We start from the raw sequence: 72,089 nt of genomic DNA on the forward strand, positions 1-72,089 counted from the left end.
TGGTCGCATGTAATATAATTTACCCAACTATGAGTCGAGGTCGAATCCCATAGAGAATAATATATAGGCGATTAGGAATGTAAGAGAATTATCACTTGTTATGCAAAGCCAAACACTAGGAATAGATTTGAGAAAATATTTATAACTGAATGCGGAAATGTAAACTAACCTAGAAAGCAAGTAAAATGATCAATGGCTACAAGTATGGATACGCGGGTAATTACACTCAAGTAACGATCAATGTATTTCACGTTTTTACAAATATAAGTGAGCTTATGTTAATTAGCATCGGGTAATAATTCTATATTAGCTTCTTCCAAAGACTAACAAGACTTCATAGTTGAATTATCCCTAAAAAAATTAAGAGATTAAGCACAACCGGTTATGGCTACAAGTAGTTAAATCCGATCCCGAGGTAGAATCTACAAAATGAGGGTTAAAACCTCAAGTTCTTGTTAATTAATCTTTCCCAACCCCAAATAATCTTTTCTAAAGTTAATTCGAAGTTAATGGGCGAGTCCTAGGGTTAGCTAATCCCTTTTTGGAAACATTAAAGAACAAGAATAACTAAAGTAACAATTACTCACTTCATAAAAGATAAAAAAATCATTCAATACATAAGCACAAGAAGGTATTTAATCCATACTTTAAATATGATTATTTCCATAAACAAGATTCAAGTGTTGAATACAATACTACACACTTAGATATGCAATACAAAGCAAGGAAATGAAGAAATGAGTACAAAGGAGTAAGAAATTCTTAGCCACAATCTTCAAATATTCAAAACCCAAGTGTAAGTGCGTAAACCCTAGCTTCCAACCTTGTTCTCTCTAATCCTAAGACTGAAAATAAGCCAAAAGATATTTTACAAATGAGATGGTTTGGGTATTAAAGGGTTTGGGGCCAAAAAATGTGCAATGACATAATTGCCTAGAACTGAAGCATGATTTTCGCATTTGCGAACTTTGACTATACTGTTGACCTTTGCATTTGCGATCAAGACTTCGCATTTGCGAAGGTTGACTGCCTGGTTTGACTTTGCATTTGCGAAGTCTTCTTCACATTTGCGAGCACAGCTTGACTGGTTTTACTTCGCAATTGCGATGGACTACTCGCAATTCGCATGCCTGCTTTCTTCGTATTTCCCAGAAATGTGTCGCATTTGTGACAACTGAGGCCATTTTCCCGGTTTTTTTTTTTTTTCAGCTTCTTTTTGACTCGTTTCACTTGGTTTCTTCAAGATCACTTCTAAATCACATAAAACCTGTAATATAGAAGTAAATGACATTAAACACATAATTTTATCACTCAAACATAGCAACAATATAGGCTTAAAGACAAGATAAGTTGGTAAAATACCAACTTATCAAACCCCCAAACTTAAACTATCGTTTGTCCTCAAGCAATGAAAGCGACAAAATCTCCTCCCAAGTATTAACTCAATAGTGCATCCTTATCATGCCAAGCCAAAAAGGTCTGTTGTAAGCACAAACATATGACTTCGATTGGTACCAATAATTAATCCAAAGCATATCAAGTCATGACACTAAAGCTTCAAAATTTGCCTCTCTATCAAAATTATCTTCCCTCGTTCATTCCTCCCAATTTGAAATGGGATTAAATTCACAACTCAAATCTTATGTGCCCTCACATTTAAGAGAGAATCCCACATTCATAATTTGCAATTCAAAACATAAATGGGATATCAAGTGGAAAGAATAAGCTCTCACTCTCACAAAGATATTTAACTGCACAAAAGTAGTGCCATAGGCTTGCCCTTATTTTAATTCACCGCCTATTCAAGAACATTCGTTGGAGGTCCCATAAGGACTTTTTTAGCTTGTAATGTAGGTTTAGGGAAGGATATGTCACGACCCCAGTTCGCCCTCCATGAACTAGCATGACGGTACCTAGTGTCTACGACTAGGTAAGCCTACAAATATAGAAAAAGAACAATTGCGGAAAGAAAATAAATAAAAACCAAAACAACAAAATGAAACAGTGTTTAAGATGCCTCCTGGCATATAACAGTAAAAAATCTCAACCTAACACTTCCCAAAAATCCGGAACCCCATGAATCACAAGCTAAGAGATTACATAACAAGCTCTAACTCCAGAAATGTCTATCAACAAGGAAAATACAGAAGGGCTATAATAATACTGAGAATAGAAAGGGACTCTTTGGTCTGCGAACGCGACAAATATACCTCAGAGTCTCTACAATAGAGCCTCGCCTCAAGCGTGATAAGACTAAGTGGAAATACCTAGATCTGCACATGAAAAACATGCGCAGAAAGGGCATGAGTACACCACAGCGGTACTCAGTAAGTGCCAAGCCTAACCTCGGTCGGGTAGTGACGAGGAAGGTCAAGGCTCTATTGAGGTTAAATGAAATACAAGGTATAACAGTGTAAAATAAGACAGTATAATAAGTGAAACAGTAAGAAGTAACATAGGATGGAAAGAACAATAGCAATTATAACAGAGACAAAATAATCACGGAAAGGAAACAACTCAACACAGAGATAACAATCGGGGGTCTCCTAGGATACCGTCCTGTAGTCCCAAATATAAATATCCAGTGGATCTCCCGGGATACCGTCCCGTAGTACAACTCATAATGTGCGGGGATCTCTAGGAATACCGATTCGTAGTCCCAAATATAAATACACAGTACAGGGGGAATCTACCGGGTGCAGTCCCATAGTTCCAATATAAAAGTGTAGGGGGATCTCCCGGAATACCGATCCGTAGTCCCAAAGTAAACATGCAGGGGGATCTCCCCGGATACCGTCCCGTAGTCCCAAAGTAAAGACACAGTAACAACAAGAAGGATACACAGTTCAATTCAAATTCCATACCAAGGTAAACAGGTATTTCTAGCCTGGCATGTTGCACATAATCCAAATAAGGCAGTTTGAGCGAGTAAGGCAATTAAGTCAACTAGACATGCTTCCCTAAGCTAACAACAGGCTTGAATTGCAAGTAGTATAAACAGGAAAAGAAACACAATTATAATTACTTAATGAAAACCGAATTTTTCAACAATTAGCACAAGTACGCACTCGTCACCTCACGTACAAGGAATTTCAAATATCAATAATACCAAATCCTAAGGGGAGGTCCCCCACGCAAGGTTAGGCAAGTCACTTACCTCGAACCGGCTCAAAATCAACTTGAAACCACGTTCTTGCCATGAGTACTCGGCTCCAAATGGACCAAATCTATTCAATTCAATTGCATAATGTAAATATAACTTCAAGTAATTGATTCCACAAATAAATTCTAAGCTAATACGCAAAATTAGGTAAAATGACCAAAACGCCCCTCGGGCCCACATCTCGGAATTGGGTAAAATTTAGAAATTTAGAATCCTCATACTCTCACGAGTTCATATATATATAGAAATTACTCCAATCCGACATCAAAATCGTGATCCAAACTCAAATATTAGGTCTACGAACTTTTCCAACTTTTCTCCAATTTTTCCACCCAAATTCGAATTTAAAGGATGAATTTAAGCATATATTCATGGAAATTAATTAAAACCGAGTAAGAATTACTTACCTAAAACACCCAGGTGAAAATCCCTCTCAAAATCGCCAATCCCGAGCTCCCAAATCAATTTTTCCATGTTTTGAAACTAACCCTTGATTCTGCCCCTTTTTCTGACCAGTGAAATCGCTTCTACGGCTCTGGGACTGCATCTGCGGTCCTGCATCTACGAAAACCTAGTCGCACATGCGACTCTTCGTTAAATCAAAATTCCCGCTTCTGCGACATGATTCCTGCACCTACGGCCTCGCAAGTGCGGCCTATTTCCTGCATCTGCGGTTCCAGCCCACCTTCCTCTTGGCCGCATCTGCGAATTCCCTTTCACTTCTGCGGGCTCGCACCTACAGTCCCCAAGCTGCAGGTGCGGTTATGACAGTAGACACAACAGCTTCATCTGCAAATTCCCAATTTCAAACTTCCCGTCAACCATCCGGAATCATTCCGAGGCCCCCGGGACCTCAACCAAAAGCACAACCAGTCATATACCACTATCCAAACTTATATCAATCCTCAAAACACCTAAACCAACATCGAAACATCGAATTAACCATGGATTCGAGCCTAAGAACTCTAAAAACTCTCAAATTACGCTTTCGATCAGAAAGTCTATCAAACCTCGTCCAAATGACCTGAAATTTTGCACACATGTCACATTCAACATTATAAAGCTACTCCAACTTTCGGAATCCCATTCTGACCCTTAGATCAAAATCTCACTATCGAATCGGAAACTTCTAAAAATTCAGCTTTTGGCATTTCAAGCCTAAATTAGCTACGGACCTCGAAAACACAATCCGATCATGCCCTTAGACCTGAAATCACTCAACGGAGCTAACGAAACCAAAGGAATTTCATTCCGAGGCCGTTTTCACACTGCTCTGGCTACGGTTCAAATTCTATAGCTTAAGCTCTCATTTAGGGATTAAGTGTCCCAAAACACTCCGAAACTCAAAAACAAACATCTCGGCGAATCAAAATAGTAGAAACAAACACGGAGAAGGCAGTTAATAGGGGATCGGGGCATAAATTCTTAAAACGACAGGCCGGGTCATTACAGGATACAAGTGACGACACCCTCCTTGAACACTACTCATATTTGTCTTTCTTTTTGCACTTTGCTTCTTTTTTAAACCACATAGCCCTTATTGATATCTAGTTATCAACATAGAGCCACCTTAAAGTACCTCTCTAATTTTTTCAAGACTCCATATTTATATATCTACTTTTTTTGTATAGTTATATTCTTTTGGAGCTTGAGTAATTTCATAAGAACACTTTGAGGTATATGTTTTTCCACTCAATGTACAATCTTACCAATTTTTCAACTTGATACCAACATCCCCAAACTTAGGCTTTTAGTCTCATTCTCAATATTCAAGGAGGGACGGGTGCAAAAGAGGGAATTATTTCAAAAAAAAGTAAAGGTTTGTAATAAGGTGGCCAAAGAAAAGGTTAAAAGCTCAAATAGGGGAAACTAGTGATTATATTTATGCAATGGTTGGCTTGAAAGGCTAAAAAAGATTTTTCAAAGATCACAAAGAAAAAGACTTAGTAGTGATTACTCAGAGAGAGAGACTCTCCCATCTCTCTAAACCTTCCCTCTCTCAAACTTTTGTCTCACACTCAAAGAACCATGGATTCAAATCCTTCTAACCTAGAAAATACAAAAATTCCCCCAAATTGCTGGATAATTTAATACCTAGTAATTTATCTAGGGATCAAAACAACCTAGGAAACCCAATCGATTCCATTCCAGCTACTTTTAAAGAAAAACTAGTTGGAAATGGGGAACAAATTTATCTCTCAATGCACCCTCTATATTCCCTCACCCTACCAATGGATATTCAGGAAGATGAGTCTGCCCCACATTCAAAAGAAGATCATGAAAACCTAACCCTCTCTGTTCCCATCACACTTGAAGACAAGAAAAGAATATACCATCCCTGCAAATACTCTCTAATAATTAAACTACATGGAAAAAGAATCCTTCATCAAATTTTGAAACAAATAATTCAAGAATTATGGAAAATTAAAGAAAAGTTTCCCATCATTGAATTAGGCAATGATTACTACATTGTCAAACTCCAAAACGAATGAAGCATGAACCATATCCTCCAGGACGGGCCATGGTTTATATATGGTTTTTATCTATTCAACGCTGGCAACCAAACTTTGTAGCCAAGAATGCTAAGCAAAGTCATACGGCTATTTGGGTAAGGCTATCCCAATTACTTACATAATTCTACAATAGCCAAATCTTACAAAAAGTAGGCAAAGCCATTGGTAAACTTCTAAAGGTAGACGCTTGTACGTCTTCATTCCTAAGAAGTAGGTACGCTAGACTGTGTATAGAAGTACCAATGGACGAACCAGTAAAAAAAGTGATCTTCATCAGAAGTCATAAACAACACATCCAATATGATGCGGACAATTAGCTTTGCAATCATATGGTCGCTTGGGTCATAGAACCACATAGTGTCAGAAGAAAGGAACTACAACGAAGGAAACAAATTCTACACTAACAATTCAAGCAAAAAAATCTACACCAGATCCACTGGATGAAGGTTGGCAAACGGTCACCTTCCCACAAAGCAGGAGAATTCAACAATTAAAATCAAAAGAGGTAGATTCAGGGTTCCAAGAATCAGGTATTAATGCCAAGTTAATCAATTCCACTATGGGTAAGGTTTTTGTTAATCAAAAAATTAAATATGTTCCAAAAGTTTTTGGTGATGATTCTGTTAATAATGAACAACTAGAACCTCATCTTTCTTCATCCCAAACCACCCGCAAAAACAATATGATAGATGCTTCTAAAGGTCCTCTAAATTCGGGGCCTCAGCAAGTGGTTTTAGTTAAGACCATCTTCCCAAAAAAACAAAGCCATTCTGATATGGATTCATTGAACCGGGCTCAACAAGCAAATCCTGACAATGATCTTCTAACACTAGAAGACAAAATAGCTAATAAGCAAGATTCCTCCCTAATTAATACTAATAGCCAATCGGAGGTCTCTCCTTTAAACAATAATCATCATAACCTAGTTTTCACTCCTTCTAGCAACAAAAAAAAAGCCTACAAACAACTAACACTACTTTACATGCGGAAGCACACTCGTCCAACCACATACACCCTCCAATACAAATGGCAAAAACTCCTATACACGTGCCTAGCAAATCCCATGCAAAATCCTCTATATCTCCAAACACGCTAACCCTCTCCAGTGACATGCAAATAGAGGTAATCATTCCCTCTATCACAACTCCTCAATCCTTATATTGCCAAACCTCTTCTCCTAAAAATGCCAAGAATATCATTAAACAATCAGAGAAGATTCCGAATAATCCAAATACTGAGAAATTAGAGAGCACACCTCATGGACAACCTATGTCCCTTCCCCCAACAAATGCCCCCACTCCCAATAGTGTATGCCCAACCTCCTCTTCCTCAAAAGCATCACCCAACCTCTTGGATAGAGCTAGGTTTAATGGGGAGGGGGATATCACTCCAAGTGAATATTAACTGGCAGGAGAGTATAATACTAATGAACAACCCACAATTCCTAGCATAAATTGTGTCCGAGGGTCTACACTTATAAATAAGGAACTACCTAAATCACATTTGGGTGAACAACATCATGCAACCTCTAGCACCTGGGATGAACAATACCCTAGTCCAATCCATGCGTGCCCAATGGAACCTACCCCACCACTTCTCTCAAAATCCTTATCTCCCTCAAAACATGGGTCTAGAGCTTCCCTTCTTTCCTCATCAAGAGTTGATTGCCCTGAATTTAATATTGATGCCCTGGGAGCTGCCTCAGAATCCCATGCAACAAGAAGTGCCAATGAACCCAGGTCCTATGGACCAGCAGGTCCCCCAACCCCATATGCCACAAGATATAGGAAATCCAAAGGGGGAGGGAATGGAGGGGGAGATAGATCTTTTAGGGGAGCTGATGGTAGAGTCTTCAAACCTAGACAAAGTAAAGGTGTATCTATTCGAGGAGAGGCGGGAGAAGAGGCTTATTCTAGCATGTCCACCTTCACTATTAAAATGCACAATGGACATGACACCACCCCAAGATCCCACTGTAGGGAAATTAGCCATGATTTTAGTTCCCTCATTAAGGAGGAACCTAGTATTCCCACAAGTAACCCAGTCCAATGGTCCTCCTCATCTCCCAATGAATTGTGCTAAAAGTATTATTATCTGGAATATTAGAGGAGGAAATAATACTGAGTTTAGGAGAAATTTTCACGAATTTATAACCACTCACCATCCTCGCATGGTCACCTTACTTGAAACAAGGATGACAAACCATGGTAGTCTCATGAATGAATTTGAGTTTTCGAATATGATAGAGGTCCCAGTAGAGGGACAATCAGGTGGCATGGTTGTGATGTGGGATATTAACCTGGTGCATGTCAACAATTTCATCAAAAACAATAATGAAATTCATGCACTGCTTGAGGTAATACCTTCTCAACAATCTTGGTTATTTACATCTATTTATGCTAGTACAAAGATTTCAACAGAAATAACATGTGGGATAATATTACTAACATTTTTGATAATTATAAAGGTGATTGGCTAGTGGGAGGGGATTTCAATGATGTTCTAGTAGCAGATGATAAACTAGGGGGGCAACCTTATAAATAGAAGAAGGGCTGCCAAATTATGGAATATGATTAACTACTGTAAGCTAATAGACCTGGGCTAAAGGTTGTAAATATACCTGGTTAAATCACAATAAAATTAATACTAACCGTATTATGAAAAGATTAGATAAGGTACTAGCTAATGAAGAATGGATAAGAATATTCCCAAAGGCATCCATAATTCATTTGCCAAAAACCCATTCGGATCACAATCGTATTCTTCTAGAATTAATTCCAAAACAAGCAAAAACCCTTCCAAAACCATTCAGACTAGAATCTTATTGGTGTATCCACCCCGAATTTGATAACATTATAAAGGAGTACTGGCTTGACTCCAACTTTGTTGTAGTCTCACATAATTTTAAGAGTCGTATTATTGAATGGAAGAATACAACCTTTGGAGACCTTTTTAGGAAAAAGAAAAAAATTATGGCAAGATTAAAGGGAATTCAAAAGTCTAGCTCCTACGGTCTAAGCGTCTTCCTTAATAACCTAGAAAATACCCTCAAGTCTAACTATAACAATATCGTAAAAATCGAAGAAGACTTTTGAAAATTACGTTCTAGAATAAGCTGGCTCAATGAAGGGGACATGAACTCAAAATTCTTCCACATTTGTGCCACAAATAATAGAAAAACTAATAAGATTGTGTTTTTCAAAGATACTGAGGGTAACTGGATAGATGAACCACAGAAAATCATGGATCACACCCTCAAGTAATTTAAGCAAATCTTCACTACTTGCAACATCTATTCGGACTGGTCAGCTATTAAGAATGACCCCCCTAGTTACAATTTTTGTAACTTATCTTCCTTAGACAATCCTTTGTCCTAGTCAGAACTCAAAAAAGCAATTTTCAATTTTAAACCTTTTAAATCACCCGAGACAGATGGTCTTCGCCCGTTCTTCTTCCAAAGGTATTGGCAGCATTTAAGAACCTCTGTCACAAATTTTTGCCATCAAGCATTTGAATCAGGCAAACTACCAGAGGGGATAAATGAAACTTACCTCTGCCTTATCTCAAAAACTCCCAATGCCAATAATTTGAAAATTTCTGACCTATTGGGCTTTGTAACACAATTTATAAAATAATTTCGAAAATCATAGCCAATAGACTAAAACCCTTTTTAGAAAATTTAATTTGCCCCTACCAAGCTAGCTTCATCAAGAGTAGACGTACTAGTGATAATGCTATCATTATTCAGGAACTAATGCTTAAAATGCACAAACAAAAAGGTGCAAAGGCTAACCTAGTTATTAAAATAGACCTAGAAAAGGCTTTCGACCGATTAAAATGGTATTTTATTTACAGAACCCTTCGTCATTTTAATTTCCCTCCAAAAATCTCTATCTTAATTATGGATTGTATCATAAGCAGCAAGATAGTTGTCTTAGTTAATGGTAGCAAGAGTGATTTCTTCTCCCCTAGTAGAGGTATTAGACAGGGAGATCCTCTATCTCCCTATATTTTTATCCTTTGTATGAAAATGTTGTCCATTCAAATCAACCATCAAGTAGATATTGGTACTTGATCTCCCATATTATCAATATGGGAAAGAACCAATGTCAATTATCCCATCTATTCTACGCCGATGATCTCACTTTAATGTGCAAGATTGATAAAAAATCCCCTAAATCAATTCTCAATTGCTTAAATTCTTTTTGTAAATTGTCAGGCCAGAAAATTAATTTGTCAAAATCAAAAATTATTGTCTCTAAAAACTTCCCCACTCATACTTCAAAAGTTTTGTCAAAACTATTCAATATGGAAATTATAATACTTTTGGAAAATACCTAGGTTTTTCAATTACTAACACCAAGCCTAGACCTTCCGATTACCAGTTCATCCTTGATAAATTGGCTTCTTGGAAGTCAAGTTTTCTTACTATGGCAGGGAGAACAACTGCATCTGCTTCCCTAAATAGTATTCCTAACCACATCATGCAGTATAACTACTTGCCCACTAGGATTACCAAACACATTGACAAAATCCAGAAAAATTTTATTTGGGGATCCACTATGAATTCAAAATAAATCACCTAGACTCTTGGAATACTTTGACAAAGGGTATGGACAAAGTGGGGCTTGGCATCCACTCAACAAAGGAAAAAAAACTAGTAACCCTAGCTAAGCTCTCATGGAGACTCATTCGTAACTTCAAACTTCCTTGGTCTCAAATTCTTATTTCACTTTATGGCTCCTCTAAAAATTTAAAAATCACTTCTTTTATTTGAAAAAGTGTAGTAAAAGGGTGGGAAGTTTGAAACAAAAGTTTAAAATGGATCCTACATACCAACTCTTTCATAAAGGTTTAAAATGAATCCCACGCACCAACTCTTCTATGAACATCTGTGAAACAAACTGGATCCAAAAACCTCTTTGCTAAGAAACCAATTAGAGGGCCCTCTCACTCTTCCTAGCAAAAACCTTACTATCAAAGATATTTGGTCTAATAATAATTGGGACTTATCAAAAATTCCCTTTGATGTTCTGCAACACATTAAGAATGTCATCATCTTCATTCATCCTCTTCATAATGCTCATGACTCCTGTTATTGGGAATTAACGGGAAATGGTTTTATCTCGTCAAAAATTTGCTACAAAGTAATTCAATCAAATGATATCAACTCAGAGGATTTTAAGTGGATTTGGGACGCTCATTGCACAAATAAGATAAAATATTTGCTTTGGAAATGGCTTCATAATAGGCTGCCCACTCGCTCTTACTTAAACCATATTGGTTTGAATATTGAACCTCTTTGCCCTGTGTGTAAAAGGGAAGCTAAAACCATTGAACACATCTTCACAGCTTGTATAGCTGTTAAAAATTATTGGAAAACATTAGGTTTAAGTTTTTCTTCCCGTAATAAAGGAACACATTGGCTCCTTAATATTAGAAACCTAAAATCTTTTACCTCCTCCCCATGACTTAAATGGGAGGATTTTTACCCTTTTGTACTGTGGAGTATTTGGCTTAATAGAAATAATATTAATCAATCTAACATGACTTTGAATTTCAACCCCTCTCATGCAATTTCTCTGGCTTTAGAATATAAGCTCCTCACCACAAAGGAACATCTAACTATCCAGTCCCATACAATTGAGGTTACATGGCAAAAACTACCTCCGAATTATTTCAAGTTTAACATAGATAGGGACTTCAAAGGAAATTAAAACATGGGAGACATGGGTGGAGTATTCAGAGACCATACGGGAAAGTGTATAATGGGTTATCAACACTCCAGTCCCTCAAGCTCCCCCTACAGACAGTATTGGAAGCACTAAAGGAGGGACTTACAATTGCTCTAAGTCATGGTTATATACAACTGGTGATTGAAACAGACGTAACAGAGGTAATCAAAATATTACACTCTAACTGTGTCCCTTACAACTCGACTATTGTTACTTGCATGTGGTTAATGCACCAGCTGAAGCAACCGAAGATCAGCCATAATTTTTGGGAGGGAAACAAGGTATCTCATAAGAAGGCAAAGGAGGCACTCAAGCATGCAAGAAACCACCAGCTTTTTGATAAACCTACCCCGTTTGTTTTAAATAACTTAGCAATAGATAAGTATGATTATATGTATTTCGTTAAAAACATTAGTACTAATGTGTGTTGCAGTTTAGACGAGATGGGAATTTGAATGTCCTCAAGGCTTGTAGTTTCCTTAATGATGTAACTGATGGTACTCCGTAATGTTTAATATATTATCTTTGTTCTGTCAAAAAAAAAAGATCACAAAGAATGCCTAAGGTCATACCTCCAACCAAACATAATTAACGTTAGCATTGAAAGACCAACCGGGCAAGTTCTAGACTATAAATAATGCAAAAGAAATTCACAATAAGTCTTACCACATATGACACATGAAAACTCAAGTGGAATACAAATCCAAAATCCAATTCAAACCAATGAATCTCAAGGAAGTTTCGTGTAGCCTAAGAAGCTATTTAGTGAATCAAAGAGCCAAAAATTGAGTCTAAAAGTTATGACAATAATTTTTACTTCAATCATTTTTCTTTTTCAAGGATCAAAAATTTATATACCGAGGTTTAAATTGTGTTGGTACCAAGCAAGCCACAACTTGGCCAATGGGCCCATACCCCACTCGAACCACTTATTCTTCCTAGATTAACAAAAACTATATCTAAGCTACAAGACTAATTCCCTTAAGAAAGTCGCCTAGCTATCCATCATCAAGAAAAGTCAACAAATATTTACTAACAATCACCCGGTTCAAGAATAAAATTGGCATCCTCGAGAAAAGAACTGTGGTACAAATAAAACCAAGGATATCGCCACCTAAACATACTATATATACAAAACCAAAAAAATTAAGAAGCTAATAAACATCAAGTCAATAAAACATACTATATATAAAAACAAGAATTCAAGAAGCTAATAAATATACTAATATAACACATCACATGAAAATACAATAACATCAAATGAAAACAAACAAAGTACCAATCTATCATGTCCACAGTTATACAAGATTGACAGTTATACAAGAAGCCACCCCCAACTAAAGATGTTGCAATGTCTCTAATGCAACTAACCATAATAGAGTAAAATGGTGGAAAGTGCTCCCTGGATACTGCATCATGTGCTCTCCTCGCTGTCTGACTCAGTGGCGTCCTCCTCTCCTTCTTCCTCGGACTAATCAACTAGAGCATCATCATCATCTACCGTCCTGGTCGATGGAATTGGGTCTTGAGGCTTTAGGACTTTCCACAACCCCTTTACACCCTTCCACATACGGGTAAAGAATTTATCTCTTTTCTTCTCCCTTTTCTTCATATTGGTGTGTGCCTTTGCCAAATTGTCATGAGAACTGCTCAACTTACCATGCGCCTTGGCCAGATCAGTGTATGCCTTCTCCAGTGTCTTAAAGTGATCCCCCTGCTTCTTATAATCATCAAGATACTTTTGAAACTCTTTATTTGAATTGTATGCAATGGGTCCCTCAGTTGTTTTCCCAAGTCCCTGTGGAAGGCCAACTACTAGGTCGGGAATTAGCCGTATTTCCTCAGTAAGCACAACAAATGGTCCTCCTATAGAAGATGATGGCTGGCTACCCTGATCGATCTGAGAAGAAGACCCCAACTTTCCCTTTTTTCTCTTTATAGTGCCGCCCTCTCCTCTTTTCTTCAGTGGATTTAGAGGCTTTCCCGACTCTATCTAGTTGTCTTCCGGATCTTCCTCCACCCCAGCAAGTTGGCACAACTTAGTGATAAGCGATGGGAATATCAATGATGTACTATTCTGAATTTGATACTCTCTTATTTCATTGATGAAGATTTCACCAACATTTAGTTGAATATCATCAAGGATGCAGGCTATCATTTGAGCTCTTGTAGTCGGTATATTCTATATATTCGACACCGGGGAGATACGACTGCATATGATGGCCAACCATATCTTTGCTTTGGCAATGAACTCTTTGGATGAGATCTCTCTCTTCTCAACTGCCCATGGAACATCTGCACCCGGGAATAATTTGGACACCAACCATTACCTTGAGGCACAGTCTTTTGCACGAAATGAGGCCATGTCATGGTCTGGCAGGTGATACACTTGATTCACAACTTCAGCTCCAAAGTGCACCATTTTTCCTCAAATTCTCATCTTTGGCTTCCTTAACCTGATAGCTGGGAGATTCGCGAAAACTCCCTCACCTATTTCTCATTGTCTCAACAAGGTTGAGGGGCAAAACAGTTCCATCCCATGTTTACAAGCCTTTGATAGAACTCGGGAAGGCGTTCCGGGACGTTGTCCAGCAGTATACCATTTTCTGGGAGCAACTTCTTTGAAATTGGTTAAGCATAGTACCGTTCTTGGCACTCCAATGACAAGAACCGATGTTGGTCATAGTTCTTCTCATATTCCAAGGGGTTGTCATTTGTGAATTTTTCAGAGTTAGAGCTTATTTTCAGTTATGGTACCTGTAAACAAATGATAGGAGTGAACATGATATGGCTATGAAGAATATTGTAAAATGAGTCAAATATTCCAAAGGAATGATCGGACAGTAGAAACCCAGCCTTAGAAAAAAATTTAGGATTTTGAAATATGCAGGTGCCTGCTCTCTGATGTCGCAATTACAACACTTTCTTCGCAATTGAGAAGTTAACAAGAATTTACGGTGCTCGCAGTTGCGAAAAATTCTTCGCAATTGTGAAGGTATTAAGGTTAAACAATTATCGCAAATACGGAAAGATCTTCGCAATTGCAAAGATTGTCAGGGCTTCCAGGCTACGCAATTGCGACCACCTCTTCGAAAATGCAAAGAGGCCATCGCAATTACGACTCCATCATCCCCAGCCAAGCTTTTCTCAGAGAACGGTCCTTAAGCCCTAAAATTTTTTAATACAAGCATACTTCTAGATAACTCAATCACTTTTGAACACAAAATCATGCAATAAACTTCATAGACGACCATGAATAAACAAAAATATCAACGATTCGGCCAAGAATCTCATTCGGGCCTTTCATCGATCACATAAGAAGCACACAAGACCACTCCTAATTTTACAAGGTCATGGGTACTCAGACTTCCCTATTTTCAATGTAAAGAGAAGGACTCACACTCTCAACCAACCTCACCCAGAAATCAACACAAGATTTGAACAATTTTAAAAGTAATTTTGGACAGAGGAATGACCCATGTTAGACCTAGGTTTTGAGAGATAACTGAGAGAAGAAGAAGAAGAAGAAGAAGAAGAAGAAGAAGAAGAAGAAGAAGAAGAAGAAGAAGAAGAATAGCACAAAGATTGAGCTTTCATACCTTAATTCTTGTAATTAGGAGTGAGAAATAGTGGAGTTTTACAGTTAGGAGAGTGAGGGAGACAGAGGTTTGAGAGCCCCAGAGGTTTTTTTACTTTTGTTCAAAATGGGAGCATTAATCCGTTTAAACCCTATGATGTCACATTTGCGACACCACCTTCGCAATTGCGAAGCTCAGTGAATCTTGTAGTTGTCGCAAATGCGACGTATGCTTGGGTTTTGCGATGGACCATGTTTGCAAATGCGAACAAAAGTTCATAAATGCAAAGGCTGGTGCTCCTGTAATTTTTAGCTTCTGTATTTCGTGCTCTCCATCGCCTCGACCTACTCAAATCAACTCCAAAAAATATGAAACTTGGCAGATTTGTTAGAAACAATATAATGAGCTATTCTAAAAAGGAAATTTTCAAAAAATGACTAACAATTTTGAGAGAGATGGGTTGCCTCCCACCAAGCGCCGCATTTAATGTCGTGGCACGTCACATATCAACTTTACCACTTTTCTCGCCACTTTGACGATATGAATTGGGCACCTAACTTGGAATCAAGCTTGTGACCATGAGCGGTGGGGGTGGTAAGTAGATAATCAAGCCAAGACTTAATTTCTTCATTTTGCACTTCTTGGCTTTCATGTGAGGAATGTCATTTTGCCTTCTTGTTCCCTCAAATTGTAAGATGTATGGTTTTTGCCTTTCCTCCTCGCAATCCCTCATTGACTCGTGTAGTTCAATTCCAATATCACCACATAATTTCAATGTTAAAAAATGCTTGGAATGTGAGATCAAACCTCCAAATTGTAATTTTTCCTGGATTTTGACATCCTATTTTTCCCCCGGATTAGAGTCAATCTCAACCATATTTTCATTCACACCGGTTGACTCTAATTTCATATTTTTCTTGGCATCACTAACACTCATGGAGTCAGTTGGCAGATGTTCAATTCTTAATTCCTCAAAGTAGAGCTCACTTTCTTCCTCATAGTCGGACTCTTCTTAACTTCTTTTCACACTCTCAAGTTGGTGGGCATAGTGAGCCTCAACCAATATTTTCATTTGACTTTCCAAAGTGCGGATACTATCATCATTTTGAGTCAAGACTTGCTTCAAGTCCTCAAGTGCAAAGTTGTGCTTCTCCTCATTTGCAAGAATGGTCTCCAACATGAGCATCTTCTTCTCATTTTGAGCATTTGAGAGTTCTTCCTAGTTTTGATCAAGTGCCAAGGAAGAATTTTCGGCTTCCACATCTAAGGAAAATTCTTGGCTATCATTAACTTCTGAGGCTTTTTGGACCTCTAAAGCTTCAAGCATTTCTCCCATTTGTGAGTGCAACTTTTCAAGCGCCAAGTCATTTTGGAGACTATTTTCCAAAAGATCCTCCAAGGCACTATGCTCTTTGTTTCCTCCTTCAAGTAGGCATTCTAACATGAGCTTGAACTCTCCATTTTGACTATGCTCAACTTCTTCCATTTTGCATAGCCCTATTATTTTTATCACAAAAAGTAGAATCATCATAGCGGGGGCTTGGGGAAGGGAAGGACAAATAAGCACAATACTCCCAATGACCATTTTGACGACCACACTTATCACAAATACTCCACTCATGGGTTTTAGATTGTGCGCACAATCTGGCCCCAGGAGAATTTAAATAATTTTACCACGAGTGGGGTCCTCCACAATAAGGACAAGGGTCATTAAAGTATGAACAACTACCATCCGACCAATTTTCATTATATGATGCCATTTTTTAAAACTAAGAGAATAAACAAGAAACAAACAAGAAAAATAGACCAAGGTAAGAAAAATAATTACACAAATATTCACAAGTTTGGACCAAAGCACTTATGCTTTTTTCTCAAACAACCTAAATTATGCCAAATTGATCCCCGGCAACGGCTCCAATTTTGATGACGTCCAAATCCACTACTAAAAAGTAAACGGGCACGGTCGCATTCAATATAATTTACCCAACTATGAGTCGAGATCGAATCCCATAGAGAACAATATATAGGCGATTAGGAATGTAAGAGAATTATCACTTGTTATGCAATGCCAAATACTAAGAATAGATTTGAGAAAATATTTATACCTGAATGCGGAAAGGTAAACTAACCTAGAAAGCAAGTAAAATGATCAATGGCTACAAGTATGGATACACGGAGAATTATACTCAAGTAACGATCCAATGTATTTCACGATTTTACAAATATGAGCGAGTTTATGTTAATTAGCCTCGGGTAATAATTCTAAATTAGCTTCTTCTGAAGACTAAACAAGATTCCTAATTGAATTATCCCTAAAACAATTAAGAGATTAAGCACACCCGGTTATGGCTACAAGTAGTTCAATCCTATCCCTAGGTAGAATCTATAAAATGAGGGTTAAAACCTCAAGTTCTTGTTAATTAATCTTTCTCAACCCCTAATAATCTTTCCCAAAATTAATTCGGAGTTAATGGGCGAGTCCTAGGGTTAGATAATCCCTTTGGAAACATTAAAGAACAATAATAACTAAAGTAACAATAACTCACTTCATGAAAGATAAAAAATCATTCAATACATAAGCACAACAAGGTATTTAATCCATACTTTAAACATGATTATTTCCATAAACAAGATTCAAGTGTTGAATACAATACTACACACTTAGATATTCAATACAAAGCAAGGAAATAAAGAAATGAGTACAAAGGAGTAAGAAATTCTTAACCACAATCTTCAAAACCCAAGTGTAAGTGCATAAACCCTAGCTTCCAACCTTGTTCTCTCTAGTCCTAAGATTGAAAATAAGCCAAAAGATATTTTACAAATGAGTTTGTTTGGGTATTAAAGGGTTTGGAGCTAAAAATGTGCAATGACATAATTGCCCAGAATTGAAGCACAATTTTTGCATTTGCGAATAAAAGTTCGCAATTGCGAACTTTGACTATATTGTTGACCTTCACATTTGCGATCAAGACTTTGCATTTGCGAAGGTTGACTACCTGGTTTGACTTCATATTTGCAAAGTCTTCTTCGCATTTGCGAGCACATCTTGATTGGTCTTACTTCGCAATTGCGATGGACTACTCATAATTCCCATGTCTGCTTTCTTCGCATTTCCCAAAAATGTGTCGCATTTGCGACAACTGAGGCCATTTTCCCGATTTTCTTCTTTTCAACTTCTTTTTGACTCATTTCACTTGGTTTCTTCAAGATCACTTCTAAATCACATAAAACCTGTAATAAAGACAAGATAAGTTGGTAAAATACCAACTTATCATGCTTCGCGGGGTATCATCAGATCTGGATGGACGAAGAGTATGCCGAAAAGACCGCCTTTATCACTCCGTGGGGGATGTATTGCTATAAAATGATGTCGTTTTCCTAAAGAATGCTGGAGCCACTTACATGAGAGCCATGACAATCATTTTCCATGACATGATTCACAAGGAAATAGAGGTGTAAGTGGATTGCATCATCATCAAATCCAGAAGCACAAATCATATAGCAGACTTGAGGAAATTCTTTAATCGGCTTCGAAGGTACAATCTGAAGCTGAATCCTGCAAAGTGTGCCTTCGGAGTCCCTGCCGGAAAATTGCTAGGTTTCATCGTCAGTCGCCGAGGGATTGAATTGGACCTGTCAAAGGTCAAAGCTATCCAAGACTTGCCACCTCCGAAGAGCAAGAAAGATGTGATGAGTTTCTTAGGGCATCTCAACTACATCATCTGTTTCATAGCGCAATCAACAGTGATCTATGATTTAATTTTCAAAATGTTGAAGAAAGATGATGCAACAAGTAAGACTGAATAATGTCAGAGAGCTTTTGACAAAATCAAGGAATATTTGTCCACACCGCCAGTCTTGGTCCCGTCGAAACCCGGGAGACCTTTGCTACTCTATTTGTCTATACAAGATGGGGTTTTCGGTTGTGTCTTGGGATAACACGATAAGACGGGAAGAAAAGAGTAGGTCATATACTATCTGAGTAAGAAGTTCACACCCTACGAAATATGGTATTCTTTGTTGGAACGCACCTGTTGTGCTTTAACATGGATAGCTCAAAAGTTGAGGCATTACTTCTGTGCCTACACCACGTATCTCATATCAAGAATGGATCCTCTAAAATACATCTTCCAGAAATTCATGCCAACAGGGAATTTAGAAAATGGCAGATACTACTGAGTGAGTTCGACATCATCTCCGTAACTCAGAAGGCGGTCAAAGGGCACGCGTTGGCGGATCATCTTGCAGAAAATTCTGTAGGTGGTGAATACGAACCACTAAAAATATATTTTCCCGATGAAGAAATATCATTTGTATGGGAAGATATCACCAAACCTACGATAGTTGGAGAATGTTCTTCGATGGGGCTGCAAATTTCAAAGGAGTAGATATTGGAGTTGTTTTGGTATCAGAGACAGGTCAACACTATCCAGTATCCGCGAAACTTAGATTTTCGTGTACCAACAATATGGCAGAATATGAGGCTTGCATCTTGGGGCTCAATTTGACCATTTATATGAACATTCAAGAATTGCTGGTAATTGGTGATTCAGATCTATTGGTATATCAGGTTCTAGGGGAGTGGGCTACAAAGAATACCAAAATATTACCGTATTTGTACTATATGCAAGAGTTGATGAAGAGATTCACAAAGATAGAATTCAAACATGTTCCGAGAATCCAGAAGTAGTTTGCAGATGCATTGGCCACTCTATCTTCCATGATACAACACCCAGACAAGAATTTCAGGCCTTATTCTAGTAAGAATCCATAATCAGCCAGCTTATTGCACTCATGTTGAAGAAGAAACATATGTGAATCTGTGGTTCTACAATATCAGAGAATACTTGGCAAAAGGAGAATACCCGAAGCATGCAAATCATACTCAGAATCGAACACTCCGAAAATTGGCCAACCACTTCTTCCAAAGTGGAGGAATTCTATACAGGAGGACTCCGGATCTTGGGTTGTTACGATGTTTCAATGCCAAAGAAGCATCCAAATTGCTTGAAGAGATACATGCCGGAACCTATGGACCACACATGAATGGCTTTATCTTAGCTAAGAAGATATTAAGAGCAGGATATTTTTGGATGACTATGGAAACAGACTGCATCAGGCATGTCCAAAAGTGTCACCAATGCCAAGTACATGCTGATATAATACGAGTACCACCCAGTGAACTCAACACAACAAGCGCACCCTGGACTTTCTCCGTTTGGGGCATAGATGTTATCGGTCTAATCGAACCCGCTACATCGAGCGGGCATAGATTTATTCTGGTGGCCATAGACTATTTCACAAAATGGGTTGAAGTCGCATTTTACAAAGTTGTAACTATGAAAGTCATCGCAGATTTGTTAGAGATCGTATTATTTGTTGATTCAGGGTGCCAGAATCCATCATCACCGTCAACGCCGCAAACCTCAACAGTGACTTAATGAAATCTATGTGTGAGACCTTCAAGATCAAGCACAAGAATTCCATAGCATATAGGCCTTAAATGAATGGAGATGTGGAGGCTGCCAACAAGAACATCAAGAAAATACAGAGAAAGATGGTAGACAATCACAAGAAATGGCACGAGAAATTACCATTTGCCTTATTGGGATATCATACCACAGTTCGCTCATCAACTGAGGCAACCCCCTACTTGCTGGTCTACGATACTGAAGCTATCATTTCCGCCGAAGTCAAAATTCTTTCTTTAAGAATTATACAAGAAGCTGAACTCAGTGATGCAGAATGGATACGGAGTCACTATGAACAATTGGCTCTCATTGACGGGAAAAGAATGAATGCGGTATTCCATGGTCAGCTTTATCAGAACAAAATGTCCAGAGCTTTCAACAAAAGGGTCAGACCTAGACAGTTCACACCGGGGCAGCTGGTGCTGAAGCGAATCTTCCCACATCAGGATGAAGCCAAAGGGAAGTTTTCACCCAAATAGCAAGGTCTTTACATGGTTCATTGAGTACTAATAGGAGGAGCACTCATACTTGCAGAAATGGACGGAGAGATTTGGCCAAAACCTATCAACTCAGACGCAGTCAAGAGATACTATGTTTAGGATTATTTACATTTCTTCATTTGATGTAACTAAACTATGTTTGACCTGATTCCCGTTTAAGAGGGGATACCTAGGTAGCCCTGTGGGTTTGGTCACATCTTAATAAAATCTTCATTTTGTCATGGTCAGAAACTGGGGCAGAATTTTGAGAAGGGCCCTCAAAATTCTGAAGCAAGTCCAACCGATTTCGTTATACGCAGAACAGTCAAAGAATTGCTTTCAAACTGGGGAAAATTTTGAGGAGGACCCTCAAAATTCTAAAGCAAGGAGGTCACAATGTCTCTAAAATATGTGACAATCATTGGTTCATCTAGCTTACTTGATACCGCATACTACTATATTTTTTAAACACTTATATTTATCAAAATGCATGCATATATTTTGAAAACGTTATTTCTATGACAGCCAGATGTTTCCCAAGGTAACTCAAACAAAATCTCAAGACAGGAGCATAGGGAAGGCAAAAGAAAAAATCACGAACCAACCTTCCCCCACAGAACTCACATTTTTTTCTTTGAATGCATGAATAATAAGACAAAGATATCCGCAGATACATCAAGACACCGCTTTCAAGACAACAAATTATCCAGTACAAACATCTTCAGCTAAGAAATACTTTACTTTTCCATTTGTCTCTATCCCTTGCATGAGGCTAAGCATTGTCTCCCTAATTGCATAAGGCTAAGCACTGCCTTTCCCAGCATGAGACTAAGCATTGTGTCCTATTTTGCATGAGGCTAAGCATTGCCTCCCTAAATTGCATAAGGCTAAGCACTACCTTTCCCTACATGAGACTAAGCGTTGTCTCCTATTTTGCATAAGGCTAAGCACTACCTTTCCCTGCATGAGACTAAGCATTGTCTCCTCCTTGCATGAGACTAAGCATGGCCTCCCTAATTGCATAAGGCTAAGCACTGCATTTCCTTGCATCGAGACTAAGAATTGTCTCTTCCTTGCATGAGGATATGCATTGCCTCCCTAATTGCATAAGGCTAAGCACTACCTTTCCCTGCATGAGACTAAGCATTGTCTCCTCTTTGCACGAGGCTAAGCATTGCCTCCCTAATTGAATAAGGCTAAGCACTGCCTTTCCCTGCATGAGACTAAGCATTGTCTCTTCTTTACATTAGGCTAAGCATTTTCTCCCTAATTGCATAAGGCTAAGCACTGCCTTTCTTTGAATCGAGACTGAGCATTGACTCCTATTCGTGCATGAGGCTAAGCATTGCCTCCTTAATTGCATAAGACTAAGCATTGACTTTTCTCGCATAAGATTATATACTATCTCCATTGCGCTATCTAAGACTTAGCATTATCCAAGCTAATCATTGCCCTCATCTTACACAAGACTAAGCCTTGTCTTGTTTCATTTCGTATATGACCAAGTATCATATCTTTGCATTTTATAGGCTGAAACATTGCCATTTTGTCCAAAGGCGTCATAGTCCGAAGGAATCATCCTCATAGTCGGAAGACATCATTCCATGGCCTGAGGATCTCTTAAAAGTGCACATCATTACTTAAAGGCGTCATAGTCCAGAGGCACCATCCTCATGGCCCGAGGACATCATTTCATGACCTGCGAATCCCTTATCTCACGATTCATCGCCCAGGACATCATGGTCTAAGGACATCATCCTCACCGTCCAAAAAAACCTTCATGGTCTAAAGAGAATTTGCATCATGTTCCTCGTTGCATGATAAAGATTGATTTATAAAAAGCCTATGATTCTGTTGAATGTCCATATGTGAAGTAAGTTATGGAAGAATTGGGATTTCCTCAGTTGTTCATCTCTTGGTCATGGAGTGCATCCAAACAATCAACTATTCTATTATTGTTAATGGTGAGCAAACAAAGCCATTCAATGTTGCTAAGGGTTTGAGGCATGGTGATCCAATGCCACCCTTCTTATTTACTATATCAATGGAATATTTGAGCAGGAACCTGACTAACCTCAAGATTGTGAAAAAGTTTAAGTATCACCCTAGATGTGCCAAACTAGGGATCACACACCTAAGTTTTGTTGATGATTTACTGTTATTTGCCAGAGGAGATTTGAAATCAATACAAGCAATCAACAAAAATTCTATCAGTTCATCCAAGTTTCTGGGCTACAAGCATATCTCAACAAGAGTGAAGCCTACTTTGGAGGGGTTACTACAACAGCAAATTCTACAGTATTTGGGCCTTTCTGCTGGAGAATTACCTTTCAAATACCTAGGTGTATCTTTGTCTACCAAGAAGCTAAGTATTCTTCAGTGGCAACCTCTTATTGACAAAATGACTGCCAAAATTACTTCTTGGACTGCGAAGACCTTGTCTTATGCTGGGAGGGTGCAGTTACTTCAAAGTGTGTTGTTTGGTATACAAGCTTTCTGGGCGTAATTGTTTATATTACCAACAAAAGTGGTCAAGGTTGTAGAGGGACTATGCAGGTCTTATATATGGTTGGGGGTTAATGAAATCACAAAGAAGCCATTGGTTGCATGGGACAAATTATGTTTACCTAAAGCTGGTGGTGGTCTCTATATCACCAATCTGAAGTTATGGAACAAAGCAGCCATTATAAATGTCTATTGGGACTTAGCACACAAAAAGACAAATTATGGATTCGATGGATTTATACATATTATCTCAAAATAAAGCTGATTAATACAATGTCAATACCACAACAAGCTTGCTGGATGGTGAGAAAAGTGATAGAGGCAAATGAGATCCTAGAAAATAGAAAATTTGAGCAAACTCACAAAAGAAGCTTGATTAGACAAATCTACTTATATTTGCTTGGAGATTATAGCAGGGTGGAATGGAAGAGCTTAATGTTCAATAATGCAGCAAGACCAAAAACAAGGTTTACAATGTGGCTTATTATGCATAGAAGATTGATGACTTGTGATAGATTGAGCAAGTGGGGGATTAATGTTGATACTCAATGTGTGTTATGCAGCAGACAAGAGGAAACGAGAGATCACTTATTCATGCAGTGTGAATACACCAGGCAAATTTGGAGTAAACTATGCCAGTGGATACAAATACAATACTTGGGACCTATAGATTGGGAGCAATTCACACAGTGGGCAATTCAATATGCTAGAGGGAAATCACAACAAGCACAGATCTTCAAAGTCGTGTATGCAGAAGCAGTTCATCAAATATGGATTGAAAGGAACAGTCAAATTTTTTAGCAAAAGAATCGAGTGTGGGAGCAGATTGCGAAGGAAGTAGCTTATGTTTGTAGTGTTCGAGTAACTCCTTGGAATAAGTCTTTTTTGCATAGCTTATGTTTATAGGAAGTAGAGTATGATATGTCCAGAAATTGATAGCAAGTTGTGTTAGCTTTGCTATGGCTTTGTAATTGATACTTAGTGATTAATAAAATAAGTTAGTTACCAAAAAAAAGTGCCCTATCCACAACATGAAAAGAAATTATTCTTAATAATATTTCTATTAAGGGTGGGGTTAGGGTTGGGGGTAGGGGTGGGTGGGGTAGGGGTCGGAACCTCAAATACCCAAAGTTTTGAGGACTATATTTTCTTCAAAAATATAATTAATCTTTTAAAAATTCATACAAACCCAAAAGGACTAATGTTCTGCTTTATTTTTTCACGCAAAAACAACATTTAAATTTGTGCTCCATAACTTAGGAGGAAATACAATTTTTTTGTTGAAAAATAAAGTACTCTTTCTATAACATGAAAAAAGTACTCATTTTGTTAAAAATGAAATAAAATATTTTTTCTACATCATGAAAAGAAAATATTCATTTTGTTGAAATGAAAGATAATAATTTTTACTATATCATTTTGTTGAAGTGAAGAATTCTACATCATGAAAAGAAAGTATATTTTTTGTTTAAATGAAAGAAAATATTTTTTACATCATGAAAAAAAACTCATTTTGTTGAAATGAAAAGAAAAGTGCCCTATCCACAACATGAAAAAGAAAAAGTATTCTTAATAATATTTCTATTAAAGATGGGGTTGGGGCTGGGGTAGGGGTGGGTGAGGCAGGGGTCGGTGGGTTTGAGGGAGTTGGTGGGGATAGGGAATATGGTTGAGAAGGTTGAAGAAGTTGAGAAGGTTGAAGAAGAGTTTTGGAAAATAATTTTCCTTCTCTTGATATGGGGAAAATATTTTCTTTCAATTAGAAAAGAATGAGTTGATGAGAAAAATATTTTCTAAAATATTTAAATCAATCAAATATGAGAAATTGAAAAATATATTTCAAAATAATATTTCCTTCGTACCAAACACACCCTAAGTCAAAATAAAATTAATCTCCACTCTAGTTAAGTCAACTGTTGTTTTATAACGTTTATAGTGGAAACTTTAAAGAGCAATAACTTTCACACAAATGTACTACTATTAATAGAAAAGTAATTTTCTTTTTAAAAAACAAGGAGCTTTCCCGAAAAAAGACGAAGTAGATATCTTAAGAACTACGTCGTTTCGCTGTAACGAAGGAAAAGCGAAAAAAGAAGGAAAAAAAAACAGCTGGGTTAATTAACTCACTGAAATCAGCATTCAGCACTACAGCAGTACTCCAAATTTGTTAGAGAGAGATTTTTTCCATTTCCAGCGCCAGTGAAATGCGAAAATTGTCCAACGGTTCCAAGCTTCCCCTTCTTCAGGTAATTGAAAAAATTAGGAGAGATAATTGAAAAAGCTCCTCTTTGATTTCTTTTTCCTTTTCCTGATGGGACGCTATAATTAACTATTTGATGAAAGGAGTCACAGAATTTACTATTTAGTCTGACAACAGTGTAACTGAAAATGAAACGACGAGGTGATCCAATCAAATTTGTGTGCGTTCTAGTGTCTTCTGTTTTTGCTTTCGTTCTGTGTCTTTCAGTACTTAAACTTGACGAAATACTAGTAGGAACTAGTAATGCAATTAATTTATCAGGAGTTAAGAAACTGAAAGTCAATCCAACAGCAGCAGGAGGAATTGGGAAGTTGGGCGAAGTGGTGATCGGAATGCTGCCTCAAGATTTGGGGTTCACTTTATTTTTGCCATCTGAAAAAGCATTCGAGCGGGACCTGGGTTTGGGCCCCAATGATTTGGTGGGCGAGAATGGGAACGATACATATGCAATACTAACTCGAGTAATGGGGTTTTCAGCTGTGCCGAGAGCGATTAACTCGAATGATGTACAGTTGGGGAAGGAGATTGATTATGATTCTATATCGGGATATATACTCTATATATCGAAAGATTCAGATGGGTCATTGATAGTGAATCGAATTGCTTCTGAAATGGTGGATCTGAGAAGAGGGAAGATAGTTGTACATGTTATGGATGGGGTGATAATGGATTCGGAATTTGAGCAATCTGTACGACCTGGTTCCGAGGAGGATAATTGAGCTCAGTTTCGTGAATTGATGATTTGCTGATTACCCCATTTTCGCTGGGGAAAAAATTGTGAAGCTTTTACTGAGTAACGATTGATACACTGGGATGGCTCAGGTGGATCTATAAAGAGGAAAACTTTGTTGAATTTGCTGTCTCTGACTTTATTAAACAATATTGGGCTTTGTGTAGTTTTTTTTTGTTGATTTTGGACTTTTTCAAGCTGATGTTTTGCTGCTGCTTGTTTGTTACAGTAATTTAGCCTGTTATTATTGTTACATTATAATATTATTGTAAAAAAAAAAAGTTATAGCTGTTACACTGTACTTTATTTATCGTCTTATAGGGAAAAAAATCTGTTATAACTCTACGAAAGTCCGCCCACCATTAGCAGCAACAACAACAACGACCCTGTAAAATCTCACAAAGTGGAATCTGGGGAGGATAGTGTGTACGCAGACTTTATTCCTACCCTGATGGGGCAGAGAGATTGTTTCCGATATACCCTCAGTTTAGGAAGACGGAAATAAAACAAAAAGAGACAATTCATCAGTTTTGTCAACAGAAACCATTGAGATAGTAACAACATCATAAGATGACATGCAATAACAATAATAAGCAATTAAGTCCCGGAGCTATGAAAAACAGAAAGGATAGTGTGAACTCTACATTAACCACAAGCCGTCTAAGATCAACCTTATCAAACCCACCTCACCCCCGATATGAAGTAGAAAAAACTCGACTGCCCTTAGCCTACAACCATAATGCTCGACCTCCAGACCTTCCTATCAAGGATCATGTCCTCTGAAATTTACAATCGTGTCATGTCCTGCCTGATCACCTCTCCCCAATACTTCTTAGGCCGCCCTCTACCTCTTCTCGTACTCACCAAAACCAACTACTCACACCTCCTCACTGTAGACATGTGATTTTTAACCCTCCCTAAGATTTTTTATATTTTAGCATGCAAATATTTAATTTAGGTCTAATATAGCTATTTCAACTCATTTTTAATCTTTTACTTTTATTTTATTACAAGAAAACAAAAATTACAAAAATAGGTTCATTAATGTTTTATAGTCATTTTTAACCTTGAAAAAAATACCAAAAAATAGTTTTGTTTTAACGGCCAGTCTTATTTTAATAATTATTTTTACTTAAGTAGGGATAATTAATATTTTTGATAATATTTTTAGTTAATTATGTTAATTTTAAGCATAGCTAGTCATAAAGACCCAAGTTTCTAGCTTATTCCTTAAGCCCAATACCCAGCACTCATTAAGCTAATCCTAGGGACCCTTCTAGACTTTTCTTTGGAATAAAAAATAAAAAAACCCTAAGGACCTAAGAGTAATTAGCACAAAAATACACATTTAGACCTAAATCTATATAATAGGGGTAATGCCTAATGCGGAAGAGGAAAAGTACACAAAAAAACGCCTAAAGAGCTAAAGAGAGGACCATCAGCCGCAATAACACATAGAAATTCATCGGCTGGCCTCTTACCATTGCTCCCCGTTTCTCATCTCCTTCTTCCTCGAAAAACCCAAAACTAAATAAAAAACCTAGTAGAAGTTTTCCAATAAAAAACGTGAAAAAGGGGCCTTTCATTTATTGTCCAATTTTTTCGATTTAGCTCCTTCAGACATGAATTCCATGTGGATTCTGAGATCTTGTAGCCTGATTCGGCTGGCATTTTAATTTTCCGGCGAGGTTGTCCGTCGAGGTCGTCGTATGTGGTCCACGAGATCCAAATAATTTGTTGCTGATTCAAAGCTGTTGAGCTCCATTTTCAAGTCTTCTGAAGCTCTATTTGGACGAATTCTTGTTGGTTTCGCCACTGTCCAGCTTCTTCGGCTAATTTTGAGTTGTGTTTTGTTGCTAGGTATGCCTCGCTCATTTGTTATTAGATGTTGGACTTATAAATGTCAATGTTGAATTGTTCATGTTATGGCCATGTTTAATCTCATGAGTTTAATTATGTTCAATCAGCAAAAATTGTCTTTTGTTTTTCTGTTTGCCTATAATTGATCTTGCTGATAACTGTTATGTTTGAGCTAAAATTTAGGTTGAAACTGTTTGTTCATTTGAAGATTTTATATGCTGGTCTACAGCTTAATTAGCTGCTAATTCGCCGTTAATTGGCGTATTAAATTGAAGTGTTGCCATCTGATATGGATTCCTGTTAAATGATATACTAATTCTAAATTGAACTTACGGTTTAAACTTCCTATGTGTTGAGATAATCAATTTTCATGTTATATGCTGTATAAGTTTACTTGCATATTCCAAGTCTTACCTAGTGTGGGCCGTTAGATGAATCTTCTGCTTTTGGGCCTAGTATATAGGTTTTGAAGAATTGAATAAAGTTGGCTCATTTTCTTGTATCCGAATCCTTCTAGCTTAATTTTACACTCTATCCACAATAAATTTCCATAATTCCCATGTCATTGCATCAATTTCAAACTTAGGAATTGAACAAATGAAAACTAACGAGTTTCACAGTTTGTTTCAGGCGCGTTGATTATATAATTATCACGGTTATTACTAAAATTCGGGGTACATTTCATATGTCCCGATTTTAATTTTCTAACAAGGTTAAATAGAACGTATCGTGAATCACGGGTACATTTCATGTAGCGTGACTTGTGATGTGTTTTAAATAACCTTGAAATAATTCCTTAAACAAATAAAAGCGGTTTTAAAGTTAAAAATGCACATAGGTTTAAAAGTGTTTTAAAATTAGATAATAGGCCAAATATAACAGTTGAGCGACCGTGCTAGAACCACGGAACTCGGGAATGCCTAACACCTTCTCCCGGGTTAACAGAATTCCTTACCTGAATTTTTGTGTTCGCAGACTGTAATACAGAGTCAATCTTTTCCTCGATTCAGGATTTGAACCGGTGACTTGGGACACCATAAAATTATCCCAAGTGACGACTCTGAATTTTTAATAAAATTATCCCGTTTTGATTGTCACTTTAAGTTGGAAAAAACTCACATGTCCTACCTTTTCGGGTGTAGGAAAAAGGAGGTGTGACAGCTCTGGCGGCTCCGCTGGGGACCCAAACCTAGAACTTCGGTTCAGAGTTTAAGAATTCGAGCTTAGAATAGCTGTTATGATTGACTTTATTTATTATCTGATTTTTGTACATGTTTGATCCTAATATGCTAAATGTTGCTTTTACCGTTTTGATATTATCTAAATTGTATATAAACTGCTATGAAACCTCTCTCTTCTCTCTTCTGGGGAGTGCACGCTGGCGTGACTCCTCTTCTATTAGTGTCATATACCAAATTAGAACGAGGTTCGGACAAGTTGCAAAGCCGGATGATCTTTTAGTTACCGGTACGCTGCCCCCCCCCCCCCGGCTCGAGTAATCTGCTCGGGTAAGCCAGGTCTAGAACAATACACCCAAATTTTACATCTAGAATAACTCAGCCTCATACTGGATCCCTAGTAGGAACGCTTGTTTGCATCATGTGCATTTGACTTTGGGGACTCAACACATGGGTTGGGTCCGTCTAAGACAGGTGTACCTAAAAATCAAAAGACCATCTTGATGCATCTTACGTGCTACTTGCGTATCTGTCTGTTTCAGCTTGCATATTGACTGGCTTCTAGAATAGGGAAAGAAAATGAAAAAAAAGAGAAAACAGAAAATCAAAAAAAAGGAGAAAGAAGAACAAAGAAACAAAAAGTGAGAGGTAGATATTTAGAAAATTCTGAAAATCTGCCAAAATTCTGAAGAAAAAAAAAAGTCATTTCAAAATGAGCCAAAATTTTCAAGTGTCATGTTTTCCTGTTCCGTCAAAACTGGGAAGAACTATGCGGGTCTGATTCTCACCAGATGTGAGATACGTAGGCAAACCTCATCGATTCCGGCCTCCAATTTTCAAAAAATCATAAAAAAATTCTTTTACTTCCTTCTTTAGAAAAGTTTTTCTTTGAGACCCCAATTTTAAAAAAAATACAAAAAAATATTTTCTTTTAGTTGCTTCTCAAAATCAAAAAATATAAAAATATTTTCATTCTTCTTTCGAAAATTGAAAAGAAAATCCAAGATTCAAAAGTACTTCTTTCCTAACTTCAGAATAAAAATCCATAAATGCAAAAATATTTATCTTTCTTTTGTAGATGTTTTTCTATCGAAATTCCAAAAAAATAATAATAAAAGTCGAAATTCAAAAAAAAGGGGGGGGGGGGATCTTTCTTCTTTAGAAGTTTTTCTTTGCAAAAATGCTGAAGAAAAATCAAAATCCAAAAATATTCTCTTTCTTCTTTATAAGTCTTTCTTTTGAAAAAAAAAAAGTGAAAAAGAAAAGAAAATTCGAAATCCAGAAAACATAAATTTAGTTTATTTCCTTTATTCCTAATCTTCCCGAACTACGCAAGATCTGATTCATGTTTCCACATGATACGTAGGCAACCCACATCAGGTTCGATCGCCATTAAAAAGAAAAAAAAGGAAAAATTGAAAAAAATATTGATAATAATAAGGACCGAGTGAGTCCATTCTAACATGTTTTGTTTTGAATTGTGAAGAAAGTTGAGGTGGTCGGCTTGTGGTAAGATGGAAACACAAGATCCAAGGAAGAATGATAACTGACATCAAAGCTGTTACAAGTGCTCAAGAGACTCAGGGTCAGAGATTTCAACAAGAGTCTACTGTGTTTGAGCAAAAATAGAATACTGAAACAGCAAATGACCGAAATGTGTCAAGCATGGGCCAATGGTCAAGGACAACCTCGTCATGAGTCATAATTGCTACCCAGCAAGAGTAGTACCACTCTCCTGAGTACCACTCGTACTTGTTTGATCTTCCTGCAAACATTGAGAAGCCTGCCCGAAAGATGACACATGAAGAAATGACCCAAAGAGTGAAAAGCTTAGAGCAACGGTTGAAAAACATGCAAGGGTTGGCAGGTCAGAAGAGTATTGCCTTCAAAGATCTATGTATGTTCCATGATGTCCAGTAGCCGCCTGGTTTCAAGACTCTCAAATTTGAAAAGTATGATGGACATGGAGACCCCATAGCCCACCTAAAAAAGTATTGCAATCAACTAAGAGGTGCGGGAAGAAATGAAGAATTGTTAATAGCTTATTTTGGGGAAAGCCTTACAGGAGTAGCATCTGAATGGTTTATGGATCAAGACACATCTCGTTGGTATGTCTGGGATGACATGACACAGGCCTTTGTCAAACAGTTCTAATACAACACTGACATTGCCCCAAACCGCAATTCCCTTTCAAACCTGAAGAAGAAACCAACTGAAAGTTTCAGGGAATATGCCATTAAATGGAGAGAACAAGCAGCTAGAGTTAAGCCACCCATGGATGACCACGAGCTAATCACTGTTTTTCTTCAGGCTCAAGAGCCAAATTATTTTCGAAACATGATATCCGCAGTGGGTAAATCCTTCTCGGAAGCAATCAAAATGGGGAAAATGGTTGAGAATGGTCTTAAGACAGGCAAAATTATAAGTCAAGCAATTCTCAAAGCCGCAACTCGGGCTGTCCAGATTGAATCTGATAATTTTAGTGACACGAATGAGAAGGACGAAGAAATCATGATGACATCAGAGTCGAGAAGAGGTCCTAGGAGAACGTCTCGAAGGTATGATCAGCCTTGTCTATTTTTCGATAACTCCCATGAGCATTACTATCCCCCTCAGAACCCACAATACTCTGTCACTCCACCTCATTATGTTGTCCAGCCACCAAATCACCCAAGAAGGCGAGCACGAGCATCACAAAATCTCCACCAGCCTCCACAAAATTTTTAGGTGCCCTATAACCCACATTCAAGCCAAGGGTATAATGGGACACAAAGATTGAATGATAATTTTACACTAATAGGAGAGTCCTATGCAAGCTTATTTGAGAAGTTAAAGCATCATGACATGATCGCACCTATTCCTCCAAATCATGTGGACCCACGTGCAAAAAGCTTTGACCCTTCTAAAAGGTGTGAATAACATTCCAATGCCCAGGGGCACAATATTGAAAGATGTCGGTATTTGAAAAGAGAAATAGAAATGATGATCCAGGAAAACTTGATTGTAATCCAAGATAGTGACACCCAGAATATCGCGCAGAATCCTTTACCTGCACATTATGATGCACACTTTGTGGGGATGATGCCTGGTGACATGGAGTATGAGAATTCTCTCGGGAACTTGTTAACTGAAGTTAATGATGTTGAAATTGGAGAAGGCTCTGCTAATTCTGATGAGCAAATTTGTGGCTAAATGTCAAGCCTAGCAATTGAAAAGTCATTCCCTCCTCACTAGGAAGGAATCTTGGTAGTTTGTTTTGATGTTTTTTCTATTATCTGGGTTATTTCAGGGTTGTGACCCAGATTTTATTTGTTTTATTGGGTCAAACCCTTCTATCCCTCCATTTTGTTTGTGTGAGTCTTGTCTGTCTGTTCTATTGCTATTTTCATTATTCGGGTTATTTTAGGGTTGTAACTCGTATTTTGGGTTGCTTGTTTAGTTGTAAAACTCTTTCATCCATTACTCAATAAAATACAGTTTGTCCTTTTGTGTCATTCTGTTCCTAGTTCTTTTGTTGCTAGTTCTAATGACATGACATGCATGCGGAAATTTTGGCCAGATCTTAGGAACCGATTTAATCTGGAATTGGATAACTGAAAAAAGCACTTTTGAGGATGAATAAAGAGTTGAAATACTTTGGAATTAAGGTTGAGTAAAATTCACCTTCAAATCATTGTGAAGATTGGGCTTAAGGATGTTTAATCAATTGAAGTTTGTTGGAAAGTTTGACATTAAGAGACAGAAAGTGTCTTGTGACCACGAAACACCAAGAAAACGGGCATGTTCATCAATGATGTGATCGCGACAGAATACTATAATTGGCGTTCTCGAGGTTGGGAGGCCCTTTTTCTGCTACCCAAAATACTTTATACCCTTTTTCACCGCTTTGAGTCTGTGTTATTTTCTTTGACCACCCTCTTTTGGAAAGTTTAGAGTCAAGATTCAAAAAACAAAAAAAAAAAAGAGGAAAAAGAAAAAGAAAAAAAAAGTCCATGTCCCAAGAGTACAAACTGGGGCAATTCTTAGAAAGTTCAAGTGAAAAAAAATAAAGAAGAAATGAATTATCAAAGGTCCATGCCCTCAAAAAATAGAAGCCGAGACAACTTGTTTTTGAAAACAAAAAGAAAAAAAAAGATAGAAAAAAAGGAAAAAGACAGAGGAAAGAAAGTTGAAAAATAGTTAGGTCAAATGTTTGAACTACGTTAGACCTGATTCCTTTAAAATAAGGATACGTAGGTAGCCTCACGGTTCGGTCCAACCAAATAAGAATTTAGAAGAAAAAGAAAAAAAATAGAAAAAATAGAAAAATCCAAAAATCCAAAAATCCCCAGCATCTGAAACTGGGGCAAAGATTTTATTTTATTTTTGAAAGAGTCGATTCCAAGAGTTGTAAGTCTACAACCCCTCATTTTGAGTTTATTTAAGCCTTCATGCCGACCTTTCTTTCCAACCCTATCCAAAACCTTCCAAATAAAGACCTCCCAATATGCCTTCAAGAATGCCAAGAGACGCATGCAATGAGCAGCAGTTGTCACACGACGTAGAACATCGTTGAGTTGCTCACAAAAAAGAGGGAAAGAAAAAGAAAAAGAAAAATGAGAGAGTCTTATTAGTGAAAACCATCACGGGCACAGTAAGGGGATGGTAAGTAGAGATGAATAAATGAGAGAGGCTTGTTGGTGAAAATTCATCGGGACACCATTAGTCGAAAGTGATTCGTGAAGCTGATGCAAATGATTGGCACGGATAGGTCCGACTTCAAAGATCATAAGAATGGTAAAAGGGAAGATTTGGTCAGTTTGATAGATCGGTTGTTAAGTCCAAAATGCATGTCATGATCATTAAGGCTAGTTATTGAAAAAAAAAATTCTTCCTTTTGTCCTTCTGACAGGGGCATTTCTTGTTAATACTTGTTTTTTTGCACCATTGTGTCCTCCACTCTGAGTCAGTCCTTGTCAAAACAAGCAAGAAAAGATTTCAAAACTGCTACCAGCTTTTCAGTTGCACAAAGTGAATTTGGCCAGCACACTTAGTTATTACTGTCAACATGCCTTGAGGATTCATGCAAAGGCTCCCCCTAAAGACTCTTGTCAGCCTACTTGGCGCAAGCAAAGATAAGTGGTGATTCTCTCCGACAGACAAATTGCTCAAAAGTAGGAAGTCATTCAAGATATCGGAAAAAGGTCACCAAAGCAAAGATCTCCAATTGAGATAAGGTTGTTTGAGCTGCAAATACAAATGGTACTGGTGTGAAACAATCAGAGTTGGTGCAGAACAAATGTTTTTTGAGACCGACTCAAGCTGATTGAGTAGAAGCCAAGCTGCCCAAGACTCAAGGTCACAAACCGACCACCATTTTCAAACTGACAAATTTTTCTTTGTATGAAACAGGAACAAAGCGGTGCAAGGAAAGTGATTCAAAAAGAAAAAAAATGAAAAAAAAACAACAAAAAAAGAGAATAAAAAGAAAAGACGAGGAGAGCTGACAAAGGGAAGTTTCTCAAATTTTTTCCTTTATTTGTCTTGCTGTTATGCATAAAATCTTGCCATTGATTTTCACATTTTTCCTCCTAGGATAAAAAGTCCTAGTCTGATGGATTTTCCTCCCAAAAATAAAATCTTAGTCTGATGAATTTTTCTCCTAAGATAGGAGAGCTAGTCTGATGAATTTTCTCCTACGATCAAAATCTTAGTCTGATGAATCTTTCTCCTAAGATACCAAAAAGAAGTAAGATAGGAGACCTAGTCTGATGAACTTTCTCCTAGAATCAAAAACTTAGTCTGATGAATCTTTCTCCTAAGATACCAAAAAAAAGAGACCTAGTCTGATGAATTTTCTCTTAGGATCAAAATCTTAGTCTGATGAATCTTTCTCCTAAGATACCAAAAAGAAGTAGAAAAGAGACCTAGTCTGATGAATTTTCTCCTAGGATCAAAATCTTAGTCTGATGAATCTTTCTCCTAAGATAGAAAACCTAGTCCGATGAATTTTCTCCTAGGATAATAATTTTTTTTAAAAAAAAAGGGAAGTATGAATTTGAAAAAAAATGATGAAAAAAATTAAAAAAAAAGATTATCAATGTTTAGTTTTCCTGAAATCAGGGGGCCCGCCTGGAGAATAGGGTCAGTTTTTACTTTAGTCAAGCTTAGTTTATAGTTTTCCGCAAGCTCAATCACGTTTAGGAGACACACATCCTAGTCGAGTCATTAATTTTATTCTCATCATTGCATCCTTCATCAGCAACGCAGGTGATTTATAGCTTTGTTAACACTCACAAATGTTCCCAATATCAAACTGGGGCAGGAAAATTTCTTTTGTTTTGTCTGTTTTGTTGTAATTAGGCGTCTACCTGGAAAACAAGCGAAGACAACTCAAGTTTCAAGGGAAAGCAGTTTCGAAGGAAGATAACTCAAGTTTCAAGGGAAAGCAGTTTCGAAGGAAGACAACTCAAGTTTCAAGGGAAAGCAATTTCGGAGGCAGACAGTTCAAGTTTCAAGGGAAAATGGTTCAAGGTGCAAGGGAAACAGTGTCAAGTAACAAGAGAAAACGGTTCAATTTCAGCAATCAGGTGTCCACCTGAAAAAAAAAAGGGAATTCAATTCAAAATGCAATTCAGGTCAGCAACAAACGAAACTCGCGTCAAGAATGCGAGTCAGCAGTCAAAGATGATCAACAGAAGTTAGTCACAATCCAGAATAAAAAGAAAAAAAAAACAAAAAGAAAGACAAGAAGTGAATCCAAATGTAGAAGTTAATGAAAGATGTGAGCTGCTCAAGACAGGGCTGAAGTCACAAGCTCTGCATGTCCCGTCTTGGTTTGAAAAGCTGAAGAAGATTGAACCAACACCTACGGCTAACAAGCATCAAGATTCATATCAGAGTTCGCATGAAGAACCAACTAAGACTCAAGATCAAGTTTCAGAAGACTCATAGATAGGAATCTTGTAACTCGTAGCTGATAGGCTTAGTTAGTTTTTTCAATTTTGATTTTTGATGTAATAACGGGACCGCAGACCGGAACCTCGACGGCACCTCGCTCGGCTCTCAACCTCGGTACCCCATCACCTCATTCACCTCTGACTACACGTGACCTGATTCCTTTATAGCCAAGGATATGTAGGCAGCTCAGATACCAGGGCTTGGTCACATTCTCGTTTCTTTTGGTCGCCTTAAATAAGGGTCGGGTCAAAAAACTTGTCTAGTCGTTCTTTGTCTGAAGATACTTCGTATTTCCAGTCAAAGAGGGGCAGCTGTAGACATGTGATTTTTGACCCTCCCTAAGATTTTTTATATTTTAGCATGCAAATATTTAATTTAGGCCTAATATAGCTATTTCAACTCATTTTTACTCTTTTACTTTTATTTTATTACAAGACAACGAAAATTATAAAAAATAGGTTTATTAATGTTTTATAGTCATTTTTAACCTTGAAAAAAATATCAAAAAATAGTTTTGTTTTAACGGTCAGTCTTATTTTAATAATTATTTTTACTTAAGTAGGGCTAATTAATATTTTTGATAATATTTTTAGTTAATTAAGCTAATTTTAAGCATAGCTAGTCATAAAGGTCCAAGTTTCTAGCTCATTCCTTAAGCTCAATGCCCAATGCCCATTAAGCTAATCCTAGGGACCCTTCTAGACTCTTATTTGGAATAAAAAAAAAAAACTAAGAACCTAAGCGCAATTAGCACAAAAATACACATTTAGACCTAGATCTATATAATAAAGGTAATGCCTAATGCTGAAGGAGACGAAAAGTACACAAAAAGAACGCCTAAAGAGCTAAAGAGAGGACCATCAGCCACAATAACACAGAGAAATTCATCGGCGGGCCTCTTACCATTGCTCCCCGTTTCTCATCTCCTTCTTCCTCGAAAAACCCAAAACCAAATAAAAAACCTAGTAGAAGTTTTCCAAAAAAAAAACGTGAAAAAGGGGCCTTTCATTCATTGTCCAATTATTTCGATTTAGCTCCTTTAGACATGAATTCCATGTGGATTCTGAGATCTTGTAGCCTGATTCGGCTGGCATTTTAATTTTCCGGTGAGGTTTTCCATCGAGGTCGTCGTATGTGGTCCGCGAGATCCAAACAATTTGTTGCTGGTTCAAAGCTGTTGAGCTCCGTTTTCAAGTCTTTTGAAGCTCTATTTGGACGAATTCTTGTTGGTTTCTCCACTGTCCAGCTTCTTCGGCTAATTTTGAGTTGTGTTTTGTTGCTAGGTATGCCTCGCTCATTTGTTATTAGTTGTTGGACTTATAAATGGCAATGTTGAATTGTTCATGTTATGGCCATCTTTAATCTCATGAGTTTAATTATGTTCAATCAGCAAAAATTGGCTTTTGTTTTTCTGTTTGCCTATAATTGATCTTGCTGATAACTGTTATGTTTGAGCTAAAATTTAGGTTGAAACTGTTTGTTCATTTGAAGATTTCATATGCTGGTCTACGACTTAATTAGCTACTAATTCGCCGTGTTAATTGACGTATTAAATTGAAGTGTTGCCATCTGATATGGATTCCTGTTAAATGATATACTAATTCTAAATTGAACTTACGGTTTAAACTTCCTATGTGTTGAGATAATCAATTTTCATGTTATATGCTGTATAAGTTTACTTGCATATTCCAAGTCTTACCTAGTGTGGGCCGTTAGATGAATCTTCTGCTTTTGGGCCTAGTATATGGGTTTTGAAGAATTGAATAAAGTTGGCTCATTTTCTTATATTCGAATCCTTCTAGCTTAATTTTACACTCTATCCACAATAAATTTCCATAATTCCCATGCCATTGCATCAATTTCAAACTTAGGAATTGAACAAATGAAAACTAACGAGTTTCGTAGTTTGTTTCAGGCGCGTTGATTATATAATTATCACGGTTATTACTAAAATCCGGGGTACATTTCATATGGTCCGATTTTAATTTTCTAACAAGGTTAAATAGAACGTATCGTGAATCACGGGTACATTTCATGTAGCATGACTTGCGATGTGTTTTAAATAACCTTGAAATAATTCCTTAAATAAATGAAAGCGGTTTTAAAGTTAAAAATGCACATAGGTTTAAAAGTGTTTTAAAATCAGATAATAGGCCAAATATAACAGTTGAGCGACCGTGCTAGAACCATGGAACTCAAAAATGCCTAACACCTTCTCCCGAGTTAACAGAATTCCTTACCTGGATTTCTGTGTTCGCAGACTGTAATACAGAGTCAATCTTTTCCTCGATTCGGGATTTGAACCGGTGACTTGGGACTCCATAAAATTATCCCAAGTGGCAACTCTGAATTTTTAATAAAATGATCCCGTTTCGATTGTCACTTTAAGTTGGAAAAAACTCTCTTGTCCTACCCTTCCGGGTGTAGGAAAAAGGAGGTGTGACACTCACCAGAGCATCAAGGCTTCTCCTCCGCACGTGCCTAAACTATCTAAGCTCGCTTCCCGCATCTTGTCATCCACAGGGGCCACGCCTATCTTCTCCCAAATATCTTCATTCTTAATCTTATCAATCCTAGTGTGCCCGCACATCCACCTCAACATCATCTTCTCTGCTACCTTGATCTTCTGGATATGAGTGTTCTTAACCGGTCAATTCTCTTCCCCATACAACATGGCCGGTCTAACCATCGCTCTATAAAACTTACCTTTGAGTATCAGTGACACTTTCTTGTCACACAAGACTCCAGATGCTAGCCTCCATTTCATCCACCCCACCCCTATACGGTGAGTGATGTCCTCACCAATCTCTCCGCCCCCTTGTATAACTGACCCAAGGTACTAGAAACTACCTCTCTTGAGGATGACCTTTGATCCAAGCCTCACGACCATGCCTATTTCCCTCGACTCGGTGCTGAACTTGCACTCTAGGTACTTTGTCTTAGTCCAGTTCAGCTTGAAACCCTTAGACTCGAGAGCTCATCTCCAAACCCCCAACCTCTCATTAACACCATCCCGCGTCTCATCAGTCAGAACTATGTCATCAGCAAATAACATACACCATGGCACTTCCCCTTGAATATGGTGTGTCAGTGCATCCATCACCAAGGCAAATAAGAATGGGCTAAGTGCAGATCCTTGGTGTAACCCCATAATTACCGGGAAATGCTCTGAGTCGCCTCCCACAGTCCTAACCCTAGTCTTAGCTCTATCATACATGTCCTTGATCGCTCTAACGTAAGCTATCGGCACACCCTTTGCCTCCAGACATCTCCATAGCACCTCACTAGTGACATTGTCATATGTTTTCTCCAAGTCAATAAACACTATGTGCAAATCCTTCTTCCGATCCCTGTACCATTCCACCAACCTCCTAATAAGGTGGATAGCTTCCGTAGTAGAGCGACCCGGCATGAACCAAAACTGGTTGTCGGATATAGACACTGTCTTCCTCACCCTCACTACCCTCTCCTAAACTTTCATGGTATGACTTAGTAACTTGATACTCCTATAGTTGTTACAATACTGAATATCACCTTTGTTCTTGTACAACGGTACCACTGTACTCCACCTCCACTCATCCGGCATCCTCTTCGTCTTGAAAATAATATTAAATAGCCCAGTCAGCCACTCCAAGCCTGCTCTACCCACCTTTCAAAACTCAACCGGAATTTTGTTTGGCCTGATCGCTCTGCCCCTACTCATCTAACACAAAGCCCCCACAACCTTCTCTACCTTAATGCGCCTACAATACCTAAAGTCTTGGAGACTCTCTGAATGCCCCTGATCCCCTAGCACTATATCTCGGTCCCCATCTTCACTCAGAAGACCATGAAAGTACGTATGTCATCTCTGCTTAATTTGGGACTCCCCCATCAATACTCTATCGTCCTCGTCTTTGATGCACCTCACTTGGTCCAAATCCCGAGCCTTCCTCTCCCTCGCCTTAGCCAGCCGAAACAACCTCTTATCCCCACCCTTTTCCCCCAATTCCCCGTACAGACGGTCAAACGCTGCATTCTTAGCCTCTCTGAACACCAGCTTTGCCTCCTTCATCGCTACCTTGTACCTCTCTCTATTCGCTCTCCTCTCTTCCTCGCTTGTGCTCCCTGCCAACTTCATATATGCTACCTTCTCCATCTCCACTTCGCCTTGGACTACGTTATTCCACCACCAGTCTCCTTGGTGCCTGCTAGAGTAACCCTTCAATATCCCTAACACCTCTCTCGCTGCCTCCCTAAAACAGTTCGCCACCATTAGCCACATAGCACTCGCGTCCCCACTACACCTCCAGGCTCCCATAGCCGATAACCTTCCTTCCAACTCCAGGGCTTTATCCTTAGTTAAGGCTACCCACCTAATCCTCAGTTGACCATGAGCATACCTCTTCTTCCTCCTTATCATAATACCGACGTCCATTACTAAGAGCCTATGCTGAGTCGTGAGGGTATCACCCGGGATAACCTTGCAATCCTTGCACAACCCTCTGACACACCTTCTGAGGAGGAGGTAATCAAGTTGAGTCTTCACCATCGAACTTTGGAAAGTTACCAGATGCTCCTCCCTCTTCGAAAAACTCGAGTTCGCAATCACCAACTCGAAAGCCTTAGCGAAATCTAACAGCAAAGAACCTCCTCCATTCATATCCCCCAAAGCCGAAGCCACCATGCACATCGCCATAGCCACCAGCAGCTAACCCAATATGGCCATTGAAATTCCCTCCTATAAATAACCTCTCAGTAGGTGGAATACTACGCACAATCTCGTCCAAACCCTCCTAGAAGCGCATTTTAACCTCCTCATCCAAGCCTGCTTACAGCGCGTAAGCGCTAACGACATTGAGGGTGCACTCACCAATCACCAACTTAATAAACATTAGTCTATCATTCACCCGCTTGCCTAACCTCAACCATAGACTCTCTAAGATTCCTATTCACCAAGATACCCACTCTATTCTTACCCTTCACGACTCTAGACTACCTCGACTTATACCTGTCCGCATTCCTCGCTTTGAACCCTACCCACCTAAAGCCCGTATGGATGGGCTTATTTTAAGTGATTTTTAAGCCATACGTTAAGAATTCTAGCTTTTGGCTTGTTTTTGCCATTTTAGCTTAAAAACAAGTGCTTAAAAACACTTTTTTAATCTATCCAAACACTACAAAATAGCTTAAAAGTTATTTTAGCTTAAAAGCACTTAAAATAAGTCAATCCAAACGCGCTCCTAGTCTCTTGGACACAAGCTATATTGACCTTCCTCTTCTGGAGAATCTTCACCAACTCAATAGACTTACCCATCAGCGTGCCTATGTTACACGACCCAATCCTCAACCTACAAGCTCCATTTCCCCCTACCCTCATTGTCTCCCGTCCCACCCTCTGACCCCTTCCCCACCCCTACACATCTGAGGACATGACCTTACTCTACCACCCCAGACCACAGTCACTATCCCATGACAGACTACAGAAAATCACTAACATAGAATAAGACCCAACTAGAAGATAACAAGTAGCAACTACAAGGTTGCTGATATAATCTGGTTTAACAGCTTCGTGGATGTTTACCCTTAAAATTGGATAACAATTAAACTTATAAGTGGTTTTAAGGATATATGATTTCACTTGGCACAAACTGATAAATATGAAAATTAATGCTAGAAATTGACAGTAATAACGCAAACCAATGTGATGAACAACTATGGCCCTCAAGCTAGATCGCCCTCGAACAACATAATATGCTAAAAAGGAATGAACTGAACAGTAGAGCTTTAAGAGAGCTTAAGAGAAAAAATGTAGTGTATTTCTTAATTATGCGTGAGTATGGTCATTATAAAATGATTAGGACCCCCTTTATATAGTAGAAGAATCCTATTTATGGAATTACAAGAAATAAATTGAGTCTTCAATATTTCCCTCGGTTTATCATGATGTAAGCATCGTGACGTAAGTGACAAATAGGTACTGAAATGTCCCGTTGGTTCAAATGCCGAGGCATTAAATGCCAGTCAGTTGTTCGGCCATTATCAGTTCTAAACCGTCGTCTTCAATATACAAATATATCTTCCTCCTTTTGCCTAAACTTTTACTTTCAATCTCTTTCATTCTAATCTTCATAGTTCCTTACATTCTTCAGATCTTTGAATTTTTTTGCTTGTTCCTTCCAAAACACAGAAAGTTTCGATCTCTATTCTTGTTCGCTTATAATGGCCAAAACATCTAAAACCATTCTACGAAAGGAGACTGCTGCATCGTCACGGTCGGCCGGCGAGGAACCGGCGGCGTAGCCATGCCCTGAAGAGTTTTTTTTGGGAGGGTGTGTTCTCGACTCTGATTTTAAGGTTGAAAAGACCTCCTCGGTACCGGGACGATGCGAGCCAGTATCAAGATATATATGCTCGATCATCGAAAAACTTCTTTCCTAAGTTAAAAAAGATTGCAACTGGGTAACAAACACGTGGTGGTGCCTACTCCAGAAGATGCAATCACCACTCATGTAGAATGGTTCTTAAGTGTTTACACTTACCTTTTCATGTTGGGTCCCCTAGATCCGATCATCATAGACTTCTGTAAGAAGTACGGGGTGACCCTTGGTCAGATTCATCCCTCCTTTTGGAGGATAGTGATATTACTTCGTTTCTTCTCAAGCAAAGTCGATGGGCTTCCCTTCACCCTCGACCACCTCATACGCCTATGTAGCCCCTGAATCTATCAAGAGGGACTAATAAAGCTTCAACGTCGAGCCACCCAGGCACCTTTTTCGAGCATAGATAAGGACAAAGATCGGGGTTGGATGGGCTAATTCGTTCAAGTAAAGACCTCGGACTTGATCCCGGCTGAAAGCATGCTATTTTCTGAGAAATGGAATATGAAACATAAGTATGATCCGCTCCTAATTCCTGTTTATGGTTTCTATTCTTATAAACTTCCCCATCGGTGTTTTGCTGGATGCAGCTGTTTCTTGGATGCCGGGTGGGGTTCCCCAACTCGAGGATTGGGTCAGGAGCCTGATATTGTAATCGACCCATGCTGAACGTGCATGGCATGATTTGGCAAAGGGTCGATGGAAGGATAGTACCCATGGTAAGTTTTTCTTCCTGACTTAGTGATTTGACCACTATTAGAGCATTTTTCCAAACTTATTTATTTCTCTTCCTTTGTAGGTCTTGGGAACGAGGTGATGATGAGGCCTCCGTCCGGTGATGAAGAAATTCCTCCCCTATCATCTGCTTCGAAGCTGGTTAGGGAGAAGAAGAGGAAAAGGACCTTGACTTCTGTGAACTCTGAGGGACAGAAGCCCAAAAAGAAAACAACCCGAAAACCCAAGGGAGGCGTCATCATAAGGGACTCAATCCATCGACTATTGAAGGAGCCCGAAGAGGACGGAGAAGAATAGAATGAAGATGATTTCGGGCCGGTGTCCTATGCTCGAGCTAGCACAGAGGTTCGAAGAACCTTGGAACCGATGGGAGTCGATATTGCTCCGCCTAGGCTTAATGAGGTCGAGGAGGAGACTTGGGCCCAAGTCCCCGAGCCAAGAGGGAATGAAGATGTTTTACATCGGGGCAAAGAGATCGTTGAAGAGGCGGTGGAGATTGGTGCAGAAATTGGGCTTGAGGCTCTGCAAGACGGAGGCAGTGCCTCAAAGGACCCACTTGGGGAAATAGATATCGGGGGTTCCCCCTCATTTTCTCCAATTTATGATTCGATGATACGTGACGCTCAGGATGTGGAGGCTTGTCACGAGGAAGGAGCCCACGTGGAGGAAGATTTTTCTGTGGCTATTTTGCTGAGGTAGAAGATGTCACCGGTCTGGGTGACTTGGATGTTCCAAAGAAGAGCTCGGGCGAGGCGTCCTCGAGTCTTAGACTGACCAATCAGTTTTCGGACCCTAGTGCCGACCCTGGGCCCAAACGGTCGATCGTTATCTCGGCCCCAGAGGATACTAAGGTCCTTTCTTCCCTAGTAGGGGTGGCTAGCTACCTCCGATGTTTGGTGACCGAAGAGGATCAGGCCGAGATGAATGCAGTGGAAATACCCTACCTGTTTAATGAAGCCTAACAGGCTCTAAACCGGGTAATCCCATATTCCAATGTTAATTTCTTGATTCAATACTTCTCCAATCTTACACATCTTCTCTTTTGTGTTTGTAGGCTTCGGTGTTACATCATGAGGCCTTCCTCCGATCCCGAGGGGAGAAAATTTTGTACAAGGTCTAAATCTGGGGCCTCACCGAGAAGGACACCTTCAAACTTCTTTGTGAGCACAAAGAGAAAGAAGTTCAAGACCTTCGAGCTGAGTTGGAAATGGCTCAAAAGAACACACCGACCTAACCGAGCAGGTAAAAAGAATATTTGAAGTTCATGTTGGTGGAACGGGAATGGTGACTGATAATCCAAATCCGCATGTTCAACAAAAACTTGATGTGATTATCCAGCTCCATGAAGAAATAGGTGAAATAAAAGCAGAGGCCGAAAGGATGGAAAAAGAGCACGTCTGGCCTCAGAGAAGGAGACTGTCCGGGCTCAGCTGGCCTCGGCGGAAGTCCAACTCCGAAGTGTGAAAGAGAAGAGCTTGGCGCAAGCCAAGAAAATCCAGGAGCTCCGGTCCGAGTTGGGTTCAGCAGGTTCTGTTCAGGTGAAACTGGTCATTGAGCTTGAAGAGGCCAAATCAGAGGCCAAGAAAACCAAAGCAGATGTTGTTGCTGTGGTGGTTATCTATATGTTATTTTGAAGTAAAAGGCAATATCTGAAGGTGAACATCCATTAGCGACTATTGAAAAGTTAGAACTAATATTAAAAAAAGAGATCTACTTACTGACTTTGATAATTTTGGTTGAGTTGATAGGATTTTTGCATTATAACCGAAAATTTTACTAATTAATTTCATTAAGGACAAATAAGAAAGTTTACTTTGTTGGATTAGTTACCTCATATAGCAAAGGTTGATATCTTATTTATTTTAGATAAATATCCTTTTAAAAATTATATTCCATAGCTACCTTTTGATTTTTTATAGCCAAATATATATTTATGATTACCTCCTAACTTTAAGCCATAAAATAAGCTTTGTATTATTTTTCTCTCTCATATCCCCTCAAATTTCTCCTAACCCTACCCCATATCTATTCTCCCTCTCTCTCTCTCTACTTCCCATGTCTTCTCCTCCGCCTGACCTTTCTACTGTGAAATAATATTTTGTCAGCTTTCTGCAATTTTATTCGGCTCGCCTGCATTTTTGGCTTGATTATATTCTCTGTCTCCAGTTTAATATTGCCCGTTACAACTTTAGGTTAAGATATTTGGCAAAAGGAGAATCTATTGATTTGCAGAATGTTAAGATTGTCATCTCTTTAACATACTTGAAGGATCATTTAGAATGTTGCTTTGACAAGCATTTCAAACTTTCAGAATTTCTGTTAAAGAATGCAAAGGTTTTGGAGAAGTCTCCGTTATTTCGCCGGTAATTACATGCTAATCGTCAGCAACTGGAGGCAAAGGTGACGACAAGCGAGGACTGGATACTGATGCTTCTTCAACGAGACGATATTAGGGTTGTTCTTGAACAAAGACGACGTTGGGGGCAGAGCAACTTGAATTTTTTGTTAATATATTTCAATGTATTTCAATATATCTCGTTGTATTTCATTGTATTCACTTTCTTTTTTTTTCATTGTATTTTAATGTATCTTGCTGTATTTTATGTATTTCATTGTATTCACTGTTTTTTTCATTGTATTTCAATGTATCCCGATGTATTCTATATATTTTATTGTATTCACTGTCTCGCTATATGCCATGAATGTATTCATAAATATTTTTTTAATTAATATAATTTATGTATTCAGATGTATTATATAATTTCTCTGAAGATTGTTATGTTTTTGGGGTATTTTTCGGTTGAGAATCTTTTTTATAACTGAAAATACAAATTTTGTGTGTTATAATTGAGTTTGTTGAGTTATATTAGGAGTCTATTATGTTAATTGATTCACTTTCCGTTTTAAAAACAGTGTAATCTCCTATTTCATGCCGTGCATACAGTCGAATATAGCTGAATGCAATAATCTGTCCAGCTGTAATCCCATGTTTTACTCCATGAATTTAGCTGGACTTCCCTGATTCACGCCTATTTTTGCTATTGTATTCATGAATACAATAGCTTAAATACATAAAATACATCTTATAACCACACAAAAGGTATCTATAATCCGTAATATAGCAAATGATATCTATAGATGGCTAATTACTACTAAAGGATAGTGCTTTATGAAAATTTCTCTACTTTGTCCGATGTTCTAGGAATTATGTGTGATTTCAAATAAGGAAGGAAATATAACTAAAATTTAGTTGACTTCAAAGTCTTAAATAATAAAATATTAAAAGTTCCTACATACTTCAAATAAGGAAAGAAAATTTAAGTTGATTTGAGTTATTTGATTTACGTGCAAATAACTTTAAATATTAATCTTTCAGATAAAAGTATATATAATTATTAAATAAATGTTAAAAAAACGCAGAAATTTCTCAAATCTCTTAAAATTACCCATAATTTCTTGTCTGTATTGCATTACCCATAACTTAAAATTATCATATTCTTGTCTGTTGCCTCCATTATAGTACATTATAAATAAAAAAAGATTATTTTTCTTCTAGTAATTTTTTTAATTACTTTTATTCTTTTATACTATTGTTCATATTAGTGTTTAAATTTATCATATTTTTTATAGTACCTATATTCTTATCTTTATAAATTAAGATAGAGGCGTTGTTTTTATCTGTCAATTTAATTATTTTTAAAATTTTATTAATTAAGATAGGGCAGACAAAATCTTTACAAAAATATTCACCGTCTTATCATTCAGATTAAAAAAATTAAATTTATATTAAGTATTAGTATTAATATTATCCTAAATTACCAAGTGGTTTTATAGTAGTTTGTCACTTGGCTTAACCACAATGCAAATTTTATTCGTTATTATTTAAAATACTTTCTTTTCTCAACAATCAAATATATATATATATATATAATCTTTTTCTTTTAATTTTTTTAATTCTATTTATCATATTAATGTTTAAATTTATCGTATTTTTTATATTACCTATAATTTTATCTTTATAATTAATTAAGATAGAGGCGTTATTTTTATCTTTCAATAAAAAAAATTTAAAATTTTATTAATTAAGATACAACAGATAATATCTTTACAAAAATATTCACTTTCTTTTCATTCAGGTTCGTAAAAATATATTTTAATTTAATTAAGTATTAGTATTAATATTATCCTAAATTGTCAAGTGGCTTTATAATAATTTGTCACTTGGCTTAATCACAATTAAAATTTTATTCATTTATATATATTGTTTGGGTCATCACTTGTTTATATATATATATATATATCGCACACACATATTCCCTTGGAAGTTAACAATATTGCAAAAATTCAATGTCAAATTAGGAAAAAGCACGTAGGCTTCAAAAAAAATTCTTTTAATGTTACCTTTCAAATATATAGTTCTTGTAAATAACCCTTTTAAATGCCTAAAATTTAAGTGGCAAAGTAGTTTTAAATAGGATTTACAATATCCCATAACTTTAGGCATTTATTAGTCCAATTAAAAATAAAGATTTTCCAAATCTTCGAATCTGATACAAAATTAATACATTATATTTTCTTCTTATCCTTTTAACTTTATCCTAAGTTTTTCCTAAATTCTTATTTATTTTGTGTTACTTTGCTATGTGTCTTATTTTTTAAGACGCCACTTTATTTTATATTTTAAATCACTCCAAAGTATAAATAGTCATATGTTATTTCCATTTACGTCTTTTTATATTTTTTATTTTGTTTCTATTATAGCTTTTTAATTAATTTTTCACCTCCATATTTCTAGTTAATATATAAGAAAATCTATGAGTGGATCAATATATAGATATAAAATATAAATATAGATGTAGATACTAATATACATATAAATATAAATATAGATATATAGATTAGATTTGTCTAAGATCTATTTAGATTATGTATAAGATTAATTCAACTACTTTCATTAATTATGTCTCCATTTATAATTTTTAATTATTAATGTTGTCTTTAAATTGCCAAGTGGCTTCTTTTTAGCTTGCCATTTGGCTTAACCACAATGTATATTACCCTCATTTTAATATAACTAGTATTAGTACCCGCGCAATGCACGAACAAATCATTTCAAATTGCAATGTATGTTGTTTGAGTCATGTACAAATAACCTTAAAATATATATTTCTAAGATAAAAATTATATAACATGAGAATTTAATTATGAAGCAGGATATGAAATTATTTATCAAATCTCGTAGTAGACAACCAATCTTTTTAACATATATTTGTAGCAACCTAACCCCTTGATTTTAGTACTTGCATTTCGTTCCGTTTTCGATATTAAAGAATACTAAACATGTCATATTGTGATCTGTCTTGTTCGAGCACATTAGATCATATTATTTTAGTAAAATTCTTACAATCACTTTATTTTTATCAGGAAGTCAAATATGTCTTATTCATCACATCATTTTAACGTAAATTCTTTTTTTTGTTCTTTTCTTATAGTTATTGTATTATTTAATATTTCATATTATTATACCATCATATAATTTTTTGTTAGCTTATAATTAAATTAATGTCTTGCTTATTATCCTTTTAATAGTATGTGATAAAAATAAATGTTCTATTCTCGAAATTTGATATAATTTTATGCTTTTATCCTCTTATTCATAATATTTTAATCATTTAAATTTGTCAGTAATATTTTTAAATATAATTAATTATTTTATTTTATCTATATTAAAATTAATCTAAAGTATAAGTATCCTCACACTACCTCTATTTTCTTTTTAATATACATTCTCTTTCCTACTATAAATGTTAACTAGTTTTATATTAATATTTTACCTATAACCAAAATAATGTCATATTTTGTTTTAAATTGTAACTTTTAATTAGTCTAAAATATTGATACATAAGTTATTTGATTATCATGTTCCAAATGTATTGAGTTCTCTTATAATTAATTTTGTATTAGATGCAGTTAAATTTTCTTTCTTTTTTAGGTATAAGATAAACTTTAATTTTAATTTTAATTTTCATTATTAAGATTACCATTATTAGAAATTTATTTAATCATAGAAAAAAATTCTTAATTTTATGAACACATTATTTCTAAATATTGTAATAATATTTTTACTATCATTTTAATTCTTTACATAATATTTGTTTTTAAAAAAATTTCGTCTCAAACTCAAATAATTCTTATCATTTTATTTTCTAAACTGGACCACATTTTCAAAAAATTATGCTATACATTCAAACTCAAACTAACTGCACTCGATTCAGATATTAATCATAAGTCTAAAATATTAATACATAAGTGATTTGATTATCATGTTCCCAATGTATTGAGTTCTCTTATAATTAATTTTGTATTAAATGCAGTTAAATTTTTGTTCTTATTTAGCTATAAGATAAAATTTAATTTTTAATTTTCATTATTAAGATTGCCAATATTAGAAATTTATTTTGTATTTTTAAAAATTTATTTAATCATAGAAAAAAAATCTTAATTTTTTATCACATTATTTCTAAATATTGTAATAATATTTTTACTATCATTTTAATTCTTTACGTAATATTTTCAAATAAAGATCTCATCTTAAACTCAAATAATTCTTATCATTTTATTTTCTAAACTGGACCGTATTTTCAAATAATTATGCTATGCATTCAAACTCAAACTAATTGCACTCGATTCAGATATTAATCATAGAAAAATATTTTCTTAATTGTTTGAACATATTATATCTAAATGTTGTAGTAATATTTTCACTATCATTTTACTTCTTTACATAATTTTTTTTCTTTTCTAGTTTGAAGATACAAATCTAATATTTGTAAAATTACCTATATGAGAAATTTATGTTATAATTTAAAATTTTATTTTTTATTATTATTTTATTTTTCATGAATAAGACTTCAATTTCGTGGTATTATTCATAATTTGAGCATTCGCATCGTAGTTTTAAGAACTTTCTAATCTTAAATTCAAGTAGTTTTTTCTTTTCATTTCTAATAGTAAATTTCTAATAAGTTAACATAATTTTCCTATTTTTTAAATCTAATATATAGTCTTATTATGTTTTATGTGGCTTTTCATTAACTCGTAACTTTATTTAATATCATTCTCAACTACTTTTCTTTAATAATATAAGATAAATATATAATTTTTTTAATTATAAATAAATATTTATTTTGTTTCAAAAATATTACTCGAAAAGTTTAAATAATTTAAAATTTAATAATATTTTTAAGTATTGTATATTTACTATATTTTATTTTCTAAACTTATGATTTATAAATGTCCTTACATTATCACTAATTTATTTTTATTGTTCAATATTTTTAGTTTTTTTATTTTACTATTAGACTTGAGTTATGTGGACTTATATTATGACTTTTTTTATCATAATATAAAAAACTTTATCATCTCAAATTTAAATAAGTTTTACACTTTTCCTATGATAAAATTTTTTTATTTTTTTTTTCTATTTATTCTTTATTATTGATTTTATATTATTCAATACCTAATATTATTACATTGTCATGTGAATATTTATTAGCAAGGGATTTTATATCGAAAAAATAATTTTTCAGCTTCTACTTCTACCTTTGGAAGAAACAAAAATTTGTATAACTTTTTTCGACTTCTATCGCTCAAAAGCACTTTTTCTATTAGTGAAACATCTCAATTTTTAATTGAAGAAAGTATTTTTCGGGGGGAAAAATGTGTTTGAATTTAATATCTACTTTTGCCACACTCATTCTAATATAATATAGATAAAAATTAAAATACTTTCTCATCTCAAATTCAAATAATTTTTATCATTATATTTTCTTTTTTGGACCATATTTTCAAAAAAATATGGTATGCTTTCAAACTTAACTAACTAAACTCAATTCAAATATTAATCATAGAAAAATATTTTCTTAATTATTTGAACACATTATATCTAAATGTTGTAGTAGTTTGCTGCGTGAATTTATTTAGTTTTTAAATCTTTAATATCTTAAGTAATTTTTAGTTTTATTTTATATTTTAATTTACTCCAAAGTATAAATAGTCATAGGTTATCTCAATTTACGTCTTTATATATATATATATATATATATATATATATATATATATATATATATATATATATATATATATATATATATATATATATTTTCTATTATAGTTTTTAATTAATTTTTCACCTCCATATTTCGAGCTAACATAGAAGAAAATTTATGAGTGGATCAATATATATATATATATATATATATATAGATAGATAGATAGATAGATATGGATATATAGATTAGATTTGTCTAGATCTATTTAGATTATGTATAAGATTCATTAAACTACCTCCATTAGTTATGTTTCTATATATAATTTCTAATTATTAATGTTGTCCTAAAATTGCCAAGTGGCTTCATTTTAGCTTGCCACTTGGCTTAACCACAATGCATACTACTCTCCTTTTAATATAATATAGATATAGATTCTTGTCCATATTGCATTACCCATAACTTAAAATTATCATATTCTTGTTCGTTACCTCCGTTATAGTACATTATAAATAAAAATAGGTTTTTTTTCTTGTAGTAATTTTTTTATTTACTTTTATTCTTTTATACTATTGTTCATATTAATGTTTAAATTTATCATATTTTTTATAGTACCTATATTCTTATCTTTATAATTAATTAAGATAGAGGCGTTGTTTTTATCTGTCAATTTATTTATTTTTAAAATTTTATTAATTAAGATAGGGCAGACAATATCTTTACAAAAATATTCACTGTCTTTTCATTTAGATTAAAAAAATTAAATTTATATTAAGTATTAGTATTAATATTATCCTAAATTACCAAGTGATTTTATAGTAGTTTGTCACTTGTCATAACCACAATGCAAATTTATTTGTTATTATTAAAAATACTTTCTTTCTCAACAATCAAATATGTCTTATCCTTTAAAATATTTCTACATTGAAATTATATATATAATCTTTTTTTTAATTCAATTTATCATATTAATGTTTAAATTTATCGTATTTTTTATAATACCTATATTTTTATCTTTATAATTAATTAAGATAGAGGCGTTATTTTTATCTTTCAATACAATTTTTTTTGAATCTTATTAATTAAGATACGACAGATAATATCTTTTAAAAAATTCACTTTCTTTTCATTCAGGTTCGTAAAAATATTTTTAATTTAATTAAGTATCAATATTAATATTATCCTAAATTGTCAAGTGGCTTTATAATAATTTGTCACTTGGCTTAATCACAATTAAAATTTTATTCATTTATATATATTGTTTGGGTCATCACTTGTTTAAAAAAATGAAATTCTACGTTCTGAGGCCTTAAAACCTCTCTTAGCATCATCTCGATTTGCGTGCATAGTCCGGACACGTAGCCGAAAAGCCTAAATGTGAAAATTTGTGAAAAATAATAAATTTTGACTATAAAATGAATCAATTTGACTTCGGTCAATATTTTGGGTAAACAAACCCGGACCCGTGATTTGACGGCCCCGGAGGGTCCGTACGAAAATATGAGACTTGGGCGTATGCCCGAAATCGAATTCCGAGGTTCCAAGCCCGAGAAATGAATTTTTGTAGAAAATTATTTTCTGAAATTGTTTATAAGGGTTGAAAATGAATTTTGATTAGAACATGTTGGTATCGGGCCCATATTTTGGTTTCGGCACCCGATACAGGTCTTATATATGATTTAAGATAATTCTGTGAAGTTTGGTAAGAAACGGAATCCGTTTGACATGATTCGGACCTTAAATGCAAATTTGATGTTTAAAGGAGTTTTTAGAAATTTCATTGATCTTGAGGTTTAATTCGATGTTCATGATGTTATTTTGGTGATTTGAGTACATGAATAAGTCCGTCGGATGTTTTTGAGGTTGTGTGTATATTTGGTTTGGAGCCTCGAGGGCTCGGGTGAGTTTTGGAAAGGCCACGGGGTGCATTTTGTCACGACCCAAACCGAAGGGCCGCGACGGGCACCCGGTGCCTTACTCAACCGAGTACCAACGTAACATATCTTTCTTAACATGTGATCATGAGTAAATGAGCCAGAAAACCCGTCATGAGATAACAAGAATAAAACATAAGGGAATACTCAACATATGAAGACCCAACATGATATACAAACTAATATATGTGACATATGGGCCTATAAGGCCGACATGACCATTAGTAAACTCGAAACATAGGCCGACAAGGCCATACGATTATCCATACACCTGACATCTGTCTACAAGCCTCTAAGAGTACATAAAATCATAAAGGTCGGGACAGGGCCCCGCCATACCAATCAATACATATCCAAAGCATACTGACCAAATAGGCAACTCCGGAGCAAGTGGAGTGCACCAACACCTTCGCTGAGCTGATAGCCTACTAGGAGGATTGCCAACCTATCAATCGAGACCTGCGGGCATGAAATGCAGCGTCACCAGGAAAAAGGGACATCAGTATGAATAAAGTATCGAGTATGTTAGGCAGGAAAGCTTAAACAAGAACAGTAATGTAAAGAGAGAGATAGAGGAGATACAACCTGTAACATCTGAGTGCCTCTGGGGGTTACTGATATGAAATGCATAATACATATATATACATAAACTTTTTAAAACATTCGCCTCTGTGGGCATCATCATCATCATATCGTACCCGGCCTCAAAGAGGACTCGGTAAAAGCGTACCCGACCATCATAAGGTTCGGTAGAATCGTACCCGGCCACGTGGAGCTCGGTAAACCCAACTGATCAGTGGTTGCACAATAGGTGCCGTACCCGGCCGACTATAGAGCGGCTCGGTAGAGTAAAATAGATACTATATATAATGCATGCTAGACTCATGGAATCACCTTCTAAACCTTTTGGAGTGACTTAAGAACACTATGGACATCCATACCCTCAATATGAACCTTAGTAGGATTCAAGGATCATACACACTTGCTTAGAATAATTTTATAAGGAAAGAACAACATGGACAACCTTAGTTGCTAGGAGTAGATCCGTTATGAAGTAGCGTATTCATTTCACTTTAGATCATGCCAAAAGAAAGAAGAAAGTGCCTTAACATACCTTAAACCCGTTGAGTCCTTAATCACTTCCAAGCAACTCTTCAAACAAGTCAACTCAATCTATCATAGTATAAGGAGATTCAAAATCAGTGTTGAGCAAAGGCTAAGTCTATAACTTAAGCTAGTAGCTTGTTTACGTAAATTTTGGCAGCATCTCCCTTATAACAAGGGCCTCCTCCAATACCATATACAAACAACAATGACCAGAGCAATCCATAAATACATAATTATCAATATCAAGACACCATATAATAACAACAAGTCACAACTACATTATGACGAGCGGCAAGCTCCGATTGGAATCCGTATACCCCTTATCAATCCTTATAGACTTCTTACTTCAACATAAAAGTATCATTAACTTGATAATGAAGTCATTAATCAATGATTCCATCCTTATACCATATATTTATAACAACGAAAATAATCCACAACTTCAACTATCCCCAACTAGCAACTTTATTCACTAGTTCATGTCTAGCCCATCCATTTAACTTAATCAATATCAAGATAACCTTAGGCACAAGCAAGAACACAATATACATACCTCCTACAGTAACTTCAAGTCAAAATCCAAGTTATATTCATTTTACAACAACCCTTAATAGCAATACAACACCATAGAAGTGACTTAAGCTAGTCCAAGTATTATCTTATAGTTTATCATCCTAACAACTTAACCAACATACAAGCAAGCTTAAGCACAATTAGTAGGTTGTTATACTCACCTTAGACAGCAGCAACAACTTGGAATTTCATCCAAATACAGCCCACAACAATCCTCAATGACAACACAACCTCAAAGAGGTGTTGTTCTTCACTAGAACTAAGTTTTGATGTTGAAATATGGTGTAATCACTTTGGAATCACTTCAAAACCTTGTGGTATATGTTTAAGAGGGTTAGGAGAAGTTTGGAGACGAATATTAGTTGAAAATGAGCAAAAATAGGCGTCCAAATCGTTTATAAATTGAAGTAGGTCAACCACCGCCTAAGTGGGTCCCATTGGGAGCTGCTTGCGCGATCTCGCGAAAACACGAATATCTCTCTACTTCGATGTCGTATTGACGAACGGTTTAATGCGTTAGAAACTAGACTCGTAGATATTCAATTTGGTAGGTAGAACACCCCATGATTTCAAGTATATTTGGAGAAATTCTCAGATACATTTGACCTAAATTTCAGCAAATTTATGAATGTAACTTGTGATGACCTTTGTCAACTCTTGTTCCACAACTTGCTTGCCTTTAAAATGTAGAAAATGAATATCATACGACTAAAATAACTCATAGAATAACCTCATTATCATGTTAAGAACCCTAGTCTCACCCCAAAGTACATGTTATAACATTCCAAACTTGTCGACTTTTGACGAAACTTATTTTCTTCAATTGGTTTAGCTTCTAAGATTTCCAACCCTCTTGGTACTCGTTATTCATGATATTAAATATTTGTAACCTCCAAGGTAACATGATTAACTTACTTTATTTGCTTCCAAATATAATCTCATTTCCGAGCTTACATCAATGACTTACGACGTACTCTCACGTATGAAAACTTGGGGTGTAACACATTTTGAACTTAGAAAAATTGCAGAAATTTTGCTGGTATTATCAGGCCTGCAGGCTTCGCATTTGCAAAGCCTGGCTCGCAAATGCGATATCGCAAATGCGAGGGCTTGGTCGCATATGCGAACCAGCCCAGGCCTGCCATATCTCGCAAATGCGAGCTATGTTTCGCAAATGAGACCTCGCAAATGCGAGGATCCCCTTCGCAAATGCGACGTATGCTGGGTAAGCTTGAAGTCGCAAATGCGACTTATTGTTCGCAAATGCGAAAAGCCCAGATTTCCTAAGGGTTCGCAAATGCGAGCTTCCCTTCGCAATTCCCAAGCCAGTAGAGGTCGGGGTTCGCAATTCCCACATCTGAGACCTGCAACTTTTATACTTAGACGATTTTAAACTCATTTTTCACATCTTTTCAAAACACAAACTCTTTTGGGCGATTTTCCAAGAACAACTCTTCTTCCAAATCGATTGTAAGTTAATTTTTACTCATTTCCCTCAATCATTAACATCTTTTAACATGATTTCAACTCAAAAATCAATGATTTTCATGGGAAAAATTGGGTGTTTTGGGTAGAACCTAGGTTTTTGTGACGACCCGGCCAGTCGTCTCATGAGTTACCGCCCCGTTTTCCCCTATTCCTGCTCCTTTATGCTTCATTATCCGTGTTTTATGTGGTCGAGTTGATTGGTTTGCGTTTGGTGTGGTTTTGGGTAAGAAATGAGACACTTAGTCTCTTTTAAGAAGGCTTAAGTTGGAAAAGTCAACCGAATGTTGACTTATGTGTTAGAAGGCTCGAAAGTGAGTTCTGATGGTTCGATTAGCTTTGGGATGTGATTTATGACTTAGGAGCGCGATCGAAATGGGTTCGGGAGTTGTAGAGAAGATTTAGGAAGTTGATATTTTGGCGGTTCCGGTTGATAGGCGAGATTTTGATATAGGGGTCGGAATGGAATTCCGAGAGTGACAGTAGCTTCATTGTGTCATTTGGGATGTGTGCGCAAAATGTTAGGTCATTCGGACGAGATTTGATAAACTTTTCGATTGAAAGCATAATTTAAGAGTTCTTGGAGTTCTTAGGCTTAAATCCTATGTTAAATTGGTGATTGATACTGTTGTGAGCGTTCCGAAGTTTTGAACAAGTTTGAACGATGTCATGGGATGTGTTGGTACAATTGGTTTGAAGTTCCGGGAGTTCCGGGTAGGTTCCGGGATGTTTTAGGCCGAAAATCATAGTTGTAGCAGGTCCAGAAGGGTTGCAGGCCTCAGAAATCACCCGCGCGGTCCGCACAAAAAGGAGTACGGCCGCGGTATGTGCTGTGCGGACCGCACAAAATGAAGTGAGGCCGCGGTAGGTGTTGTGCGGCCGCGGTGAAGAACATTCCGCTAGTCCTACTTCGTAAGCTCATATCTTTTTATTTACTAGGAATTTTGAGATAATTCAAAAACGAAAGTTGTAGCCCTTCCTGTTTAGTTTCCAGAAAGGTAAAGTTATCACAGTTTGGACATCTGTAGCGAATGTTATGGCCAAAATACTAAAGCCTGTCACTGCAGAGTAAGCCTGTGCGGCCGCGGTCGTTTTTGTGCGGACCGCACTGGTTTTATGCGGACCGCGGTCGATTTTGTGCAGCCCGCGGAGGTGGAGCTCTGTGGGGTACTCTATAAATATGAGGTTTTGGGTTTTATTTGATATTTTGACCTACAGAGCTCAGATTTTAGCAATTGTTTGAAGATTTTTCAAGAAATTCATCAGGGTAAGTGATTCTAACTCAGATTCGGCTAGAGTACATGAATATATCATTGAATTCATCATTTAATTCGTGATTTGGGATGGAATTTGGGAAGAAAATTGTGAAATCTTTCAAAAATGTAAAATGATGATTTGAAGGACCAAATGGTATCAGAATTGGATAATTTTCATATGATTAGACTCGTGAGAGTATAAGGATTCGAGTTTTGTGAATTTTGTCAAATTCCGAGATGTGGGCCCGGGGGTCGGGTTTGACCAAATTCTAGAATTTTGTGGTAATTCGATTGTTTTCACTTGGGCTTTGTTCCCTTAGCCTATTGTGATGTATTCGTTCTGATTTTGGATAGATTCGACGCGCGATGAGTCTGATTTGAGAGTCAAAGGCGTCGCAAGCTAGAGCTTTAGCCGGTTTGAGGTGAGTAATGATTGTAAATGATGTCCTGAGGGTTTGAAACCCCAGATTTGCACAACGAAATGCTATATTGAGTTGAGAAACACGCTGTATGATGAGCATGAGGTCCATTACCACTGGGGATCGTGACTTGGTCCGTCCCGATTGATGATTTCACCTTATTTTTTTTTGACTTAAAATTATTTAATATCATTATGATTTGGGCTAGTTGCCATGTTTGGGCCTTGTGCCGACCTGTAGAACCCTTAGGGGCATTTTGACTGATTTCTCCTCACTTCACTTGTTAAAAATCATATTCTCAGTCATGTTTCTATTTGTTTTAAACAATAAGAACCTGTGTTATCAATGCTAATTCTAAATAAGAGAAATATGTGGGCTGAGATCCCTACCTTATATTATTGTGCCCGAGAGGCTGTGAGTATAATGACTGAGAGGGGTTGAGGACCCAATAGTGAGGATGTTATGTATGTTATGGATCGGGTTGCATGCCGTAACAAATGCTTATATGGATCGGGCTGCACGCCACAACAAATGCTTATGTGGATCGGGCTGCGCGTCGCAACAATATAACGCTTGGGCTGTAGGAGCTTCTCCCGGAGTTTGCACACCCCTAGTGAGCGCAGTCGACTATTTATATGGATCGGGTTGTGCGCCACAGTGATGTACGGATCGAGCTGCACGCCGTAGCGGTTATTTTGATTTCGGTTATTGTGAGAGATATACGGATTGAGCGCTGAATATAAGTGCCAATTAATAGATATGGTGCTCGAGGAGCGGATTTATACTTGTTAATTTCTTGATAAGCTATCTGTTTTTACCTGATCTACAAAGATTTCACTTGACTTCTTCACTATTTTACTGCTTTAGGTTAATTTACTGCTTTGACATAGAACTGCGTAGTGCTTTTACATGTTTTCATTCTGTCAGTCATTATTTATGACTATTACTCACTGGGTCGGAGTACTCACATTACTCCCTGTACCTTATGTGCAGATCCAGGTGTTCCCGAGGTGTAGTGTGAGCTTTCTGCTGTTCAGTATTCACCGGTGTCATCGAGGTAGCTGCTCGGCGTCCGCAGACCCGATTTCTCCTTCTATCTCTTTACTTTTCAGTATTCCTAGACTACATCTGTATTAGGATGTTCAAAACTTGTAATAGAGGCTCTTGATTTGTGACACCGGATCGGTGGGCTAGGTGGTGATGTTATTATGACTTCCGCACATTTAATCTGCAGTTTTCAGACTTATGTTATGCTGGATTGATATTTAAACCCTGTTAACTGGTGACGAATTTTATAAAGAAAAGGGTTGAGATTGATTGTTGGTCAGGCTTGCCTAGCAATGTGTTGGCCGCCATCATGACCGGGGTTGGGGTCGTGACAAGTTGGTATCAGAGCCTAGGTTACATAGGTCTCGCAAGTCAAGAGCCGGTTTAGTAGAGTCTCGCGGATCGGTATGGAGATGTCTGTATTTATCCTCGAGAGGCTACAGAACCTTTAGGAAAAACTTCATATTCTTGAAATTCTTGTCGTGTGACTTTGTTGATCCGAGAACTAAACTTCTGTTATTCCATTCACTCACAGATGGTGAGGACGCGAGCTACCGGACGAGGTGGACGACCACCAGTGCCACCCACTGAGCCACCAGAGGTTGGGGACGCGGTCGTCGCAGAGGTAGAATAGTGAGGGCAGCACCTGTTGATCCACCAGCTGCCCCAGCTCTGGATCAGGCTCCAACAACACCAGTTCAGGCACCAGCGGTGCCCATCATGATTCCGAGTCTACAGGAGGCCTTGGCATATATCTTGACAGTTTGCACTGGCCTGGCTCAGGCAGTTTCAGCCACCACAACAGTATCTACTTCATAGGCCCGGGGAGGCAATCAGACCCCTGCTGCTCGTACACCTGAGCAGGTAGTACAGGGATTGCAAACACCGGGGGCACCTCCAGCCCAGCCGGTTGCACCATCTCAGGAGTTCATAGTACCAGTTATGCCAGATGATAAGCAGCGTCGTCTTGAGAGGTTTGGTAGACTCCAGCCTCCGTCATTTAGTGGTGCTGAGGGCGAGGATGCCCAGGGTTTTCTAGATAAGTGTCAGCGGATACTCCGTACAGCAGGGATTCTTGAGTCTAGTGGTGTGGAATTTACTACTTTTCAGTTTTCTGGGGCTGCCTTCACTTGGTGGGAGTTGTATGAGAGGCGTATGCCGATTGGTGCGGCACCCCTTACTTGGCAGCAGTTCTCCACTCTTTTCTTGGAGAAGTATGTACCGCAGTCCCACAGAGAGGAGCTGCGTAGACAGTTTGAGTGGTTGCGACAGGGGGATATGACTGTGTCACAGTATGAGTTGAGGTTTTCTGAGTTGGCTCGTCATGCCGTTTGGATGGTTCCGACAGATCGTGAGAGGATCAGGAAGTTTGTTGATGGCCTTAACTATCATCTCCGTATTGTTATGACCCGAGAGAGGGTGTTGGGTGCTACATTCAAGGAGGTGGTTGATATCGCTCGCGAGATTGAGACGGTTCGCCGTCAGGATCGAGAGGAGAGGGGGGCCAAGAGGCCTCGAGGATCGGGCAGTTATAGTGGTGCTCCTTCGAGGGGCCAGTTCCAGTATGGTAGAGGTCGTTCTTTCAGGCCCGCTTAGTCGGCCCATCCAGAGTATCTTGGGGCATCTTCGGGTCATGGTCATCATGGATCTCAGCGGGGCCGGTCATCACTCAATGCCCTACCAGCCCAGAGCTCGTCACGTGCCCCATCAGTCCAGGGTTCTTCCATGCCAGGTTCTTCTACTGGTCATTCCGGTGCTAGGGGTTCCCTTCATTCCCCATCTCCAGCATCGGGTAGTTTTTATAAGTGCGAAGAGTTTGGACATATGAGGAGGCAGTACCCTCGACTTCGTGATGGTCAGCTTCAACAGAGGGGTCAGCCCTCGACTTTTGCTCCAGTTACTTCACCACCCGTCCAGCCAGCTAGGGGTGGGGGTCAGGCAGCTAGGGATCGCCCCAGAGGGGGAGGTCGATCAGGCGGTGGCCAGGCTCATCTTTATGCTATTCCAGGCAGGATAGATGCTATTGCTTTAAATGCTGCCATTATAGGTATTATTTCAGTCTGCCACAAAGATGCCTCTGTATTATTTGATCTCGGTTCCATCTTTTCCTATGTGTCATCATACTTTGCTCGTTATTTGGGTACACCTTGTGAGTTTCTTGCTTTACCTGTTCATATATCTACCCCGGTGGGTGATACTGTTATTGTAGACCGTGTGTACCGGTCATGTGTGGTGACTATTGGGGGTCTGGAGACCCGAGTATGAGGCAAGATTTTAGAAGCTCAAGACAGCCCTGACTACGACACCGGTGTTGGTTTTGCCCATAGGTTCAGGGCCTTACACAGTTTATTGTGATGCATCTCGTATTGGACTTGGTGCAGTGTTGATGCAGGATGGCAAGGTCATTGCCTATGCTTCACGGCAACTGAAGATTTATGAGAAGAATTATCTGGTTCATGATTTGGAGTTGGCAGCCATTGTTCACGCGTTAAAGATTTGGAGGCATTATCTGTATGGCGTGGCATGTGAAGTGTTCACGGATCACAAGAATCTTCAGTATTTGTTCAAGCAAAAGGAGTTGAATTTGAGGCAGAGGAGGTGTTTGGAGTTGTTGAAAGATTATGATGTCACTGTCACGACCCAGATTTCCACCCTCGGGAGTCGTGATGGCGCCTACTGATGAGAGTTAGGCAAGCCAACCCTTAACTATCTAATTCCTTACCAAAATTACTTCCTTTTTACAATTACGTGCAATAACATAAAAACAACAGAACTTAAATAATTAAGCGGAAGATAACCATGAAATATCTGAAGGCTACGTCTATTACAACTTTTAAAACCTCAAATACCCCAAAACCTGGTGTCACAATGTCACAGACTGTCTAAGAGTTTCTACATACAAGGTTTGAAGAAATACAATATACTGTTTCTGAACAAAGGAAATAAAACAGGAAATAGAGATAGAGGGAGACGCCAGGGCCCCCGAATGTCTGCAGGTCTACCTTGGGTCTCCGGATGGACTGAAGGAAGCCCTCCAACTACTGTCCGAAAGTTGCTCCGGGATCTGCACACAGTGCAGAGTGTAGTATCAGCACAACCGACCCCATGTGCTGGTAAGTGCCTGGCCTAACCCCGGCGAAGTAGTGACAAGGCTAGGACCAGACTCCAGATAAACTTGTGCAGTTATATAATATGTGGTGGAAAAGTAAACAGACAATAAGCAATTAAAGCGGAGAAGGGAAACATGCCTCGGGGATAGCTGATAAAGCAAAATAGCAAGGAATAAATAAGGAAGCTAACAATATAACTTCTAACACAGATAAAGAAAAGTAAAGACAACTTTCACTTTCAGTTTCCATCTTGTTGCAGGCGTGCAACCCGATCCCATTTCTCATATCTTGTGGTAGGCGTACCACCTGCTCCCATTTCATAATATCTTGTGGTAGGCGTACCACCCGCTTCCATTTCATAATATCTTGTGGTAGGCGTACCACCTGCTCCCATTTCATAATATCTTGTGGCAGGCGTACCACCCACTCCCATTTCATAATATCTTGTGGTAGGCGTACCACCCGCTCCCATTTCATAATATCTTGCAATTTCAAGGAATCCCGGCAAGGGAAAATAATCAATATAATAACTTTCCGGCAAGGGAACACAACAATGTAATAATTTTCCCGGTAAGGGAACAACAATATTGAAATAGTCATCCCGGCAAGGGAGAATCAGCTATAACCAATCTCAACTTAGCCTATACCCAGTTCAATTATTGAATATGCTCAATCATAGAAGATAATTAAGTAAAGCACCCAAGTGTCATTTAAGAACACAACAACTTTTAATTTAAGACTCACGGTCATGCTTGACACTGTAAGCACGTGATTTTTGCCCTATATGAGAATTACTCCCAAAAAATTCAAAAATAAAATGATTTTTCTTTGGTGTGCAATTTTATGATATTTTGTGATATTTTGAATAATTATTTGTATTTGTCTGTGCATGTTTATTTGCTAAATTAATAAAAAATACAAAAATATGTCGCATTTTGCATGTAGGATTTAATTCTACAATTGTTAGTAATTAAATTTGTTTTACAAAAATTAAAAATTACAAAAATAGGCATCGTTTGCATTTTTAGCATTTAATGTCCAAATATACAATTTTATGCTTAATTAATACTTAATTGTGCGTTAATTGTTATTGGGAGTTAATTTGCGCTTTTATAACTTAATTTAGTTCTTAATAATAGTTTAAGTATTTTTATAATTTAGTTTTAGAAAAATAAAAGAAGAAAAGAGAGCGAAAATATAAAGAAAGTCGGAATTGGGCCTCTTCTTCAATTTCAAGCCACAGGCCCAAAAAATGGCCCAATCTTCCCTACGACCCAGTCCATTTCGAACTGGGTCGACCCAGTCCATAACCCAAAAGACCCAAACCCCTTTGTCTTACATTTTACAAAACAAAACAAAAATTAAAAGACAAGAAACCCTAACACTAAACCACTAAACTACCGCCCCCCCTTTCTTATCTTTCTTCTTCTTCTTCCTCAAGAAAGACAAGCTCCATCAATGGCTACTTCACCATCTCCACCACAACCACCCCTTCACCACATAACCATGGCTGCCCTCAAGCTTCACCATTGTCGTTTTTTTTTGCGCCATGGCTGCCCGCGTTTGCTTTCATCTTCTTCGTCGAGCTCAAGCTTGAGCTCGACATCCATGGACGACCACTGCTTCCCTAGCAGCCATGGCTGCGTTCCTCATCATCGAACCCCAGCCAGCGCGACCATAGTCACGAGCTCCGACCACAGTCGCGAGCACCAACGGTGACCAAACAACCTGCCTGCGCCACGCCGCTACTGTCGCGGCTTCTTCTTCTACTCCTTCTGGTCGCCGCTGCTGCTGCCACGATGTTGCTGCTGCCGTGATGCTGTTCATTTTCCTCCTCCCAGTCACGACGACGACGAACAGCTCGTCGACCTTCACCAAACATGCTTGCCGCTGCTGCTGTTTTTTGCCTTCATCTTCTCTTCGTCTTCGTCGTCATTTGTTCGAGCTTTGGTCGAGGCTCGGACAGATTTGTTTACAATCAAAGTTCTTCGTTGATTCATCTTCGGTTAGTTGTTTTTGAGTTTTATTTTGTCCATATTTCGTTTTTATATTTCTCGAAGTTAAAATCGTTAAAGAATTCAATTCTTGTTTTGTTCGTTGTTCATCGTTGAAATCATTTTTCTAGTTTGTTCATGTTCATGTGCTTTGTTAAATTAATTTTCAGATTTCAAAATAGAAGTTTAATTAGTTGTTTTCATATTCATTTCATGTTTGTATTATTGTTTAAGTGAATATTTGTTAGTTTGATGTTTGTTAGATTCAAATTGAAATTTAATTAACTATTTCTTCAATTTGTTTCATGAGTTTATGTATTGTTAGAAATTGTTAATATTGTTAAGTTCAAGCTTAAGTTCATAATTGTTTATTCGTCGATCTTGTTATTTGTCTAAAAAGAATTTAGTTGTGTTAAAGGAAATATATTGATTTAATCGTTTTAATCCGTCATGTTTGTTGTGTTAAAATAGATTCATTCATGTTCATACTTTGTTTGGATGATCTTGAATCCGAAATTTGTATAGTTTGATTGAATTTAGAAATCTAAATATACTTGTTTGTTGTTGTTGTTGAATCCGAAAATAGGATTGTTTGTTGCTAAAATATTGTTCAATCAAATTTTAGTTGTTCTTTGTTGTTCAATTTGTGTTCATGTGATTTGTTGTTGAAATGTTGTTGAAATCATGTTCATGTGCTTTGTTGTTGAAATGTTGAAGAAATCATGTTCATGAAATTTGTTGTTTGAACATTGTTAGAAATTAATCATATTGTCTATATTTTGGTTAAGTTTGATTAAATGATGTGTTATAGCTGATGGGTAGTTTGGTAATTTGTAGTACGTTCAGGGGTAGTTTGGTAATTTCAGTAAGGTCGGAGGGGTAGATTAGGAATTGTACATTTTGTAATTGTTTATTTGAAGCATGGGGGACAAAATGAAATGGGGTGGGTTGTGATATGGTTATTTAATATAAAGGGGGGACAAGACAAAATTAAGTGGGGGAAATCTTGTATTATTTTAAGTGAAGCATGGAGGACAAAATGAAATGGGGTGGTGTGATATGTTTATTTCATGTAATGGGGATGAGTGGGAAGATAATGAGTTGGGTAGAGAAAAAGTAGTGGTTTTAATTAATTGAAAGATTTATGGGGTGGGTTATATATATGAAGTCTTGAAAGAGAACATAGGAGACGAGATAAGAAAACACACACAGATAGAGAGAAAAACGGACAGAGAATAGAAGAGAGAAAAAAGGGCTGAACATTTAAGAGAAAGAAAAATTCCGAAAAATATTTAAGCTTTCAAAATAAAAATAAAAACTAAAAAATCTTCTGCTTTCTTTCTTTGTTTGAAATTAGTATTAATGGTTGTTGTTTCATTCAAAGCTTAAAGCTTTTGTTTTTGGGATTACTACTCCACCGGTCTGTTACTGGGTTGTTACTGTTGCTGGGCAGTTGTTGCTGTTACACTGTTATTACTGTTGCTGATTTTCATCTTCATTTTCTTTTGCTTCCAATATCAGGTACATATCTTTTAAACTCATGTTGTGAAGAGCTTCAACATGGCAAGTAAATGAAGTTTGGAATTATAATTCTGTTTTTCATTTGTCTAAGTTCATTATTTTAAATTTCAGTTTTGCTTCATACTGATTAACATAGTAATATGCTTGATAGAATAACTATTAGTTGATCATTTCTCTTTTGAAATTCGTATGAGCGTAGTAATAATGTTGCCTATTTCGGAATCTCATTAAAAGCATAGTTATGATTGGATTGCCAAGATAGAAAATATGGCATAAAGATTGGCCATTAACTAAGCCTTGTGGCATTGTTAGCTGAATAAAGAATAGTATGAAAATATCAAAAACCATATTGATAGTTTATTCTAATATCTGATTTAGTTGTGGATTGAACGATGTAAGTTGTACGTTCATATATGGCATGATAACAGGTATATATAGAACTATAAGTGGAAGGTGATTTGATATAGCTCGTTACGATGTTAGAGTGTTATGAATGTTTCAGACGTACAATTGTGTTGCATGTAAGGCAATTTTATTCAATCGATTTGTATAATAATTCCTTTTCTTATCAACTTGATGCCTATCTACCATCATAAATAAATTAACCAAACGATTATAACTTTGGATTAAAAACAAGTAATGTAGAAGGTGATTAGGTTTATAGATTATAACATTTTTTTAGCATTCGCTTCAAATAGAACAATGGAAATTCTTCAAAAATATCACTTCCTTTCTTACATCCATTCTTTCCCAATTTTTATACCTAATTTGCACGTTGTTTATTTTGGGTAGGCAAATATTGTATTCACTAAATGGTAGTATTAATCACACGTTGTTTATTTTTACTCCTCAAATTCGAATGGTTTGAGGAATATAATTCATACGCGAAAAAATATAAATTGCGATCAACGTCCAATAAATTGTAAATTCTTTTTAAGGAATTTAGAGACTAGAAGAATATTTATTTCTCATGACTTTCACATAAAAATGTATGGATGTAATAAACAATTTGTGGAAAATTTATACTACCATCAAGAATATTTTTGTGATTAGGGATACGTTCGCGTAACCTAATTATATTTCTAAAAGCAATTCGGATTATGCGTTCGCGTGACTTCGATCGAATATTTAATAAAAGGGATTTCTCGGAGAATATCATTATTAATTTCATAAAAACCCGAGATGTGAGGTTCACTACTTAATTATACCAAAAGGGCGAATGTTCTTGATTTTATTTAAAGCATAATTTCGAAAATAATTATTTTAATAAAAATATTATCTATATTATTGTGTACACGTGCGCGTGACACAACTCCGCATGTTTTAAAATATAATTTATAACACGAATATACGTACGCGTGATTCGATTCAAAGAAGGGTCTTTAAATCTAAATAGAAGCGGTAACAATAAAATCATGCAATAAAAATGTATTTAACAAATCAAAATAATCAAGCCGAATATAACAGTTGAGCGACCGTGCTAGAACCACGGAACTCGGGAATGCCTAACACCTTCTCCCGGGTTAACAGAATTCCTTATCCGGATTTCTGGTGCGCAGACTGTTAAATAGACAGAGTCATATTCTCCTCGATTCAGGGATTAAAACCGGTGACTTGGGACGCCTTAAAATTCCCAGGTGGCGACTCTGAAACAAACAAACAAATCCCGTTTCGACTGTCCTTTAATTGGAGAAAACTCCCTACACCCTCGCAGGGGCGGAAAAAGGAGGTGCGACAGACACCAACGTATAGATACTCATCACCATGCCTATACGTCGTACTCAACAAGACTCAAGTAGCAAATATGACTCAACTCCTAATCTCTCAAGCTAGGGTTAGATCGAACACTTACCTCGATGCCTTGAACACCACTCAAGTCTCAATTATAGCTTTACCCTCGATTCCACCACCAATCCGCTCGAATCTAGTCACAAGTTACTTAATTACATCAATAAGTGCTAAATGAATCAACCCCAATGCATGAAAATGAGTTTTCTAAAGTTTTACCCAAAAGTAAAAACCGGGCCCACGTGGTCGAAACCCGAGGTTCGGCCCAAAACCCGGTTACCCAATATATAATTTGTTTTGAAATCGGACCTCAAATTGAGGTCCAAATCCCCAATTTTAGAAAAACCTAGGTTCTACCCAAAACACCCAATTTCTCCCATGAAAATATTTGATTTGAAGTTGAAATCATGTTAAAAGATGTTAAGGAGTGAAGAAAATGAGTTAGAAATCACTTACCAACGTTTTGGAGAAGAAAGGTTGTTTGAAAAATCGCCTATTATGTTTTTGGGGTTTTGAAAAGTGAAAAATAACTAAAATTCTCGTTTATTTATACCCCGCTCAGACCCCCTGTGCGGACCGCATCAAATGGACCGCGACCGCACAGGCCTCTCTGAAGACCTGTAGTTCAGCACCCTGTGCGGACCGCACAAAGGCGACTGCAGCCGCACAACCTCCACTGCGGACTGCATAAAGGTGACCGTGGTCGCGCTGGCCCCTCCGCGGTCGCACGCGATTTCTCGCGGACCGCACTAGAGGGTTCAGAGACTGCAACTTCCTAAACCTGTAACATCTGACTTTCTAAGCCTAAGGCATCCCAGAACTTACTCGAAACTCACCCGAGCCCTCGAAACTCCAACACAAGTATACACACAGCCTCAAAAACATCCTACGGACATATTCGTGTAATCAAATTGTCAAAATAACATCACGAGCATCGAATTAAACCTCGAGATCAATGAAATTTCTCAAAACTCTTTTAAACATCAAATTTCTGAATTAAGGTCTGGATTGAGTCAAACGACGTCCGTTTTTAACCAAATTTCACAGGAATGACTCAAGTCATATATAAGACCTATACCGGGCACCGAAACCAAAATATGGGCCCAATACCATCACCTTCTAATCAGTTTTAATTTCAAATTTCCTTAAACAGTTTCTGAAAATAATTTCACTAAAAAATTTATTTCTCGGGCTTGGGACCTCTGAATCCGATTCCAGGCATACGCCCAAGTCCCATATTTTCCTACAGACCTTCCGAGACCGTCGAATCACGAATCCGGGTCCGTTTACCCAAAATGTTGATCGAAGTCAAATTTATTCATTTTGACATCAAAACTTAGTATTTTTCACAGAGTTTCATATTTAAGCTTTTCGACTACGCGCCTGGACTGCGCACGCAAATCGAGGCGACTCTAATGAGGTTTTCAAGGCCTCAAAGACAAAAAAATCAACTGAAAGTAAGTGATGACCCTTTGGGTCGTCACATTCTCCACCTCTAAAACAACCGTTTGTCCTCGAATGGACAGAAGAAGGAAGTACCTGATTCGGGGAAAAGATGAGGATAACGGCTATGCATATTGAACTCGGACTCCCAGGTCAATGCCCTAGGAGACTGACCTCTCCACTGAACACGAGCCGAAGGAAAACTCTTCGACCTCAACTGTCGAACCTGCCAGTCTAGAATAGCTACCGGCTCCTTCTCATAAGACAAGTCCTTGTCCAACTGGACAGCGCTGAAATCTAACACATAGGATGGATCGTCGTGATATTTCCGAAGCATGGACATATGAAACACTGGATGCATGGCTGATAAGCTCAGCAGCAATGCAAGTCTATAAGCCACCTCTCCCACTCGGTCAAGAATCTCAAACGGACCGATGAACCTAGGGCTAAGCTTGCCCTTCTTCCCAAATCTCATCATGCCCTTCATAGGCGACACCCGAAGCAATACCCGCTCACCAACCATAAAAGCCACATCTCGAACCTTGCGGTCTGCATAACTCTTCTGCCTAGATTTTGTTGTACGAAGCCTATCCTGAATGATCCTGACCTTGTCCAAGGCCTCCTGAACCAGATCCGTACCCAACAACTGAGCCTCTCTCGGCTCAAACCACCCAACTGGAGATCGACATCACCTACCATACAAAGCCTCATAAGGAGCCATCTGGATACTTGACTGGTAGCTGTTGTTGTAAGCAAACTCTGCTAAAGGCAAGAACCAATCCCACAAGCCTCCAAAGTCAATAACACAAGCTTAGAGCATATCCTCCAATATCTGAATAGTCCGCTCGGACTGCCCATCCGTCTGAGGATGAAATGCTGTACTCAACTCAACCTAGGTGCCCAATGTCGATGCCCCCTTTTTCTCTAACCGTGGGGTCAGAAATTAGGTATACGACATTGGGAAGGACAACTCTATTCCCTTTCGAGAATTGGGTTTCGGAATTTGAAGAGTCGCCACCTAATGATTATAGTGCATTATGACACGTTTTAGAAGAGTTTGAGTTGGAAAACCAGAGTTCGGGTAAGGGCTACAAATTATCTCGAGGGGAAGGTGTTAGGCACCCCTCAAGATCCACTAGTGTGGTTCCCAGCCATGTTACAATTGTGACTTTACAAGTAAGCGATCAAGGCTCAAATAAGGATTCGCGTATAACATTGCAATCAGGTTGAAAACTTTCGAAGGTAAGTAGAGAGGGCAGAAATTTATGAAAAAAAATGATTTGAATAGTTTTACAAGAAGAGATGAAAGCAAATAAAGGGAGGGGAGTCCTAAGTTTATAATCAATATGGATCACTTCAATGCAATACCCAGCAATCACTCCTCAGAAGAGGGGTCGCACGTGATATTAGCGCATCGGTCATCATATCCATATCTACCCTTCCCACCCCGTTAAGGTGTTAAAGTGTAGAATGGTATCGTTACTTATTGCATGCTATTACCCGTCCCAATCCTCTCAGTCCCGGAGGTATACGGGACTACTAATCCTAAAGGGGAGGGAGTTGGGGGGGCTTTTGCGGAGTTTTCAAAAGGATAAAAATCTAGGTGACAAGCAATAACAGATAGCAGTTTAAAGAGAAACAAATAGCAGTTAAGGCTCAAGTCGGCCTCCTCATTCAAAGCAGCAAATTATTTAGCATGACTTACAAATACTGGTTTGGTCTGTATTAAAATTAATGTAGGAAGGGTGGTTAATTTATCACATATTTTTCAGATAATAAGTCCGAATTAGGCCTGCCTGCTAGTTTTAATTATCAAAACTGATGCAATTATAAAAATTTACCCTAAGGCTTGCCTAGGCGTTAAACAGAACCTATAGGCATGATATCTATTAGTTTCAGAAATAAAGAAGTAAAATGATTGCAGAAAAAGAATTGTCAATTACAGGGACATAAGATCTGCAGGCGTTAAACATTATCGCTACTGATTTTAGGCTTATAAGCGAGTTGACGATTCAGGTTTAGTTAACAACTCCTATAGACATGCTTTCTAGGTGTTTCTGATTTTAGCACTGTTATTGCTTATGCAGGAATCCGATAGGCAGGTTGTATACATGCAAATGATTAGGTATTTAAATCCTATAATAGGTTTGCCTAATGACAGATGCAGAATGCAGAAAGTCCTATAGGCATGGTGTCTATATGTAGATGCAGAATTTTAGAATCGGCTTACAAGCATGACATCTGTTATGAAATTGCAGAAACCCTATAGACATAGTATCTATATGAGAATACAGAAAATCCTATAAACATGGTATCTATATGAGAATGCAGAGTTTCAATGATTTATAAAATGCAGAACTTTAGAAAAATAGTAATCCCTATGAACATGGTATCTACATGAGTGCAGAATTTCAGAAGTATAGTAATTCCCTATGAATATGGTATCTACCCCTTGCATGCATAGTCCCCTACCCTTTTCCACTAGCCGACCCCAAATGTTTATTACAAGATTATTACAGACCAGAATGAATAAGAAAAAATATATCAGAAATTAAAGATTCCAACCAAGGAGAGCCTAATTCAGACCCTAGGTCTGAAATATGAAATAAACCAACTTCCAAAGATCAGATTCCAAAGTCTTTCTCTTATTTGGGATGTGTCAAAGTTCCAAGGAGCTTCAAGAACTCCAGGCAATGCTTAAACCCCAAATATATTGTAGAATTAGATTATAGTGCAGTGTGGAAGGGCCAGCCCTCAAATGTCCAAGTTCAGAGGGAACTCAAGGTCCCAAAGCAAGGCTCAAAAGAGAGGGCAGAACTTAAGGTTCTAGGAATAGGTGTAGGTGCAATAGAGGGG

At 37.3% G+C, this 72,089-nt stretch overlaps 2 long non-coding RNA genes across 3 annotated transcripts; both read left to right on the forward strand.

The window, feature by feature from the left end:
* Positions 1-25,476: 25,476 nt before the first annotated feature.
* On the forward strand, positions 25,477-26,747 carry LOC104211441 (uncharacterized). Its single transcript, XR_011405811.1, has 2 exons — positions 25,477-25,693; positions 25,969-26,747. It is a non-coding gene; the product is annotated as an uncharacterized lncRNA (long non-coding RNA).
* Positions 26,748-36,995: 10,248 nt separating this feature from the next.
* On the forward strand, positions 36,996-46,269 carry LOC104211443 (uncharacterized). Of its 2 annotated transcripts, XR_707125.2 has the most exons (5): positions 36,996-37,697; positions 43,364-43,492; positions 43,573-44,485; positions 44,563-45,163; positions 45,820-46,269. It is a non-coding gene; the product is annotated as an uncharacterized lncRNA (long non-coding RNA). The 2 variants fall into 2 exon arrangements; XR_011405812.1 differs by having other exon boundaries at positions 43,573-45,163.
* The last annotated feature ends 25,820 nt before the right edge of the window (positions 46,270-72,089 follow it).

The sequence above is a fragment of the Nicotiana sylvestris genome, chromosome 3 (genome assembly GCF_000393655.2).
Source record: "Nicotiana sylvestris chromosome 3, ASM39365v2, whole genome shotgun sequence".
Classification (NCBI taxonomy): Eukaryota; Viridiplantae; Streptophyta; class Magnoliopsida; order Solanales; family Solanaceae; genus Nicotiana; species Nicotiana sylvestris.